The 72,089-nt window shown below is 40.9% G+C and overlaps 2 protein-coding genes and 1 long non-coding RNA gene across 3 annotated transcripts; 1 reads left to right on the forward strand and 2 right to left on the reverse strand.

Annotated features, from left to right (window-relative positions):
- Nucleotides 1-7,750: 7,750 nt before the first annotated feature.
- Nucleotides 7,751-8,575, reverse strand: LOC149157551 (uncharacterized). The gene has a single exon (XM_089437637.1). It carries the CDS (start codon nucleotides 8,570-8,572, stop codon nucleotides 8,060-8,062), a length of 513 nt encoding a protein of 170 aa, XP_089293763.1. The 5' UTR covers nucleotides 8,573-8,575; the 3' UTR covers nucleotides 7,751-8,059.
- A 25,406-nt stretch (nucleotides 8,576-33,981) lies between these two features.
- LOC149157552 (uncharacterized) lies at nucleotides 33,982-35,602 on the reverse strand. The gene is made up of 2 exons (XR_016261995.1): nucleotides 34,162-35,602; nucleotides 33,982-34,044 (listed from the first exon to the last, which is right to left on the reverse strand). It is a non-coding gene; the product is annotated as an uncharacterized LOC149157552 (long non-coding RNA).
- A 25,263-nt stretch (nucleotides 35,603-60,865) lies between these two features.
- Nucleotides 60,866-62,043, forward strand: LOC149157553 (heavy metal-associated isoprenylated plant protein 20-like). The gene is made up of 3 exons (XM_089437638.1): nucleotides 60,866-61,236; nucleotides 61,317-61,392; nucleotides 61,508-62,043. Exons 1-3 carry the CDS (start codon nucleotides 61,153-61,155, stop codon nucleotides 61,804-61,806), a joined length of 459 nt encoding a protein of 152 aa, XP_089293764.1. The 5' UTR covers nucleotides 60,866-61,152; the 3' UTR covers nucleotides 61,807-62,043.
- The last annotated feature ends 10,046 nt before the right edge of the window (nucleotides 62,044-72,089 follow it).

Consider the following 72,089-nt stretch of genomic DNA (forward strand, 5'->3'; position numbering starts at 1 on the left):
TTTTTTTCCTAATTCTTTCTTTATGGATGCAATATAGCTTTCATTGTTCCCTGTCATTAAAAGATCATCTACATATACCACAAGATATACAACTGTTTTGCCAACTTTCTTGACAAATAAAGTTGCATCATCAAGATCAAAATGATTGAAGTTGAGTTTCAGAAGATGCTCAGTTAGTTTTTCATACCAGGCTCGTGGTGCTTGTTTGAGGCCATACAAGGACTTCACAAGTTTGCATACTTTATGTTCATATCCTTTCACAGCAAATCCTTCAGGCTCGGACATAAAAACATTCTCTTTTAGATCTCCATTCAAGAATGCAGTTTTTACGTGCATTTGATGGACTTTCCAACCGTTCTGAGCAGCTAGTGCAAAGAGTGTCTGGATGGTGGCCCATTTTGCTGTGGGGGAAAAAGTTTCCTCATAATCGACCCCTTCCTTCTGTGAAAAACCTTTTGCCACAAGCCTAGCGTTGTGCTTGTCAAGTGAGCCATCAGCTTTGTACTTGTTCTTGTAGACCCACTTGCAGCCAATTGGTTTTGTTCCAAATGGAGGATCAACCAGCTTCCAAGTGCCATTCTTTATGAGGGCATCATACTCCTTCTGCATCGCTTCTTTCCATTCATCATGAGAAGCAGCTTCTTTGAAGGAAGTTGGTTCAAAATCTGTAGACAAGTTCAATTCACAATCATAAGTAACATCCATATCAACAGGTGAATTAGAGTTATCTACATCACCTCCATTTTGTCGGTTTGTATTTCTGGTTCCTGTTTTTCCAATTTCATCAGGATGAACACTTTCAAGTGTCTTTTTCAGCCATTTTGGGGGACCTTTCTGAGATGGTCCAGGCTGCTCTATTGATTGAGTTGGGTCTGAATCAAGATTGAGTCTCCCAATTCTATCAATTACATCACTTAAAGCATCATCCGTTGTTGGAGTGTCATGCAGGGGAGATTGTTCTTCAGAAGAAGATTCCACATGTTGATCTAGTATAGGAATCCCCCCTTCAAGATGTGGAATCTGATTATCAAACTCTTGAAATGATTTCGGTTTTGTGAATTTATCCAAGCGATCAAGTTGCCGCTCAACAACACTGTCAGATTTGGATGATTCAAGAAAAATGACATCTCTAGATAAAACAAACTTTTTATTTACTTCATCATAGAGGCGGTATGCTTTAGATGTGTTTGAATACCCCCGGAAGATACACTTACGACTTCTAGCACCAAGTTTTTTTCTATGTACCTTTGGTATTAAAGCATAACAGGTGGAACCAAAAATCCTGAGATGTTTTACCGAAGGAACATGTCCATACCACAATTCATAAGGAGTCTTGTTTCTTATAGCACTAGATGGACATCTATTCTTTATATATGCAGCACATAGAACAGCATCAGCCCAAAACATTGTCTTTACATTTTTGAAGAAAAGCATGGATCGTACCATATTCAAAATTGTTCTGTTCATTCTTTCAGCTACACCATTCTGTTGAGGATTATAAGGCACAGTTGTTTGATGTTTAATCCCATGTTGGCGAAGATAGTGTTCAAATTCATTTGATGTATATTCCTTTCCATTATTAGTGCGAATAGACCCAATATGAGATTGTGCATCATTTTCAATCCACTTATGAAAATTCTTGAATGTTTGAAAAGCATCAGATTTGTTCTTCAATAAGTAAACCCAACACATTCTGGTGTAATCATCAATAAATTTCATGATATCTTAATTTCCATTTGCAGAAGGAACAGGCATTGGACCACATAAATCTGAATGAATAAGTTCAAGCTTCCTATGTGCTCTTGAATGTGAATCATGAAAAGACTGTTTGCTATGCTTTCCTAGAATGCAAGCATCACATTGTTTATGATTTCTAGGAATTGTAGGCAAACCAGCAACACCATTTTTCTTCAACAAGCGGAGACTATCATAGTTTAAATGTCCAAATCTAGCATGCCATAATAAACTTGATGGAAGTGTACCTTCTTCATGATGAGAAATATATGAAAAATGTTGTGCATGAGCAGAGGTTCCTTGCAGTTTAAGAAGTCTTTCTTCTTCTATACCCCTCATGACAAGTGAATGGTCAGATGCCTTTCTTACCTCAAGCTTTCCATCAAACATATGAATGGAGTGACCTTGCTGGCGGATGTGGACAAGGGACAACAAGTTTCTCTTGAGCTGTGGGAGATATAGAACATGATCCAGAAGAAAGTCTGGAAGACCAGGCAGTTTAAGCCTGATTGTGCCAAGCCCTGATGGCTTGATTTTTGACTGATCTGCAAAGTATACTGCTCCATCAACATTGTCAGTGAAATCTTCAAAAAAATCTTTCCTATGAGTCATATGACAGGTTGCTCCTGAATCAAGCAACCAGTCATTTTTCGAAGAATCAAGTGAAGCATTAAACAAATCTTCATTTTCTCCAATGTTACATTGTGCCTCAATATAGTGAGCGGATTCAGGTGCTTTACCTTTGTCTGTGTCATCAGTTTTACCTTTCTGTTGATTTCTTCTCTGCTCAATCTTGTCCCATGGTAGCTTGCATGTAGAAGCATCATGTGATCCATTTCGTTTGCAGCGAATGCAATGCAGATCTGCCTTTTCTGCTTGAGAATGTCTGCCCCCCCTGCCTCTGAAGTATCTTCCTCTTCCTCTTCGTCCACCTCTTCCTCTTGTAGAATCTTGAGCAGGATGCTTTTCTTTATGAGAAAGGCAAACAGTCTCTTCAGAAGATTCAAGGACTGTTTTCTTTCCAAAGGCTTTCTCTCTTTCAACAAACTTTTTCACAAGAGACTCAAAGGTTATGTCTTTAAGATTTCCATTTGCTTGTAAAGACTCAAGATAATTGGAATAGGTAGGATAGAGTGCTTTGAGAAAGGCAATAAGAGAGATATCCAGCTCAACCTTAGTGGATTTAATATCATGAATTATAGACTTTATTTCAGATGCAAGAGCAAGGGGATCATTATTTTTCAATTCAAGAGTGAAGAGTTTAATCATGAGCTGAACAACTTCAAGTGCAGAATGTGAATCATAGAGTTCTTTCAGCTTTTGTAAAGCTTCAAAGGCAGTGGAATAGGATGAAATATGACGACTTACTTCTTCATTTACAGATGCTGCAATCAATGCATAGGCTTTGCTGTTCTTGTTTTCCCAGATGACAAGTTCTTTATCTGATGTAGGCTGCACAGGGTCTTTGTCTTCTTCTCCGACACACACTCCTTTCCACAGCTCATTGTAGATGAGGGTGTGTTTTACCATCCGAGACCATTCTGAATAGTTCTCCTTGCAAGTGAGAACTATTCCTACCATAGAAATGATTGAATGCATTCTGTAAAAAATATCTCTGCTAAAAAAACTTCTGTTGATAAAAAAACTTCTGCTAAAAAAAAAATCCTTATGCCACAGCCTTATGCACTTTATTTTCTTCTAACATTTGCATCAGCATTTCTTATATCAGCAATATTACTATGTTTTGAGAGAAAAAAAAATTCTCAAGGATCACTTCAATATATATCAATATATCATGTCAAACTGCCGGAATTCGAACACCCAACCTAAAGAAATCCACAGCCCACTAGCATTTCACAGAACCCAAAAAGGAGCAATGTGGCAAGCTAATGTATAAGAAAGAAGTCGAAGATGCCAAAATTTTCAAGCAAATAGCGGAGGCTCACATTTGAAATCTCAGCCAACATGTTGTTTTATCAAATGACAATAGTGCAAATGTTACCTCAAATGGAAATTGATCTTTGAGATTGCATGCACTCAAAATTACGATCAACCTTGTACTAAGTCACGAAAGAGGTCATATTGTTATGAAGAAGAAGATACAGAATTTTCGACTTCCAAGAAATTCTGCCCTTCTAATTCGACACTCCATGTTTCTCCCATTAAGAGTCCCGCTCATCCAACTCCAGATCCACATGCAACAGCGGCTAATCCAGTTAATGGTAGTCAATGGGTCGAGTTTCTTTTGCTAGAGATGCAGAGTTCACCAAATATGGATAATGCAAGATCACGTGTTTCAAAATTAATGGAGGGACTTGAAAAGGCCATAGTTGATGGCACAGGAAGAGATTTTATTCATGCCGAAAACTTGCAAAAAGAAAATGTGGTGCTGAAGCAGCAAGTCGAAAGTCTTTCACGTGATAATACTATTCTCAAACGAGCAGTAATCATACAACATCAACGTCACAATGAGCACGAGGAACGTGAATGGACTCGCTACCACTGAATTCTCAGATCTAGGCACAAACACTTCTGCGTGAGGAGTCCGCAGAGTGAAAAAGATACAAAGAATGATAAAAAAACTAGAATATCCCTGCTCGGGTCGTGCTTCTGATCTCCACGAGTTTATGAGGGCATCATAAATCCGAGTGTGAATTCACCTTAACTCCAGAAAATCTATCAAAAATTCTTGCAATTAAAGGTAAGCTCTGATACCAATACAACGCCAATACTTACGGATCTCTCTTGCAGCTCTATGGAGATAGAGAAACATTAACGCAAATCCATGCAATGTGCTGCCGTTTGGAGGTGGAGGCGGAGAGGACAACAAAGCCCTCAGTTGCCGGCGCTTCTTCGCCCTTCGTAGACAAAACTCTGGCTCCTGGAGACACAGTGCTAGACCGAACGTGACTCGATAATCAGACTCTCAGACGGTGGGAGGACGTTACATGCATCTCTGGGCAGCGACAGAGGCAGAGTAGTGTCAGGCAAACGTTTCAGGCAGGCAATCAATGCGCTAACGTTCAGGGCAGAGTAGCGCTCAGGATTGAGCAGTGCTCAGGACAGAGGCAGGAGTTACAATTATTTCTGGGACCTGTGCTCTGATACCATTTCAGGCCAGGGTAACTCCAGAATGAGCGGGAGAGAAAACTGATCTATTATTCATTAGTTAACACACATTTATATACATAAACTTGACGGATCAGTTCATCTTCTTGATGACTGTCCAGTTCACCCATCCGTTTTGGATTAGGTGTCAACAGTTATCAACTACAAATCTCTGAATGAAGCTCTTGTGCCCATTAAATATCCTATGCCTAACAAATAAATGTTGTTATCAAAGATCGCCAAAGCAAATATGTTCAGTAAGTTTGACCTTAAAAGTGGGTTTTGGCAAATTGGCATTAATCCTGAGGATAGATATAAAACAACATTCATGGTACCTGGAGGACAGTTTCAATAGACAATTATGCCATTTGGTTTGAAGAATGCTCCATCAGAATTCCAAAAGAGAATGCAAGATCTTTACAAATCTTATTCTTTTTTTATGTCTACATAGATGATCTGTTAATTTTCAGAAAAGATATTAGTGAACATAAGAAACACTTAGAGATATTTTATCAGGTTGTTTTCAAGCATGGTCTAGCTCTCTCTGCCTCCCCAGATAAGTTCATCATTGAACAAACCCGGATTGAGTACTTGGGTTTAATCATGTCCCAAGGGAAAATAAAATTACAACCACATGTATTGAATTCTTTATTAAATTTTCTAGACTATCTTCCAGATGTTAAGATTGTGCAAAGAATTTTACGACATTTGAATTACATCAGGCAATTTTATCTAGAGCAGGACATAGATACAAAGCTTCTACAACAAGAATTAAATTAGCATTTGCACCTTATGTTGCAAAGGAAATGCCGTAAGGCATAGAGTGGTGAAGAATAGCATAGAGTGGGGAAGAATAGGGACAAGTATAGAGGGGAAGAATAGCATAGAGTGGGGAAGGATAGGGACATGGGAATGGACATTGTTGAAAGCAAGGGTGGATGATAATGAGTTACAATTGCAATAGTTAGTTATGTGTATTATGAAAATGTATTTATTTTAAAGTTGTTGTTGTTGTTGTTGTTTTTTTTTTTTTTTTTTTAAATCCCCGAGATGTAGTTTTTCCATATGCCACCTATTTATGGTGTTATTAGAAAATACTATTATATTGTAATGGAAGAGGTGAAAGAAACGATACGACATTGTGAACAACATCATGGTCGTCGTTCCATATTTGAAAATGCATGAAAAATTGTTGGAGCCATCATGATAATAATAAAAATTCCATCATGATTATGAATTTTTTTTGAAAAAGTGGATTATAGTTGTCAAGTTTTAAAATTTTCAGTGCCTTAATTTTGCACAGAAAACGATAGAAATTACAACATGATTTTGAAAAAATCCAGCTATTTTTTTTGAAAATGTCAATTACAGGGGTCAAGCTTCAGTATTTTGAACACCCAAGCATTCATGATGGATGCTAAATCCATTTCCGCCATCCAAAAACAATTTAAACACTCCCATAGTCAAATTTCGGAATTTGTCGCCCAGACAAAATTGTGACCTCTTTCGATATAAGCCATGAGGATATTAAATGTCCTTAAAAACTACAGCACAGAACTTGGGAGCTTGAAGACCCAGGAATGGAATTTGGTAACATTTTTACATGGAATTTCCAATACAAACTGATGGGAATCACCCACAAGCTTTCAAGTTCATGGCCCCTAAATTTTTGCATTCTTGATAATGTTTTCTCACTATTTCAATGTCAATTTCATGATGCTTCCAAAAAAAATTACAAAACAATTTCATAAGTTTTAATTTCTATCTATAAAATAGCTACTCCATGAAGAACAGATATTATTGCTACTCCATCATGAATAATAGAGAACTTGCGAGCTTCGAGACCCAGGAATGGAATTTGGTAACATTTTAAATCGAGTTTCCAATACAAGCTTTCTCAATCTGACAGAATCACCTACATGCTTTCAAGTTCATGGGCCCTAAATTGTTGCATTCTTGATGATGTTTTCTCATTGTTTCAATGTCAACTTCATGATGCTTCCAAAAAACTATAAAAAAATTATAAAGTGTTAGTTTTTATCTATAAATTAGCTACTTCATCATGGAGAATACACATTTGTTAGGTATTATTTGGCATTTCACATCATGTTGTATTATGAGGCATTGTGTAAGTAAAGAAACAAATGTAACCCGCATGTCTAATTCAACTCCACTTCCAGTAGTTCATTCTATCAATTTGTGATGCTTATATAACATATATTGTCTAAAATGACGCAAGCATAAAAGTTCAATTAAATTACCAAAAGAACCTGGAAGCATCTGCAACTGTAGGGAGTGAGACAGACCTATGTATTTCAGGTTTATTAAATTACCGAAAAACTTTGGAAGCACCTGCAAATGAGAAGAGTGAGACAGATCGATGTAATCCAAGTTTATTAAGTACCCAAAGGAATCTGGTAGTGACTTTAGATTTGGGAAACTTGTTAACTCCAATCGTTTCAATGACACCAAATGACAAAATTCATCCAAAAAAGTTTTAAGATTAATCTTATGGAGGACAATCAGTTCGAGGTGCTTAAGGTGCCCTATTGATTTTGGTAAATTTAAGTTGGCTCATCAATTTTCCATATTCTCCCCTGCCAAAGCTCTCAGCTCTCTCTTTCAATCTCAGTTATCATAGATTCACAATCTCAGTTAGCACAGATTCACAGACACATGAGATAAACATCCACACATATACACAACGCACATTACAAAAAAAGCAAATATAGCAGTACATGGGTAGATAGTACATGGGAATATGAATGATAGAGAGTATATTTAAAAACCTTATTTAAAAAACATAAATGTAAATGGCTTTCTTTTTTAAGATACTAATATTTTGGAATCTATTTGTCTCAAACTGTGTGTTTACATTTCTTCCATAATAATCGCTAAATGTGAAGCTTATTATATATGCTTTGTCCCTATCCAAAAAGGATGAGTCAATCTGAGACCATCCATTCAAACACAGAACAGCAAGGCAAATATGCGTCCTATCGTGAGCTATATGGGTAACATTCATCAGAGAATCTACCAAGGCTATATGCTAGGCAGACCTTGCACTTTCTCCATAATGTTTTAATTTGGATTGTCGAAAGGCAACTACACAACCTCCCTCAACAATCTAACATCTTAGAATACAAACTCTGCCTGACATATAACCTTTGGCTAAGACTTCAATTATGCATTCATTTCAAATTTATTTCTTTGCTTTTCACATTTCAAGCACCTTCACTTGTTGCTGCAACTGCTCCAGTAATCCCGCCTCGGCCCACTGCTTAGGACAACCCTTAGCATCAGTGTACTCCAACGACATACAATGTTGGATACCTGGCAGCCCTTCTAACTTGGAGCACCCATGAACATTTAATACCCGAAGCTTTGTCAGTTCGGCCAATCCCCGTATGCTCTTCAGCTTCGCACAATCATATGCCTGCAACTCTTTCAAAGATACCAACGTTTCAATACCTGGCAGCTCCTCTACATTTTTGCACTGACTAATGTCCAGCACTTGAAGTTTTGGAAGACCAGAAAGCCCTGCTATTTTCCTCAAGTTAGAGCAATTAGTCAATTCCAGTTTTATCAGAGTCTTTGGCAATGTTCCGACCTCCACCAGATGATTACAAAACCTGAGGGAGACATATTTAAGGATGGGGCAGACACCTGTGGCAAATGATACCTCTGATAATTTCATGTTATAAACTTCTAAGACTTGCAGCTGAGGCATGCAGTTGTCATTGGGAGATTCTAAATTATTCAATGTTTGCAACCGGCAATTCAATACTCTCAACTCAGTCAACTGAGTCAACAGTCGAATAGTCACCGACAAATGTTTCAATTCACTGCAATTCTCGAGCCTCAATTCCTTTAAGATCTTCAAGTGACCAAGTGAAAGTGGTAGAATATCCAATGAAGGGCTCCCTATTTCCAGAACTTCTAAATCGACCAAGTCTCCAATTTCATTTGGAAATTCTTTTATGTTTGCACCCCTAAGATCTAATTTTTTTAGGTACTTTTGATATGCTATTTGCGGAGGTAATATTTCAATGTTCTTACAATGGGAAACATCTAAACATTCAAGTGTGCTGATGTTTCCCAGTGTTTCACTAGAGACCCATGAACATTTAATACCCGAAGCTTTGTCAGTTCAGCCAATCCCCGTATGCTCTTCAGCGTCGCACAATCATATGCCTGCAACTCTTTCAAAAATACCAATGTTTCAATACCTGGCAGCTCCTCTACATTTTTGCACCGAATAATGTCCAACACTTGAAGTTCTGGAAGACCAGAAAGCTCTGCTATTTTCCTCAAGTTAGAGCAATTAGTCAATTCCAGTTTTATTAGAGTCTTTGGCAATGTTCCGACCTCCACCAGATGATTACAAAACCTGAGGGAGACATATTTAAGGATGGGGCAGACACCTGTGGCAAATGATACCTCTGATAATTTCCTGTTATAAACCTCTAAGACTTGCAGCCGAGGCATGCCGTTGTCATTGGGAGATTCTAAATTATTCAATGTTTGCAACCGGCAATTCAATACTCTCAACTCAGTGAACTAAGTCAATAGTCGAATAGTCACTGGCAAGTGTTTCAATTCACTGCAATTCTCGAGCCTCAATTCCTTTAAGATCTTCAAGTGACCAAGTGAAAGTGGTAGATTGTCCAGTGAAGGGCTCCCTATTTCCAGAACTTCTAAATCGCCCAAGTCTCCAATTTCATTTGGAAATTCTTTTATGTTTGTAGCCCTAAGATCTAATTGTTTTAGGTACTTTTGATATGCTCTCTGCGGACGTAATATTTCAATGTTCTTACAATAGGAAACATCTAAACATTCAAGTGTGCTGATGTTTCCCAGTGTTTCGCTAGAGACGGTTAAATTATAGCACCAACTCAAATCAAGATATTTAAGACGAATTAAATTACCAAAAGAACCTGGAAGCATCTGCAACTGTAGGGAGTGAGACAGACCTATGTATTTCAGGTTTATTAAATTACCGAAAGGCTTTGGAAGCACCTGCAAATGAGAAGAGTGAGACAGATCGATGTAATCCAAGTTTATTAAGTACCCAAAGGAACATGGCAGTGACTTTAGATTTGGGCAACTTGTTAACTCCAGTCGTTTCAACGACACCAAATGACAAAATTCATCCAGCAAAGTTTTAAGATTAATCTTATGGAGGACAATCAGTTCAAGGTGCTTAAGGTGCCCTATTGATTTTGGTAAATTTAAGTTGGCTCATCAATTCTCCATATTCTCCTCTGCCAAAGCTCTCAGCTCTCTCTTTCAATCTCAGTTATCATAGATTCACAATCTCAGTTAGCACAGATTCACAGACACATGACATAAACATCCACACATATACACAACACACATTACAAAAAAGCAAATATAGCAGTACATGGGTAGGTAGTACATGGGAATATGAATGATAGAGAGTATATTTAAAAACCTTATTTAAAAAACATAAATGTAAATGGCTTTCTTTTTTAAGATACTAATATTTTGGAATCTATTTGTCTCAAACTGTGTGTTTACATTTCTTCCATAATAATCGCTAAATGTGAAGCTTATTATATATGCTTTGTCCCTATCCAAAAAGGATGAGTCAATCTGAGACCATCCATTCAAACACAGAACAAAAATGTTTTTTTTTACAACAATCCCAATCAAGGAAACCATCATGGTTAATTTTATTCAGTCTAACCAACAACACTTCCTGAGAATTGAATTATCCACTTTGTAGAACATTATACAATTTCAACTATGTCAAGTATTTCTTCATTATCATCTTGAAATTACTTATACCTTCAACAAGTCCCGTAAGTAATTTTTCCGTGAGCAGACGGGGGGCTAAGAAAGGCAGATTGCAAACTCGAAGTCAGTCACCGTGGGTTAAATCCATCTTTGATGGAGCATCTAGGAGCAAACCAGGGAATGCATAGGCAGGGGAATGCTTAGAAACGAGCTTGATCACATTACGCAGATTTTAGCCAAAATTTTGGAATCCTTATCTAACAATCAAGCAAAGATGGAGGGTATCCAAGGGCAAGCCATGCCTTCCATAGACCAGCCCTGGGGAAGGGACATTGGAGGTTCAAAGATGAACATGGTCACAATGGAGGAACGTTAGGCATGCTTTAAATTCAATATTAATGGAGCATCCAAAGGGTAACCCAAGCCTTGCAAGGGCAGGGGAGTGTTTAGAGATAAACATGGTCACATTCCACTTATGTTAGGCAAGTTTTTGGATAACAAATCTAAAACAATCAACCAGAGTGAACGATATACAAGGGCAGGTCATATTGCTCAGGGCAACACTGAGGAAGCTGGACATGGGGTTTAGAGATGTGCATGGTTACATTGGAAGACTGTAAGCCAAGTTTTTCAAAATCAGGCAAAGATGGAAGGCATCGTATTTGGGCATAGCAAGGAAAGGATGCAAAACTCAAAATGGTGATTTTCTATCGGGAATAGAGACTTATTATAACCAATAGCAATGGGAAAATATTTAACTGCTGGTGGGAGGTGGGCAACAAGGTCTCTTCAATACAAGAAGCGAAAAAAGTGTTTTGAATCTCGATGGATGGGAGTTCAGACATGTATAAAGGCCTCCAAATAAGATCACAGATTGATTAACCAACCAGAGAATCTTAACTAAGTCCCTCCGTTATCATTCTCAAGAATCCTTTTACCAATGTACAAGGGTAATAAAAAGTTGTGCTATCCAGCTTAAAAGTGAGGTCCTGAAGTCTGTTTTAATATAAGAAGAGATACTATCATCTGGGCTTTTTAGACAATCTATGTAACTGCTTAGTGTATATGGGCAACTATAGTCCTAAATATTGCTGATATTAAAAATTCGGAGGGTGTTTTCTCTAAGAAAATTCGAAATAAAATAAAATATTAAAAAAAAAGTGGTACAAAAATATCAGAAAGTACTTTACCTGTAGAGACACCACAGCTTAGAATACAGACTTTGCTAAGAGGAGCCTTCGGATTAATTTTGGCAACACAACCAACATGCACAACAGTGTACTCGCTGAAAGTCGATGTACCAAGGAAGTGGTAAATTGGCTTTCCATTGATGGAAAACCTTGACTTTCCATCACTTATCATGACCCCTCTCTCAGTATTAATTCTTAGTAGATCACACATGTTGCTCTCTTCTGACTTACAGTGTCTGCATTCCTTGTATTCTCCAGTAAATACAGGAAGCACACTGTGACCCGGCTTGAGGTCAATTACCCCTTCTCCAACACTTTCAACAACTCTGTGTCAACAATTGCCAGAATTAGCAGGCAATCAATCACAGGAAAATTTTCCCGTGAAATGCTATGATTGAATAATTATGACCTAATAATTATTGTCATAGGAAAAAACAGAGTGAATACCCAGCTGCTTCATGTCCAAAGATGCGGGGAAAGAGAGGCGTTTGACCCTGCAACCAGAGCAGTAATAGACATTTCATCACCAAGAAAAATTAATTGCACCCAAAGAAAGATGAGTTCTCCACGGTCCTGGTGGAGGAGATGTCCATGTGTGTATGTCTCTGAGTGTGTAACACTAATGAAACATCCATCTTAACCCCAAGATCGACTAAGCCTTTTGAGGAGTCAAAACAATCCAAGCAGAAACCTCTAGTTGTTAAAAAGATCAAGGTTTAAGATGGATCTAAATTACAATAGGAAACATCTAAACATTCAAGTGTGTTGATGTTTCCCAGTGTTTCGCTAGAGACGGTTAAATTATAGCACCAACTCAAATCAAGATATTTAAGACGAATTAAATTACCAAAAGAACCTGGAAGCATCTGCAACTGTAGGGAGTGAGACAGACCTATGTCTTTCAGGTTTATTAAATTACCGAAAGACTTTGGAAGCACCTGCAAATGAGAAGAGTGAGACAGATCGATGTAATCCAAGTTTATTAAGTACCCAAAGGAATCTGGCAGTGACTTTAGATTTGGGCAACTTGTTAACTCCAATCGTTTCAACGACACCAAATGACAAAATTCATCCAACAAAGTTTTAAGATTAATCTTATGGAGGACAATCAGTTCGAGGTGCTTAAGGTCCTTTGATCAGGTCCGTACAGAAGGGAAGCCTCTGTGTCAAAAGACTGTAATTGCAGGAATTTCAACTGATAGAAAAGCCTAGTAACTGAAACAATTGGTTCAACATTTAGTCATTCTATGTTTCTTCAATAACATAAACACTGGAGCATGGCAGATGACTCACAATGCTCACACCTTTTTAGAACATTGATTGAAGGGGATTTGGCTTACTTATTTGTTTTATATTTCATTGTATATTTAGCAAATTAAAACATAAATTATGGACTAAACAAGAACATGCCCAGGGATAGAAAATTCTTAGAAAATGGTTGTCGGCATTCTAATCCAAAGAATTGGAAAGAATCCCCAAACTTGTCAACTTTAAATGTTGCAAGCATGCCAAATTCATTATCTGTCTTCAGTGCTTCAGAAATGTCTCAAATATCAGCTCTAGATCTTCTTCTTGTGCCTACGTGCCTACTCTTGCAACTTTCAAAGGGGTCATGCCTTTCCAGCTGCTCACAAAAATGATTTGTGAATCTTATTTTTCTTAATGTTAGATATTAATTTACCAAATCCTCAACAAATGAATAGAAAGAATTTAATGATAAAATGGAAATTTCGAAAAACATCACAAATAAAGTTATAATGCATTGAACTTACAAGCCACCAAAAAACTGGAACAAAATATCGATGGACATTATCACAACCAAATGCACACCAAGTGTAAGAAATATTATTTTCAGTGTCAACAATCTAGCACATTCAAAACTAATATTACAGGAAACTGCCATTTATGCCAAGCCTCCTTTCCTTGCACAGCATAACATCTCAATCTAGTTGCAAGTTAAACCTGAAAAAAAATTGTGTAATTAAAAATTGAAAAACAGTTGGTTTTGAATACATAATGAATACAAAAACTGTAATATAGATTTCAGTTTTGACTTATGAGTTACCATTTCAAGTTTGTACAATACCCGAAATTTCCAGCATCTCCCCATTCAACTCTCTTCGTCTGCAATCTTCACTATCTGAGTTCCAAGTTCTAGAATAATTGCAATTTTTCTTTGAAATTGCTTCCTTCTAAAGCTCAGATAGAAACATTACAATGCCTGGGAATCAGACACAAGAAGCAGCCCACTTGAACAATTAAAGTGGCCCTTGAGGGGCAAACAACTGAACACGAGGACTTTCATTTGGTTAAGCTGTCGTGATAGCGCGTACTTTTCTGTCAAAATCACCGAGGGATTTGCACATGGCTCCAATTGCTTATTCATGGCTCAAGAAATTCAACCTTAGTGGTTGCCTTAACATACAACCATCTTCACTGCTGAACTTTAACCCCACTTGCAAAAGCTTAAAATTAGAATGTCACACAAAGATGGATATTACAATTTCAAGCAAAAACATGAAATGGCTATTCATACATCACTGCATAAATTAAAGCGTTGATTCCTTACCAGTGCTTCTTGAACAATAACTAAAGAATAGAGGCCAATATAAAAGGAATCGAACTCAATCCGCAAGCAAGGTTCCACAGTTCAATCAGCCATTTAATACCAACACTCTAATGCCTTCTTATCAGTTCAATGGATTGGTATAAGCACCGACTAGAAATCTGATCATACTCAGCCATGTAGCAAATGAGTAGATAAAATCAGTTTTGAGATTTCCCAAAATCCTCCATTCAAACTCGCATCTTTGGTGGCTTTCTAGTACCAATCATCTTGTTATAGAAACCCTCAGCTCCAAGAAATCAGCAACGAATCTATTGGGTTTCGTTTGTGAATATACAGATGCATCATCAATAGATAAGAATAAAAATCACAATCTAAATCTGAAGCCCCATATGACCATTTTATTCAGGGACAGTTCCATCACTGCCATCAAAAACCTAGCCACACAATTAGCTTGCTTTTCTATTGTTACACTCGTCAAGTTGTGTACCACAACCATAAAAGGAAAGTTCTTTATAATATTCCACTACAAGAAAACTAACTTGACCGATTCTAGGTCAATTTGAAATGGCCAATATCTCTGCAGATATTTGGACTGGCAACCAACCTAGCTTGAAAACAGGTTGCACAAAGCCGTAAAAAATAAGCTATCATAAATAGAGTTATTACATGCACAAGGTGCTTAAAACCCTTCGCCTCACATCCCTTTACAAGGAGGATGCACAAATTGCAATATTATTTTATTGTGAATTACACCAGGGAATTCCTAGTATGATGAACTTGATTGCTACATCTTACCAGCACATATTCTACAACAGAGACACTTAACTTGCTTGCTACAACCTTACCAGCACATAATCTGCAACTGACACACAGAGATCTTGAAGAATTCCCCCAGAGCTCTTGATAGTGCCTACTCACTAATAGAGACGGGTCTATTTGGAGCCTTTTCAATCTCTCTCTATACAATCTTCACCCAGATATGGAGGTTTGTCATTTATGTCTCAAGCAGGTCAAATTTATTAGAGTTAAGGAGGATTTTATGGAAACATGAACACATGGTAGATGGTAAAAGAGCTTCTGGAAATAATTATGTTTGTAAATAGAACAGAGCTTGGAAGAGGTAATAGAGCTTCTGGAAATAGAACCTCTTCCTGCTCTTGGTAACTCTTTGAAAAACTTTGGCATTCCTTGTCTCCTACCTTATCCCAATCTCCTCTTTGATCTCTTTATGTACATTTCCTTTACTTCTTATTGTATAACCAGGCACCAAAGCCACCATTCTCCAACTACTAATGCTTTCAAGCCTGACTGTAGCTAATCTTAGCATAGAAAAATTAATAAAACTTGAGATAAATATAATGCCTCAAATAGACTTGTGTCATTCTAGTATCTGATGATTTGGTGTATTTAACTTGGAAAGATACACCTTCAAAACAAATAGTTGCAAATGCCATCAAATGTATCTGTAACATTGCCTTCACGTGAGAACTTATTGATCTACACTGCCTGCACATGTTTCTAAATGTATTTTTTTCCACATCAATACCACATGAGACTATATGGACTACATCCTGGTTACTCATGGGTTCACCATTCTCTTGATATCGCTTTGCACACCTTTAGATTAGTCATCCATTGGTGATTCACCAACATTCATTTTAACTAATTCCAGGAGCTTACTTCTCATTGAATCAAAATGTACAGTTTGGGCATAGTCTTGTACTATAAGCCTTGATCATTGTAAAAGAGGCATCTCTGTTTAGCTGGGAATTTTTTTTGTTTATTTAGTTGTCTAATACCAATGATTCTATTTGCAATTCTGAGACAATAGAGGAGAGTTATGTTCGCCTTCCCATTCCAACCCCCTCAAAGTGCTTACTATCACTAAGTTAATTGTGTGCACACATCAAATACCAATGACTTAAACAATGTAAACTTTGAAACGGGAACTGATACTGTTACCCGTTTCGTAGAGATAGCAAAAAAGTGACCTGATTTTGAAAAGGGGTGATGCAGAACAAACATGTTTTTTTTAGAGCATAGTTTTTGGCACTTTAATTTTTTTATGTACATTACGTTTTAGAATCGTAGTGATTTTCATGCTGATTTAAAAAAGTGAGTATTCTGCATCACCCCCTTTTTTTAAAAGACCTGTTTTTTGGCTTTAAATTTTCTAATGTATAAAATGTAAATAATTATTTTGTAAATTTGATCATTGTTGAAGTGGTCGTTTTCTTCACATTTTCTTGTTTTTTATTTTAATTTTAACTTTTTTTTTAGTGAGGTTTTTATTGTTTTGCATTTTTAAATTAGGAGGTCGATATTTAGAATTTTCGACATTCTACATATTTATACATCCTTAATTAATTTTTCAATCCACATGAAATAATTGTTTCTAAAAAACAATATTTTTTAACAATGGACATAAAAATAACCATTTTTAACATAAATAGAACTAAAAAACTACACGTTTTGATAATTTTTTGCTAGAATTGACATGTCAAAATCGCAATTTTTATATGATAATTTTAACTAAAAATGGTTAAATAATAGCTTTTTTTATGAATTTCATGTCAAAAAAATAATAATAATCACTTTTTTTTTCAAAAAATAATGATTAACTTAAAAATCAATGCGAAAATCACATATTACAGATATTGAACGTATAACAACCCTAATTGAGTGTTTATTCTTCTCATAAAATGTCAAAGTCAAAACATTGCAAAGCTTGATTTACAAGCATAACTTAAATTTAATCAACAATGTCACGTAATCCAAACTCTTCGTCCTCTAGAGTTTCATCATTGCCTTCTTCCATAATATTTTCTGTTTCCTTTTGCTCATTTTCCTCTTCTAATGGGTCTTTGATGTCTGCGAATCTCGCACACAACTCCCGGCGCCCCAACCCTCTCAACCCCCCCCTCCACCGGCATGGGCGCCCTCACCCGCCCCCCCAACCGACACCCCACCCTGCCCCGGCGCCCTCACCCACCCTCACCCGCCCCCCACCCCGGCCCGGGCACCCTGCTAACCCCCCCGCCCGGGAGCCCACACAACGCCCCGCGCCCGAACCCTCTCAACCCCCCCTGCTCGGGCGCCCTCACCCGCCCCCCCAACCGCCCCCCCACTCGGCCCCGGCGCCCTCACCCGCCCCCCGGCCCGGGCGCCCTCACCGACCCACACCCGCTCCCCCACCCGGCCCGGGCGCCCTCACCCGCCCAGCCCGCGCGCCGTCACCCGCCCGCCTGCCCGGCACCCTCACCCGCCCGCCCTCACCTGGCGCCCTGCCGGGCGCCCTCATCCGCCCGCCCGCTCAGCGCCCTCACCTGCCCCCATCGCCCGCCCGCCAGGCCCGGGCGCCCTCACCCACCCGGCGCCCTCACTCGTGATTCCGGGAATCGCCCTGCCGCCTACCGGGCGGTGGCGCGGCCGAGGCAGGCGCCACCCGGGCGGCCCGCGCCCGCGCCCGGCAGGCGGCAGGGCGATTACCGGAATCGCCCTGCCGCTTACCGGGCCGAGGCGGGGGCCGCCCGGGTGGCGCAGACGAGGCAGGGTGGGTGAGGGCGCCCGGCGGGGGGGAGGGCGGGTCAAGGCGCCCGGGCAGGGGGGCGGGCGGGTCAGGGCGCCGAGCGGGTGAGGTGGGTGAGGCCGCCGGGCGAGCGGGCAGCCGGGTGAGGGCGCCCAGGCGGGCGGGCGGGGGCGCCCAGGCGGGTGAGGCAGGTGAGGGCGTCGGGCGGGCGGGCGAGGGCACCTGGGCGGGTGAGGCGGGTGAGGGCGCGGGGCGGGCAGGCGAGGGCGCCCAGTGGGCGGGCGGGCGAGGGCGGGCGGGCACGTGAGGCGGGTGAGGGTGCCGGGCAGGCGGGCCGGAGAGGGCGCCCGGGCGGGTGAGGCAGGTGAGGGTGTCGGGCGGGCGAGGGCGCCGGACGGGCGGGCAGACGAGGGCGCCTGGGGGGGCAAGGCGGGTGAGGGCGCCGGGCGGGCGGGCGGGTGAGGGGCGCCGGGGGGAGGGGGGGGGGGCGGGCCGTGGCCGAGGCAGGTGGGTGAGGGTGCCCAGGGGGGCCGGCGGGTCAGGGCGCCCGTGCGGGGGGGAGGGCGGGTCAGGGCACCGGGCGGGCGAGCGAGTGAGGGCGCCGGGCGGGTGAGGTGGGTGAGGGCACCGGGCGGGCGAGTGAGGGCGTCGGGCAGGCGGGCGGGTGCGCCGGGCGGGTGCGCCCGGGCGGGTGCGCCCGGGCGGGTGCGCCCGGGCGGGTGAGGCTAGTGAGGGCGTCGAGCGGGCGGGTGAGGCGGGTAAGGGCACCGGGCGGGCGAGGGCGGGTGAGGGCGGGCGAGGGCGGGCCGGCGAGGTGGGCGTGCGAGGGTGTCACGCCCCCAAGTCTACGGCAATTTTTTTGACCGTGCCCGGCGGGGTGCGGCACCACCGAACGTTCACTTTTTAACAAGTTCACGCTTATGGACTACGCCTTAACCAATATAATCAGCTTTAAACCGATATAACCATGTCTCCACTTATAATCATAAGCATTAATCTTCATCAATCTTCATAAACCATTCTTAACATTATCATATGCAATTTAACCGAATAACAATTGCAAAACAACCAAGAAGAATGGGAGGGGCAACTCCCGGTAAAGTCTGCCCGAATATATTATGATCTTTTTCAATAATACAAATGTACAAGTGTGTCGGGCCAATCCCACGACCAACACTTAGAAATATTACAACAAGGCATAAGAAGCCTTAACCATACACCATTATGTACCTTTGTCCAGGAGCGGGTCCCCACACAGGTCACCAAGACACTCCTCCAAATCCTACACAAGACCGTGTACAAATCTGCTCTCAACCGTGTATCCAAACTCCCTCAACCGAGATCATACATCACATAAACCAAGCTGAAATATGCGAAGTCTTTTACCCCTTTATGCGCATGAGGAATGCGCATCTCCAAAGGAACCTTCGCACTTTTCCTTATCTCTTATGCGAGGATCACTTGAGCGAAAGTCGATGGAGAAATGAACTCCATTCTCCACTAATATATACGCTCCTTCCTTATGTTTCAAAGGGGGCTGCTTACTTATGGCCGACCTCCACTTTTAACACATGAAGCCCACGTAAGAGTTTAAATTACATTATTTAATTCTTATAAATTCACACATATTTATATATGTGTTCTTTTCCATATAATATGCTTCGCTCTCATGTTTTTAAAGGGGTGCTCCACTCACGGCTGCCCCCACTATTTTACATAAACGCCCTCCACATATTATATTTTATTTAATTAACCACATATGTGGGCAGACCTCCATTAACATATGTTTTATGCGTTCTTTGAAGAGGGGTGTTCAGCCTTAAAGCTGAACCCCCATATCCTTCGTTCACGCCCGTAGCCACATATTAACTTGTCGGCCCTGCTCATATGTAAGTCCTCCACCGCCATACTATAAACCACTTGTCGTCCTCTTCTTGTTTTCGCACTAAGTATTACACTTAGCCTCAACGTCCAAATCATCGTCGCAAGTGACTCGTATGACTGTCGCACCATAACCGGTCGCTGCCCGAGCCGCGCCCGCCTATGTTGCATCGTCGCACCAGCTCGTTGGTCTGTCGCACCTGCTCGCCTACCAACTCGCTGGTGACCCATTCGCCGGGTCCGCCCATCGTCGGGTCCGCCCATGTTGTCGAACCATACCGCAACCTCACAACGGTGCTGCCCACTACGTTGCTTTGTCGCTCGGTTGTCCGCCTATCCGCAGCCTTGGTGACCGCACCTCAGCTTCGGTTCATCGTCCAAGTGTCGGAGGTTCGCCCATCGTTGTGTCAAAACGCGCCCGTCGTCGTGCACGAGGGCGCCCACCCATCGTGCACGCCTGCCCGAGACTCAAGGGCCTTACAGAGGGTGCTGGGCGGGCGAGGGCGGGTGGGCGAGGGCGGGTGAGGCGGGTGAGGGTGCCGGGCGGGCGGGCGGACGAGGGCGCCCTAGCGGGTGAGGCGGCTGAGGGTGGCGGGCGGGCGCGCGAGGGCTCCCGGGCGGCTGAGGGCGATTCTGGGAATCGCTCGGGCGGGTCAGGGCGGGCAAGGGCGGGCGGGCGAGGGCGGGTGGGCGAGGGCGCCGGGCGAGCGAGGGCGGGTGAGGCGGGTGAGGGTGCCGGGCGAGCGGGCGGACGAGGGCGCCCTGGCGGGTGAGGCGGGTGAGGGTGCCCGGCGGGCGGGCGAGGGAGCCCGGGCAGGTGAGGGCGATTCCGGGAATCGCCCGAGCGGGTGAGGGCGGGCAAGGGCGGGCGGGCGAGGGTGGGCGGGCGAGGGCAGGTGAGGCGGGTGAGGGTGCCGGGCGGGCGGGCGGGCGAGGGCGCCCGGGCGGGTGAGGGTGCCGGGCGGGCGGGCGAGGGCGCCCGGGCGGGTGAGGGCGATTCCGGGAATCGCCCGGGCGCCCTCACCCGCCCGCCCGCTCGGCGCCCTCGCCCGCCCGACGCCCTCTGTAGCGACCTGCGGCTCTGCCCGGGAGCGCGCCCTGCCTCTTCGCAAAAATAGACTAAGTACCAAGTCACCATCGCATATGGAGCGCACAGAATATATGTAAGTTATGAGCGTGCGAGGTGAGTTTATATGCGGTGGAGGCTGGGCGGTGAATAACCCAAGCCGACATGTGAAACATGGGCAAAGGGGGTGTTCATCAAAATAATGAAGCGTCGGCCCGAATGGAGAAACACATAGAGGGAGGCATATAAACATGGATAGGCTGCGAGCCATTTGGACATCGCTCAATCGGTGAGCATCTCTCCCTCAGCGCATAAGGAGCAGTGCACAATTAAGGAAGAGGTATAGTCGATCGGGTGACAGTGGATGAGCCCGCGGGCCGGGCGAAGGCAGCTGATGCGAGATCGGTCGCCGTGACGAGTTCGGGTGTAACAACAGTAGTAATCGGGTTGGAGTCGGGTTCGGGTGTGCACGGGGCGCCATCCACCCGACACCGGGTTGGTATAACCGCTGGAGGCTTCCGTTAAGTTACGGTGGGCTGTAATTTGTAACACGGTTCCGGATTGTCATACTTCGGTTCTAAGGGAGTTCTCGGCGGATCGTCGTGCAGGAGCGCACGGGCGATCGCCCTCCCTACCGAGTATTGATTCTTGGCACCCGCGGAGGTTTCAGAAGATAACACAGTCACGGTTGTTGTATATCGGAGCTAAGGGAGTTCTCGGCGGGCCGTCGTGCAGGAGCGCACGGGCGGTCGCCCTCCCCATCATATATTACATATGATAGTTGTAAAGGTTTCGGCGGACCGCCGTGCAGACGTGCACGGGCGGTCGCCCACACAGCCATATTTTGTATTGAATTTTCAAAGGGCCTCGGCGGACCGCCGTGCGGGGGCGCACGGGCAGTCACCCACCCGGTTACATATTGTATCTTGAGTTTTAAAAGGAGGGTCTTGGCGGACCGCCGTGCGGATGTGCACGGGCGGTCGCCCACCCGGTTGTAAAAGATTACGATATAATAAAAAGAAAATTATTATCATGTTGTGGTGTTGGTTCTTTTAATGTATTAATATTGCTGTTTTATTATCGCATTATTATGAACGGGTTGCACATGTTAATGTTATAAAGTTATGATGGTCATAATTTGAAGGCGTAGTTCGTAAGGCTTAACATCTTGGTTGCCTAGGCGGTGCCGCACCCGCCCAATTAGAAAAAAAAAGAATTGGGGGCGTGACAGGTGGTATCAGAGCAAAGGGTTGCTCATGACAGGTGAAGCTGATAAGACAATGGAGAAAGCATGGATGAACCGCTTGGGGTTCGTGGACTTGGTGGTACATGGCAAGACCATTCAAGCCCTGGTGGACACGGGGGCCACACACAACTTTATGACGACACGGTTAGCAAAAGAGGCTGGGCTGACAATCACCCCATCAAACATGGAGGTCAAGGCAGTGAACTCTAGAGCTAAGGTGGCGGGTTTGGTACACGATGTACCTGTGCAGATAAAGGAATGGAGAGGTCAGTTGGACTTCACGGTGATGGAGATGAACGACTTCGATATGATACTTGGGCAGGATTTCTTGAAAGGAAACAAGGCTATTGTTGTTCCTTTCTGTGATGAGGTAGTGCTGATTGGGCAATCACAAATTTGGACTTTGCCCACTCATGGGCAAAGGAAGGAAGTCAAGGTGCAGCATGTTTCGGCACTAAGTTTTGAGAAAGCCATGAAGGACTCAAATATGGAGACATATGCGGTAATGTTCAAAGATGTTGAAGAAGGTGGAGTAGGAACACCTGTTCCAGCCGAAATATCTGAGGTGCTTACCCAATATGCAGATTTGATGCCTGATGAGCTTCCAAAGAAACTTCCACCAAGGCGTGCAGTGGACCACAGCATTGAGCTTGAGCCAGGGAAGCAACCCCCGGCCAAGGCACCTTATCGATTGTCGGGACCCGAATTGGAGGAATTGAAACGCCAGTTAAAGGAGTTAACTGAGGCAGGATTCATCAGACCTTCAAGGTCCCCTTATGGAGCCCCGGTACTATTCCAACGAAAAAAGGATTCAAACGAGCTACGGATGTGCTGTGATTACCGTGCATTGAACAAGCAAACGGTAAGGAACAGATATCCTTTGCCATTAGCTGCTGATTGCTTTGACAAGCTTGCGAAAGCTCGGGTGTTTTCCAAGCTGGACTTGAGGCATGGGTACTATCAGGTGCGAATAGCGGAAGGAGACGAGAAGAAGACCGCGATAGTAACAAGGTATGGTAGTTTTGAGTTCCTTGTTATGCCATTCGGGTTGTGTAATGCTCCTGCTACATTTTGCACTTTGATGAATGATGTCCTACGACCATACTTGGATTCGTTCGTGGTGGTATACTTGGACGATATAGTGGTGTTCAGTGACAACATGGAAGATCACAAAAAACACTTGGCGATGGTGTTTGAGGCACTAAGGACAAATCAGTTGTTCTTGAAAAAGTCCAAGTGTGTGTTCACCCAGACTGAGATTCCGTTCCTTGGACATATTGTTGGTCAAGGATGCATACGGATGGAGCCAAGCAGAGTAAAGGCAATCGAAGACTGGGTTGAACCAAAGAATTTCCATGAGATGAGGGTGTTCTTGGGCATGACCAACTACCAACGGAAGTTCGTAGAGGGGTACTCCAAGGTGACATCGGCACTGACAGACCTATTGAAGAAAGACAAGAGGTGGAGTTGGACGAACAAATGTCAGGAGGCATTTGATGATTTGAAGAAGAGGATGGTCACAGCTCCGGTACTGAAGTTACCTGACTTCGAGAGACCATTTGAGGTACACACTGATGCTTCAGATTTTGCTATAGGAGGAGTTCTCATGCAGGATGGACATCCAGTGGCGTACGAGAGTCGGAAGTTACAGGATAGAGAACAAAGGTATCCGGTTCATGAGAAGGAGATGACTGCTATCATCCACTGTCTTCATGTGTGGAGGCATTACCTGATCGGGAAGCCGTTTGTTGTCAAGACAGACAACGTTGCAGCAAGTTACTTTGCATCACAACCGAAGCTTTCAGCAAAACAAGCTCGGTGGCAAGATTTCTTGGCAGAATTCGACATGACTATCGAGTATAGACCGGGGAGGCACAATGCAGTGGCAGATGCCCTTAGCAGGAAAGGACAGCTGGCAGCATTGGAGGAAGGAGAGGACCGGGCCGCTAGGGGTAGAAGCCGAATTCAGATGTCAGAAGAGATGCAGAATAAGATCAAGGAAAGCATTGGGACCGACACTTTGGCACAAAATATAGTGGAGCAGGTTAAGGAAGGGAAGACACGGAGGTTCTTCCTACGAGATGGGTTCTTGTTCTTTGGGAACCGACTCTATGTTCCAAAGTCATCAGGACTCAGGAGACACCTTTTGAAGGAATGCCACGATTCTCCGTGGGCTGGACACCCAGGACAACGTCGTTCCTTGTCATTATTGGAGAGGGGTTTCTTTTGGGAAAAGATGAGAGAGGATGTAGAGGAGTATGTACACACATGCATCATTTGTCAGCAGGACAAATCAGATAACCAGAGGTCAGGAGGACTGTTACAACCTTTGCCGATTCTGGAGAGACCATGGATGAGTGTCTCAATGGACTTCATCACTCAGCTACCACAGGTTCAGGGGTATAATGGGATCATGGTTGTGGTTGACCATTTTTCCAAGTATGCCGTCTTTGTTCCTACAAAGATACCTTGTGGGGCCGAGCGGACAGCAGAGTTGTTCTTTAAGAACATAGTGAAGTATTGGGGAATGCCGTTGAGTATTGTGTCGGATAGAGATCCGCGATTCACAGGGAGATTTTGGACAACATTGTTCAAATTGGTCGGGACAGAACTGTTGATGAGCTCGAGTTACCACCCCCAGACAGATGGGCAGACCGAGAGGATCAACGCGTTGCTGGAGGACTACTTGCGACACTATGTGACAGCTGACCAGAAGAATTGGCCGGAACTCTTGGATATTGCTCAGTTTAGCTACAATATTCAAAAGAGTTCTGCGACGGGGTATAGTCCATTCGAGTTGGTAAATGGACAGATGCCGGTTGCACCGCATACTGTAGTGACAGGGGGTTTCTTGAGGAGTCCTCATGCGAAGAGATTCATGAAGGCTTGGGAGGAGACCCTGGAGTTAGCACGGTTGCGCTTGCACGATGCTGCAAGGAGGATGAAGAAGTATGCTGACCGTGGGAGACGGGAAGCACACTTTGGTGAAGGGGACATGGTATTTCTCAGGATCACCGGGGAGCAGTTTCAGCCAGCTAAGGGAACGACGAGTAAACTGACACGGAAATATGAGGGACCATTCCGAGTGAAGAAGAAAGTGGGGGAAGTTGCTTACGAGCTAGAGCTTCCACACCATATGAACATGAAACACCCAGTTTTTCATGTGAGTCAGTTGAAAAGATGCCGACTTGATTCAGACCATCCAGAGAGAGTTGAGCCGACAAGAGGACCAGCTGGGATTGTGGACAGACCAGGACTAGAGTTGGAGAAGATTGTGAACCTCAGGACTACTGGTGTTGGTTGCCACCGACGACGGGAATTTCTTTGCAGATGGAAGGATGCACCGGAAGAGGAGAGCTGGGAGACGGAGGATTCACTTTGGAGATGGAAGGATAAGATCGCAAGATATGACAGAAAATTGAGGAGGAGAGCAGGAATTGTCGGGACGACAATGACCTCGGGTGGGGGAGAATGTAGCGACCTGCGGCTCTGCCCGGGAGCACGCCCTGCCTCCTCGCAAAAATAGACTAAGTACCAAGTCACCATCGCATATGGAGCGCGCAGAATATATGTAAGTTATGAGCATGCGAGGTGAGTTTATATGCGGTGGAGGCTGGGCGGTGAATAACCCAAGCCGACATGTGAAACATGGGCAAAGGGGGTGTTCATCAAAATAATGAAGCGTCGGCCCAAATGGAGAAACACATAGAGGGAGGCGTATAAACATGGATAGGCTGCGAGCCATTTGGACATCGCTCAATCGGTGAGCATCTCTCCCTCAGCGCATAAGGAGCAGTGCGCAATTAAGGAAGAGGTACAGTCGATCGGGTGACAGCGGATGAGCCCGCGGGCCGGGCGAAGGCAGCTGATGCGAGATCGGTCGCCGTGACGAGTTCGGGTGTAACAGCAGTAGTAATCGGGTTGGAGTCGGGTTCGGGTGTGCACGGGGCGCCATCCACCCGACACCGGGTCGGTATAACCGCTGGAGGCTTCCGTTAAGTTACGGTGGGCTGTAATTTGTAACACGGTTCCGGATTGTCATACTTCGGTTCTAAGGGAGTTCTCGGCGGATCGTCGTGCAGGAGCGCACGAGCGATCGCCCTCCCTACCGAGTATTGATTCTTGGCACCCGCGGAGGTTTCAGAAGATAAAACAGTCATGGTTGATGTATATCGGAGCTAAGGGAGTTCTCGGCGGGCCGTCGTGTAGGAGCGCACGGGCGGTCGCCCTCCCCATCATATATTACATTTGACAGTTGTAAAGGTTTTGGCGGACCGCCGTGCAGACGTGCACGGGCGGTCGCCCACACAGCCATATTTTGTATTGAATTTTCAAAGGGCCTCGGACCCGGTTACATATTGTATCTTGAGTTTTAAAAGGAGGGTCTTGGCGGCCGCCGTGCGGATGTGCACAGGCGGTCGCCCACCCGGTTGTAAAAGATTACGATATAATAAAAAGAAAATTATTATCATGTTGTGGTGTTGGTTCTTTTAATGTATTAATATTGTTGTTTTATTATCGCATTATTATGAACGGGTTGCACATGTTAATGTTATAAAGTTATGATGGTCATAATTTGAAGGCGTAGTTCGTAAGGCTTAACATCTTGGTTGCCTAGGCGGTGCCGCAACCGCCCAATTAGAAAAAAAAAAGAATTGGGGGCGTGACACCCTCACCCGCCTCACCCGCCCGGGCGCCCTCGCCAGCCCGCCCGCCGGACGCCCTCGCCCGCCCGCTCGACACCCTCACCCGCCTCACCCGCCTGGGCGCCCTTGCCCGCCCGGCGCCCTCACCCGCCCGGGCGAGTGGGCGGGTGAGGGCGATTCCGGGAATCGCCCGGGTGCCCTCACCCGCCCGCCCGCCCGGCGCCCTCACCCGCCTCACCCGCCCGGGCGCCCTCGCCGGCCCGCCCGGCACCCTCACCGCCAAACCCGCCTGGGCACCCTTGCCCGCCCGGCACCCTCACCCGCCTCACCTGCCCTGGCGCCCTCGCCCGCCCGCCCGCCCGACGCCCTCACCCACCCACGCCGCCCGCCCCCGCCCGGGTGCCCTCACCCACCCGCCCGGGCGATTCCCGGAATCGCCCTGCCGCCTGCCTCAGTCGCGCCACCCGGGCGGCCCGTGCCCTCGCCCGGCAGGGGGCAGGGCGATTCCGGGAATCGCCCTGCCGCCTGCCGGGCGGGGGCGCAGGCGGCCCGGGTGGCGCAGTGGAGGCAGGCGTCACCCGGGCGGCCCTCGCTACCACCCGGTAGGCGGCAGGGTGATTCTCGGAATCGCCTTGCCGCTTGCTGGGTGGGGGCGCAGCCGAGGCAGGGTGGGTGAGGGTGCCCGGGGGGGCCGGTGGGTCAGGGCGCCCGTGCGGGGGGGCTGGCGGGTCAGGGCACCGGGCGGGCGGGCGGGTGAGGGCGCCGGGGCGGGCGGGGCGGGCGGGCGGGTGAGGCTGGTGAGGGCGCCGGGCGAGCGGGTGTGGCGGGTAAGGGCACCGGGCGGGCGGGCGAGGGCGGGTGGGCGAGGGCGTCCGGCGGGCGGGCGGTCGAGGGCGGGTGAGGCGGGTGAGGGCGCCGGGGGGGCGAGGGCGCCGGGCGCCCGGGCGGGTGAGGGCGCTCGGGCGATTCCCGGAATCGCCCTCACCCGCCTCACCCGCCCGGGCGCCTTCGCCCGCCCGCCCTCCCGACGCCCTCGCCTGCCCGCCCGACACCCTCACCCGGCTCACCCGCCTGGGCGCCCTTGCCCGCCCGGCGCCCTCACCCGCCCGGGCGGGCGGGCGGGTGAGGGCGATTCCGGGAATCGCCCGGGCGGCAGGGCGATTCCGGGAATCGCCCGGGCGCGCTCACCCGCCCCCCCCGCCCGGTGCCCTCGCCCGCCTCACCCGCCCGGGCGCCTTCGCCCGCCCGCCCGACACCCTCACCGCCTCACCCGCCTGGGCGCGCTTGCCCACCCGCGCCGTCACCCGCCCGGGCGCCCTCTCCCACACGCCCACCCGGCGCCCTCACCCGCCTCACCCGCCCTGGCGCCCTCGCCCGCCCGCCCGCCCGGCGCCCTCACCCACCCACCCCGCCCGCCCCCGCCCAGGTGCCCTCACCCACCCGCCCGGGCGATTCCCGGAATCGCCCTGCCGCTTGCTGGGCAGGTGGCACCTGCCTCGGTCGCGCCACCCGGGCGGCCCGCGCCCCCTCCCGGCAGGGGGCAGGGCGATTCCGGGAATTGCCCTACTGCCTGCCGGGCGGGGGCGCAGGCGGCCCAGGTGGCGCGGTGGAGGCATGCGTCACTCGGGCGGCCCGCGCTACCGCCCGGTAGGCGGCAGGGCGATTCTCGGAATCGCCCTGCCGCTTGCTGGGTGGGGGCGCGGCCGAGGCAGGGTGGGTGAGGGTGCCAGGGGGGGCCGGCGGGTCAGGGCGCCCGTGCGGGGGGGCGGGCAGGTCAGGGCACCGGGCGGGCGGGCGGGTGAGGGCGCCGGGGCGGGCGGGCGGGTGAGGGCGCCGGGCGGGCGGGTGTGGCGGGTAAGGGCGCCGGGCTGGCGGGCGAGGGCGGGCGGGAGAGGGCGGGCGAGGGCGGGTGAGGCGGGTGAGGTCGCCGGGCGGGTGGGAGGGCGAGGGCGCACGGGCGGGTGAGGCGGGTGAGGGTGCCGGGCGGGCGGGCGAGGGTGCCCGGGTGGGTGAGGCGGGTGAGGGCGCCGGGCGGGCGAGGGCGGCGGGCGGGTGAGGGCGCCCGGGTGATTCCCGGAATCGCCCTGCCGCCCAGGCGATTCCCAGAATCGCCCTCACCCGCCTGGGCGCCCTCATCCGTCTGCCCGCCCGGTGCCCTCGCCCGCCCGGCGCCCTCACCCGCCTCACCCGCCCGGGCGCCTTCGCCCGCCCGCCCTCCCGACGCCCTTGCCCGCCCGCCCAACACCCTCACCCGGCTCACCCGCCTTGGCGCCCTTGCCCGCCCGGCGCCCTCACCCGCCCGGGCGGTCGGGCGGGTGAGGGCGATTCCGGGAATCGCCCGGGCGGCAGGGCGATTCCGGGAATCGCCCGAGCGCCCTCACCCGCCTGCCCGGCCGGCGCCCTCGCCCGCCCGGCGCCGTCACCCGCCTCACCAGCCCGGGCGCCCTCGCCCGCCCGCCCGACACCCTCACCCGCAGGGCGATTCCGGGAATCGCGCGGGCGCCCTCACCCTCCTGCCCGGCCAGCGCCCTCGCCCGCCCGACGCCGTCACCCGCCTCACCAGCCCGGGCGCCCTCGCCCGCCCGCCCGCCCGATGCCCTCGCCCGCCCAACACCCTCGCCCGCCCGCCCGGCACCCTCACCCGCCTCACCCGCCTAAGCGCCCTTGCCCGCCCGACGCCCTCACCCGCCCGGGCGCCCTCTCCCACTCGCCTGCCTGGCGCCCTCACCCACCACACCCGCCCTGGCGCCCTCCCCCGCCCACCCGCCTGGCGCCCTCACCCGCCACACCCGCCCTGGCGCCCTCCCCCACCCACCCGCCTGGCACCCTCGCCCGCCCACCCAGGCGCCCTAACCCGCTCGCCCGGGCGATTCCTGGAATCGCCCTGCCGCCTGCTGGGAGGGGACGTGGGCTGCCTTGGTGGCGCGGCCGAGGCAGGCACCACCCGGGCGGCAGGGCGATTCCCTGAATCGCCCTGCTGCCTGCCTGGCGGGGGCACAGGCCGCCCGGGTCGCGCCGCTGCGCGTCGGAGCCAGGCGTCACCCGGGCAGCCCGCGCCCCCGCCCGGCAGGCGGCAGGGCGATTCCCGGAATCGCCCTGCCGCCTGCCGGGCGGCCTGCTCTGCCCCCCAGCAGGCGGCAAGCGCGACCGAGGCAGGGTGGGTCAGGGCGCTCGGGCTGGTAGGCGGGCGCCGGGCGGGTGAGGGCACACGGGCGGGCGAGGGCGTCGGGCGGGTGAGGGTGCCTGGGCCCGGCGGGTGAGGGTGCTCGGGTCGGGCCGGCGGGCGGGCTGGTGAGGGCGCCCGGGTTGGGGGGCGGGTGAGGGCGCCGGGCGAGGGGGCGGGTGAGGGTGCCCGGGCCTGGCGGGCGGGCGGGTGAGGGCGCCCGGGCGGGCGGGCGGGCGGGTGAAGGTGGGTGAGGGCGCCTGGGCCGGGGGGCGGGTGAGGGTGCCGGGGCCGGGTGGGGGGGCGGTTGTGGGCGCCCGGGCCGGGGGGAGGGGGGGTTGAGAGGGTTGGGGTGTGGGGGGTTGTGTGGGCGCCCGGGCGGGGGGGGGTTGGCACGGCGCGCGGGCCAGGTGGGTGGGAGGGTGAGGGTGGGTGAGGGCACCAGGGCCGGGGGGCGGGTGAGGGCACCGGGGCCGGGTGGGGGGTCGGTTCTGGGGGCGGGTGAGGGGGCCCGGGCGGGGAGGGTTGTAGGGCGCCCCGGCCGGCGGGGGGGGGGGGTTGGGAGGGTTGGGGGGGACGGGGGTTGAGAGGGCGCCCGAGCCGGGCAGGGGGAAGGGTGAGGGCGCTCGGGCAGGCGTTGGGTTGGGTTGGTAGGGATTAAAGGGGGCAGGGGCGCGGGGTGTGGGTGAAGGTAGTGAGGGTGTCGAGAGGGGGGTTAGAGGTAGGGGACGAGTCGGGCTGTGGCGCCCACCCTAGCATGTTATGGTTGAAAACATGTTAAATTTATACTTAGGAAAGAAAAATGATATTCTACCAAAAACATTAATGTGTTTTTTTTCCTCATTAACAACTTTGTTTGACACATAAAAATTTGGTTTTATTAGCATTTTTTTAAAATGTTGAAAATTGACCCTAAAGAAAAAAATCATTATTCTAGTATCATCACTTTCATTTTGAAGCTATATTTTGCACAAAAATTTCACAGTAAAGTTCGTAGTTACTGCCATTTTTAAAACATGTTCAAAATTAACGCCTAAAAAAAGTAAAAACATCGTTCCAGTATACACACTTTTCGTTTTTAGCATTGTTTTTTATGTTTTTTTGGGGTTTTTTGGCCAGAGTTCCCGTTTTGAGTTTATAGTTCCCGTTTCAAAGTTTACATTGTTCTTATAATTCTTGCCACGACTGCAATTAATAGACTATTGTTCTTCAACGTCACAAGCTGGTTGGAATTCACATCAAGTACAGGCTTTGAATTGGACATTTCAACATATTCTTGACAACTCTTTTTTACTTTGACTTCTAATTCTATTTCTCAATCGACTTTTTCAACTTCACTTACAAGTGTTAGAGATGAGCTTGGTTTGTGCTCCTACTCCAGTGTTAGAACAAAGCCTTTAACACCTGATGTACTTGGACAACAGATTTGTGTTACACATCTTTGATCTTTTCCTTAAACATCAATTTCTGTATGAAATTCTTTCTTATCAATTTGCATGCATATAAATTGTTCAACACTGTCAGCTCACACCGTGTACTTGATCCAACCATGCAGCCAAAGATGAATCCATCAATAAGAACTTTTCTTGCAAGGTGTGCTTCTAGTTAATATAACTTGAATCCCCTGTTGTCAATTAATCTGTTGATTCATTATGGAATCTATCCAACAAATAATTTAAAGGTAAAGGCCTCCAGCAAAATTGCCAAACTTATTGGATTGGTTCAATATCGACCAGTCCTCTATGTTCCCAAATAAAGCTTAAGCAGAATGACTTTACCAGAATCCGTTCTTAGACATTCCAACACATCAATTGCATGAATTTTGCAATTCTTCATGATGCAACCCTTACCAATGACACTGTGGTTTACCAATGACACTGTGGTAGGTTGGAGTTGTAGCAATAAAGGTAATGTTGGATGCTATGCGTAATTTGGAAAAGGATTACAAGGTAACATTCTCCCAATTTTTTTTGAAATCATGGTATATATTCTGAGATTTGGAGGAGCCATTTACCTTAGGCATTGTGACTGTTTGTGTTCTTAGTGTAAGTGCTAATCTAGATAGTATCATAAGGAGAATCCTCACTAGTGCATTGAACAACGCTGTCTTGTTGTCCGTCACATAGAATTATGCTGGCTTCTTGGAGGCCGTCTTCAATAATTAAAGCTGAGAGCACCCTTTGAAATCTCCATATCCTTTGTGTCATTCAAACTTCCAAGCCTCAAGGCCTTGTTATTCACACTTCCATTTGACAATATTTTTTTGCTTGCTTGTAATAATGAGACCAGCCTTCCATTCTGATGGTCTCCAGATATATAATTTGTAGATGCATGTATGTCCTCTACCTATTTGATTTGTTCCTTGAGGAGGTCTAGGCCATCCTAAGTGAAGAATGCAAAAAGAGGCTCCAGTTATTCCAAAATGGTCATGAACATGCAGTTTCACTTGCAATGATAGCAGTATTTGCAGCTGCTAGGAGTTCTTCACGATCATCATTTGACTCCCAAAATTCCTGTGCTTTATAGAACTTATCAAACTTTCTCTAGTGCCCCCTTCATGTTCTGATATTTGTATTATATCAGCATTACCTTTGACAACTCCACAGAGAATAATTCTAATGCCAGTTTCTGGTACAAGCTTGAAAGAAAACTTTGCCTTTGGATTTACCTTACTAATAGAAAACATCTCTATGTTTTTTGCTACTTATTCCCACAATCTGTAGAAGTTTCTATAGATAAATAGTGATTGATGACAAATGAAGGGTAATCAAGTCGTTGCTTTAGTCTAGAGATTATTGCTGCTACAATCACTCTTTTTACAAATGTAACACAACAAATATCTTCACCATTCCTCTACAGTAAAATAAGCTGCACTAGAAGATGTACCTTGGGCGTTAAAATATTCATTTTATTTGCATCTAAAATGTCCTCCTTTGTTCTAAATAAATTTCCCACATTTTATAAGCATAAAATAAACCAAGTCCTCAAGAGAGTTGGGGAATGTTAAAAGTTCATCTTTACTGATGCAGATGTTACTGCCACCTGACAACTTTTCAAACAAGCCTGAGAATCTGAGTGATGTTGTTGATTTTAATGTTATAAGGCCAGTCATTATATTAAATTTAAATATCAACATCGGAATGGCGAAAAGAAGTCCACATAAGACATTTCAAATCAGGACAAAATCTCTATCAAATCTCTCAACAATTATTAATTGTTTGATCTTGTAGATCCTACCAACAATATATACCATATCTTGTATGCCTCAAACCATTTGAAAATTCCTTATGAAATCCTTCCAAAGAACCTTTCTCAATGTTACGTTCTCCTTTTGGGATTATCCTTTCTTCAAATAACGCTATAAAGACCTTTGCGATAAAAAAACAGTGCCTATCAGCAATTTTAGATCGCTTTAGGGTCCTTTCCTCTGGTGGTAAACATGCTCTTGATTGGTGGAACACCACACAAGATACAAGCAATATGAAAGCAAGTCCCATCACCAACTCCAGCCTCTGGAGTTTTGGTGTTTGGAATCAATTTGCAGTAGTCCCAACCGTGTTTAGTTCATTGACGTGAATATCTGTCTGCTTTGCTTGCCTAGAGGCTATAAAAGATGAATGTGCCACTGTTGTAAGACACATTGTGAGTTTCACATTGCCTTGACATTGATCATGAAAACTGAGACTAAATTAAAATTATTGTGTTGGAAGGGACCTTTTTTGACTGTGGACTCTGGTTTATTTCAATAATTGAGAGAGCAAGCTTATTGGTTTACTCACAAATTCATTGAAAATTGAAAGCAGGTATAATATTCTAATGGAAAGCGTCACCGGGGTGCAGCTCAATTGTTGTATTATGTAAATAAAGAAACTTGAAATTCAAATCCTTGGAGGAACCCCCTCTTCTGAAGAACCACAACATCTCTTCCATGACTCAGCAGCCATGAAATATGTAAAAATAAAAACCATAACCATTCCTGTTAAACTGATTCTGACAATGCTTCAGAGGAAACTACAGTTTGCTCATGATGATCAGAATGATATCTGGAGCTACCCTGTTCACATTTCCCCAAAACCTGCACAGTTGACGTGAAATCCTTCATAACCCACGGATGCCTTGCAACAGCCTCTAAGCTCATCCTTTTCTTCGGATCTAGGAAATCCAATAGTGGCAGCTTGATTATTATGGTGAATTTCAAAATTTGCAGCAATTCAACTCTTAAAATTAAAATCTGCTCTGTAAAACATTCAATTGAGAAAAGTCACTTACCCTTGCAAAGAAGACCTTCGAGTAAGTTTGCAAGTGCTGGATTCATATCCTCTAGAAGTACAAGTGGATCATGAACAATCTAAGGCCTGCGAAGAATCCAACTTTTATGGTTTAATTTATTAAATTGTCAATGTGACCGACCACTCACGGGCACTTTCCCAGATACCATCGGTGAGGACTCATTGGGTGTCATTGTATACCAGGGGATTTCGTATGGGCTGTCTGTTAGAATCAGGTGTTGAGCCCTAGAACTGTAAAACAAATCCGAAGACCACCAAAAAGAGAATTCCTTCAAATGCGAACCCAAATCCAGGACGCAACTCCTCATTCATCCTAATTATCGGAAGCTGAAATAGCGGGGAGATTACCTTGTTCGTTCAAGGAAAGGTGAGAACAACGAGAGCTTACCTTGTTCGTTCAAGGAATGCGCAGAAGAAAGAGCTTACCTTGTTGCAATTTTTCTTTGAAATTGTTTCCTTCTAAAGCTCAGATAGAAACATTACCATGCCTGGGAATCAGACACAAGAAGCAGCCCACTTGAACAATTAAAGTGGCCCTTGAGGGGCAAACAACTGAACACGAGGACTTTCATTTGGTTAAGCTGTCGTGATAGCGCGTACTTTTCTGTCAAAATCACCCAGGGATTTGCACATGGCTCCAATTGCTTATTCATGGCTCAAGAAATTTAACCTTAGTGGTTGCCTTAACATACAACCATCTTCACTGCTGAACTTTAACCCCACTTGCAAAAGCTTAAAATTAGAAGCTCAGACAAAGATGGATATTGCAATTTCAAGCAAAAACATGAAATGGCTATTCATACATCACTGCATAAATTAAAGCGCTGATTCCTTACCAGTGCTTCTTGAACAATAACTAAATAATAGAGGCCAATATAAAAGGAATCGAACTCAATCCGCAAGCAAGGTTCCACAGTTCAATCAGCCATTTAATACCAACACTCTAATGCCTTCTTATCAGTTCAATGGATTGGTATAAGCACCGACTGGAAATCTGATCAAACTCAGCCATGTAGCAAATGAGTAGACAAAATCAGTTTTGAGATTTCCCAAAATCCTCCATTCAAACTCGCATCTTTGGTGGCTTTCTGGTACCAATCATCTTGTTATAGAAACCCTCAGCTCCAAGAAATCAGCAACGAATCTATTGGGTTTCGTTTGTGAATATACAGATGCATCATCAATAGATAAGAATAAAAATCACAATCTAAATATGAAGCCCCATATGACCATTTTATTCAGGGACAGTTCCATCACTGCCATCAAAAACCTGGCCACACAATTAGCTTGCTTTTCTATTGTTACACTCGTCAAGTTGTGTACCACAACCATAAAAGGAAAGGTCTTTATAATATTCCACCACAAGAAAACTAACTTGACCGATTCTAGATCAATTTGAAATGGCCAAGATCTCTGCAGATATTTGGACTGGCAACCAACCTAGCTTGAAAACACGTTGCACAAAGCCGTAAAAAATAAGCTATCATAAATAGAGTTATTACATGCACAAGGTGCTTAAAACCCTCCGCCTCACATTCCTTTACAAGGTGGATGCACAAATTGCAATATTATTTTATTGTGAATTACACCAGGGAATTCCTAGTATGATGAACTTGATTGCTACATCTTACCAGCTCATATTCTACAACAGAGACACTGAACTTGCTTGCTACAACCTTACCAGCACATAATCTGCGACTGACACACAGAGATCTTGAAGAATTCCCCCATAGCTCTTGACAGTGAAGTGCTTTGAAATTTTGAAGTTTGAACATTAGCCACCATATCATGTGATTCTTGATTATTATTTGCATGGTTAGAACTGTCAAATAATATTCCTTTGAGGTTCCAATTGCATTAGAAGGAAGTCCAACTAAAGCATGCCGCTGAATATCTAAAGTCATATAGGCAGATACAATGTACAAGCATCATAGAGCAACTCAATATAAATACAATGAGCAAAGGAACCCCCTCTTCTGAAGAACCACAGCATCTCTTCCATGACTAAGCAGCCATGAAATATGTAAAAATAAAAACCATAACCATCCCTGTTAAACTGATTCTGACAATGCTTCAGAGGAAGCTACAGTTTGCTCATGATGATCAGAATGATATCTGGAGCTACCCTGTTCACATGTCCCCAAAACCTGCACAGTTGACGCGAAATCCTTCATAACCCACGGATGCCTTGCAATAGCCTCTAAGCTCATTCTTTTCTTCGGATCTGTGAAATCCAATAGTGGCAGCTTGATTATTATGGTGAATTTTAAAATTTGCAGCAATGCAACTCTTAAAATTAAAATTTGCTCTGAAAAACATTCAATTGAGAAAAGTCACTTACCCTTGCAAAGAAGACCTTCGAGTAAGTTTGCAAGTGCTAGATTCATATCCTCTGGAAGTACAAGTGGATCATGAACAATCTAAGGCCTGCGAAGAACCCAACTTTTTATGGTTTAATTTATTAAATTGTCAATGTGACCGACCACTCACGGGCACTTTCCCAGATACCAAGCATCGCTGAGGACTCATTGGGTGTCACTGTATAATAGCGGATTTCGTATGGGCTGTCTGTTAGAATCATGTGTTGAGCCCTAGAACTGTAAAACAAAGCCGAAGACCACCAAAAAGAGAATTCCTTCAAATGCAAACCCAAATCCAGGACGCAACTCCTCATTCATCCTAATTATCGGAAGCTGAAATAGGGGGGGAGATTACCTTGTCCGTTCAAGGAAATCTGAGAACGACGAGAGCTTACCTTGTTCGTTCAAGGAAAGCGCAGAAGAAAGAGGGTTTGGCGGGGGAGATTCGAACTGCGCTAGGTAGACGGACGGGCTGGGCTGGGTTTTCTTTGGACGGCAGAGAATTGTTGAATCGTCTAAAAATAGATCTAACGGTTAAGATTAGGACAGAAAGACATTTAGAGGAGTTCATTTCAGAGGGAAACGCCTTACGGCATAAAAATGGCAACAGTTGGAATGACCAAATGACCAAAGCAGTGAGAAACATAAAGCAGAAAATCAAACAGATACCACCTTTGGCTCTTCCCCACAGTGACCTACCATTCATTCTTGAAACAGATGCCTCAAATTATTGTTGGGCAACAATCTTATTGTAGAAAGATGGCCAAAAAGGAAGAAGTATGTGAATATGCCTCTGGCACGTTCTCAGAAGCTAAAAAAAATTATCCTTCTTCCCATAAAAAAATTCGATCAGTAAAGAAAGGAATAAAAAGATTTAGTTTATTCCTTAAAAGTGTCCACTTCATTGTTAAGACGGATCTCAGGCACATGAAAGGAATGCTGCAAAACAAAAGGTTGCTAGAATAAGGTAATTCAAGAGTTTTAAGATGGGCTTTGTGGTTAGATGGATATGATTTTGATATCATATATAAAGTCGGTAAAGAGAATTATCTTGTAGATTTAATGACCAGAGAAGGAGCAATTATCCAGACATAATATGCAGTTAAAAAATTTGAATTTGGTGAATGTTCATCATCCTCCCAAAATAAATCCCAAGTTACATTATGCTCTTCTTGCCATTATTATTTTTGTGTGGATTGTCTTTTAGAAAAATATTTGTCTTTACTCATGGAAATCCAGAAGTTCATTCTTGAGAAATGGTTTTGGCTCTCAGATACAAGACACATCTATGATATTCCATTAGCACCTATCAACAATAACCGTGCTTATTTTGGTGTAGTAAGATATCCATATCACAAACAACTTGTTTATATATATAAAATCTTAACTACCTATTTCTCACTTATAATGTGATACTACTAATTAATTTGAACTTTATTAACAAAGAGGGCCATTTTTACAATGAGTGACTATTAACAGACTATTTGATTGACCTCATTCAATGAAGTTGGCCTCATACATTAATAAAGTACCTAAATAATGGGATTAAGTTAGGACCATAACAAATCCCACTAGCATCACATGCTTGTAAACTTCTTTTGACTAGCTCCATCAAAATAACCCTAGGCATATAATTAGTCTATCTTTGGGGGATCACTCTTTTGTGGAGCCTTCAAAAATTCAACTTGTATGATAAATTATACATAAATGTAATTTACGCTATTAATGAGCTAAAATGGATCATTATATAATTATTCATTCATTTTGGTATTTTTTTGGTGGAATAATTGGAGCTACTGGCTTGTAGGGTCCATTTTCGGTGTAGGTCCCACTTTGGTGATTTGGGGTCCAAAAAAATCTATATCCATTTTGAGGGATTAAATGGTTTTCTTTATGGGTTAACACTTCTTGAACAAGGTTCTAAATCTATTTATGTTGTTCTACACATTGATATCTTTTTAGATATGTGAAGGTCACCTTAATTAGAGTTTGTATATGGAAGTTATGCTTCTTACAAGTTTACATATCTATTGGCCATTGTGATATCAAGTGGATTCCATGAAAACACGCAATACTCACGCATGTAGCTCTATTCATGTGTGTACTTCCAAGAATATTCTAAAGGGTCCAAATCCATAACTCTATTCAAGAGTTGAAGCATTAAAAACCATGTCCCTAAACCTAGGTGGCTACCAATCTATACCAAATACTAGATCACTAATAAAAGAAGGTGTCGCATTCTTATTCTATTATTGATTCCATAGCTAACCAAAGAATTTAGAAATGGGATATTGGAGTAAAAATATAGGAAACATAAGATCTTGTAGAAGTCATATTTTCTGTATCATTTATGGTAACTCCATCACGATTGACCCTTTCTTTGTATTTTCACTTCATAATGAGAAGAAAAGAGTAGAGCATATGCCTCACCTTCTAATTATGTTTTTATTATATTAAGTTTTCACATGGTACATCTTATGTTCAATGTGTGGATTTTGTATTATTGATCTATAAGTGAGCATGGATATTCCATTGTACATTTTTTCATAACAAATATGATAAAAATAGACTTAAATATATACTAAGAAGGTTAATTTCCTTATATTCAAAAGTTTTTAATTAATGTTTTATGCTTATGCATGTAATATATAAAATGTAGAAAATAGAGAACAATAAAATAAAATCACAAATTGACCATAATAGACACAATATGTTATCTGGGAAACCCTTACAGGAGAAAAACTTGTCTAGAAGGTGAGGCTACTCTGCTGTCTCTTTCTTGGGAATATAAATAATGTAAGTACAAAGGAGAAGGCACTCTCTATGATGTTGCCTATGAATTGCGCCAAAATAGGCTACTAAAAAACACTAAATCCATTATTTTATGCTCTCCCACAGTCATTTCATGTTGTTTGGATGTACTATGGAACAATATTCAATCAAAATGAATGGGACCCCTTTTCCTCCTAGTGGCCCAATTATAACATAACATGATAACCAAGTAGGGGTCATGTTTGACTCCTCTAACTCTCAACTAGGGTTACAAATTTGACTCTTCTAGAACCTTATTCATAGTCCTAATGTGTCTATCCCCTTGGCATGAGTAACGATGGATGACATGGCATCCTCTCAAGCCATGGTGGTTAATCACAATAGGTCAAATTCAGTGAGGCATAAATTTTGCAGATGAACTTCGATTGATGTGATTCTTGCACCATTGGAAAGGTTTCAAGTGTATAATAGTGCCATGGAGTCAAAAACTTAAGTAGATAAGCCTTAGCCCCAAAAAACATCATTTAATGTTTCAAAACAACCCCATGAGTTTTCAGACCCAAATACTCCAAATTGGGTCCACCGATAAATTGCTCTTGAAAGTTGATTCCTTCACTTTTTCCACCCTGAAAGCATCAACATGGATGACAAATAATGTAATGATCCAATCCAGATCAATTATATGCTTATCTTCTTCATTTTAGTTTTAGTTTATTCAATATTTCATGCATTAAGACAATAACATCAAATATGAATTTGAAGTAAAACACTACATTACAGTTTAACTAAGAATATTGTAATATTTATGGTGACACATTATTCTAGTAGAATATCCAAAAAAGATAGCAAAACATATTGATAACATAGCTAAATTATTTGGGTTATTTCTCGAAAGTTGTGGGTGTTGAGAAGAAGTCTCTAAACCATAGTCATAGTATATGAGTACTAATAATCCACATGACGAGTTAGTGGAGATATTTTCCAAGTTCGAAGCAAAAATGATTGGAATATCTTGCAAATATGGAGAACAAATTTAGACCTTTCATGTATTTTAGTAGCTCTAACTCAAGAGATGGTTTGGACAGGAAATTTAGAACTGAACACCCAAAAAAGTGTTCGAAAAGGGAACCAAAGAAAGGGAGACCAAGTTCTAATGCCACCGTTATTCCTAATTTTTATTTCAAGTGGAAATGAAAATGAACATGAAATCCTACCAAGGTAAGTTTGATTTTGTGAAGTTGAAACAATGGTTATAGTAGATAGAAATTTATTTCAATGTTGATAAATAGGGGAAGAGAAAAATATTTCATTTTCTACACTAAAATTAGAGGGCTATGTATAAACTTGGTGGCAAAGTCACCTATAGACACTTAGTTTGGAGGGTGATCCCTCAACAACTAAGTGGGAGGTGATTAAAACCCTCATTAAGTCCTAGTTCTATCCTATTAGGTATGAAAAGGCATAGTGTATCTATTGCCAATAATTTCAATAGAAGCAACGATGTGTGTGTAGGACCCATCATTACTGCTATTGAAAAGGACTCATCGTTACTTCTATTGAAAAGGACTCATCTTTACTTCTTTATTTCTACCCTATTATGTATGAAAAGGACTAGTGGATCTATTGCCAATACTTCCAATAGAAGTAACGATGAGTATTCAGGTGGTATACATACTTACGAACCTAGTTTCACTTCCTATGTATTTAGGTGGTTCTTAAGTATTTAAGAACCTAGTTGCACTTCTTAAGTATTTAGGTGGTCTACAGAGTCGTTATGAAGGTAAGTGATTCTCTTTAACCTTACAACAATTGATGAGGCCTACGTAAAAGCACAATATATGGAAAATATGTTTAAGAATAAAGGAAAACCAAGTTTTTACAAGTATAAAAACTACCTAGATGATTTAATAAGAGAAATAAGAAGTGGAAAGGAAAGACCCACAAGAAAATCATAGACATTTCACATACGTGTAAGGATCCAAACAACCACCATAACTATTATATTATCGATTCTTAACACTAAAGCCAAGTGTTCGAAGCTATATTTAGATCTGAATCTAAATAACCATAAAAGGGATTTCAATGAGAAGAACATGCTAGCCATGGATTTTGGCTACTAGTAGACAATAAGTTAGATGTAGATGAAAAGATTATTTTCACTATAATGCAGAAGGAATTGAACTTTAATAGCCTACATTCCAAGGAAGCGAAGGACATGATTAAAATATTCAATATTAATATCTAGGTTAAGAATACTAAGGTGGGTGCTCTATTTGGTTCTAATTCACAAGCCAATCTCATAGTATAGCAAAAGCTCTTATCAACAAGATTGGATTAGAAGTTCATGACCATCCTCACACAAATATATTGGGATGGGTAAATAAGGATGTAGAGTGTAATATCTGATTTTCTATAAGTGTAAACTATATTTATGAAGTGTAGGTGGACATGACCCCCCTTGGTGTGTGTGTAATGTTTGGAAGCGGGTTTATCATATTGAGTAGTGTTCTAGGAGCCTAAAAGTTTACTACCTTAGAGGGAAGTGGAGCATGAGCTATAGTGGGTTCCTGGCTCCTTATTTCCAAACAATGGGTTATACAAAGAGTCCATCCTAAAAGTAGTGAAGTCAAGAACAATTGCAACAAATATTAGAGTAGGGAGAAATTTGACCAAGAACATCACCTTGTGGTTCACCTATCATCATAGTACCCAAGAAGGATGGGACTTAGAGTAATTGTATCGACTATATAGTTTTGAATAAGATCACACTCAATAATTGATAGCATTTTCCTAGGAATAATGACTTGCTAGAATAATTGTAGCATTCTAGGTGATTTAACAAGTTGGATCTCAAATTGGGATACCACGAGGTCTGAGTTAAAGAAAAATATTCTTGGAAAACCACCTTTAAGAAAAGGTAAGCTCTATATGAATGGTTGGTATTTCCTTTTGGTTTATGTAATGAAACACCTACATTTATTTGTTTGATGAATGATGTATTACATCCCTTTATAGATTCATTTGCAATAATGCACTTAGATGATATATTGGTTTACAGTTCTACCTACAAAGATTGTATCTAACATCTCATGCAGCTATTGGAGACCCTAGAAAGCATCAAATACTAGTGCATCTTAATAAATTTGAATTTTCTTACTAGTGAATGGTGCATGTAAGGTATGTGATTGGTGGAGGGGGCTCAAGATAGATCCCATGAAGATGGAGGTAATCCTCAAGTTGCCAAATCCTAATAATGTATACAAAATTAGAAGATTTGTTGGGTAAGCACAATACCTATTGAAGTTTGTAGTATCATTTTAGCCATGGATACACCACTCCATACTATAATACACAACAACAAGAGTTTATAAAGGGGGAAGAATCAATATAATTCTTTTGGTGAGCTAAAATGAAATACTAATCAAGCACTAGTGCTTGCATTTCCTAATTTGTAGAATCCTTTTAAGGTGTAGATGGATACAAGTTGATATATGATGATCTAGTGGTCTTGATGTATGGAGGTAAGTTGATTTTCTATCATTCTAAAAGGTTGCATGGTGGAGTATTGAACTACCTTATCAATGATAAGGAATTTAATGCTCTAGTTCATGTTGTTAAGAGGTAGAAGTATCACCTAATGGGAAAGGAGACAATCATCCACATTGATCACTCGCCACAATATTTTCGAATCTAGAGCAAACTTTAGCAAACCAAACAATAGAAGTGGATAGGGTTCTTATAGCAATTTATTTATCACATATAAGGATTTGTTGGAATATTCAACAATATTGAGAGGGGGGTGAATCAGTATTGGGCACTTTTTACCATTTCAATAATACTATGTAAACATTAACAATTAACAATACCATTCAACAAGGCACAACATCATATATAGTACACAAGATATTTTTACGTGGAAACCAAAACGAGATAAAAAAATGAAACACTTTTAATATATGTTTTAGAAATTACATCAACAAGAAGCACCAACTTCCAAGATTCTCCAACACCAACTGGAAGGAGGCACCAACACCCTGGTTTTATCAACTCCAATTGAAGGGATGCACCAACACCCTGTAAGAACCAACACGTTGCACTGGCAACAACCAGCCATAACACCACCCTACTACCCTAAAATGTTCTTAGGAACCAACCTGAAAGATACTTTAATCTCCACTTTGCACCACCCTGCCACCCTGAGGATTGAAGATGTTATCAAGAACCAACCTGAAGGAGTCTTTGGTCTCCTCAATCCACCACTCAACCACCCATAAGATAAGATAACTAAATAAGATATATTATGTTGTTGTAGATCAAATTTCCTTCTAGATCCTCAATTTTCCACTACCCTGTCACTATTGCCACTATACTACTACATTGTCACTACACTACTTCTCCTTCTTTTGCTACATTGTTCATTTGTCACAATATCATTGTCAATCCCACTGTTGACGCAACACATATAGAAGTACACCAATCAATCTCTCTTCTCATAAAATACATCAAACCCTATCGCACTCTCCACTCATCCATACAACACACCAATACCATCAACATACTTTGTCCGTCTATAACCAATATCTCTACACAAACTTTGTTCTCCAACCATATACATTATAAGCAACACATTGATACCCAAAATAACTCATACAACCATACCTTAACTTAGAACTTACACTTAACCAACACTAGCAACAATATACTCATGATATATACAACAATAGTAGTAAAGGATTTGCAATACAAACCCTTTATCAAACAATCCTCAACTCTGCTTGGTCACATCCAAATAGACTTAACAAATGCAATCATTATATCAACAAAACAACATTATTCTCAGGTAGGAAAAACACTACTCATTACCATGCTCAACACCAAAAGTAATCATATTGTTGCTACAACAAGGATCTATGATCTAAACAACAATTGTTACAAGAACAAGAAAACATGAACCCTGATCAAAAATCTGTATAGAAAACCCTATCAATTTATTCATAAAAGGGAGGACACAGTTGGTTTCAAAATATAGGATACGGGTCTTAATCCCATGACTGATCCACTAGCGATTATTTGTGTATCAATACTTTGAATTAACATAAGAATACGACTTGACATGTCAGGGCCACTAATTGTGACCAATTAAATAAAAAGTGCCAATATATATAATGGTAATCTGGTGCGTTATCACCCATGTTGGTTAGCCACATCACAAAAAATAAAAGTCAACTACCCAAGCTTGATTTGTAACTAGATCATAGGCTAAATCTAATTTTGCACCAAACTAAAACTTTTTATACTATGTATAATGCAAAACCATACTACTGAAAGACGACGGTGGAAAACATATGATCCAAGCCTGTGGTTTCTCTACAGAGTGAGATTAGAACATAGCCATTGCAATTCATTGATCAATCCAATGAGCTCATAAATGTATTTACCAAAACTTGCAACATAATATGGATCCCTGTTGGGATTTGAAACGTCGACGGAAAATGGTTTTTACTGTGGGTTCTCTGATTACTAAGTTAGAAGATATAAACCACAGATGTCTTAAATCCAGAAACATAATATGAATTAAACTATGCACCAATGAACAAATTCGTTTAGACTTAAGGGATTTAGTGTAATACTTGTGTTGTTGTCAATAATGCCAATTAGTTGCACTTCAGATCCAGACCACTATGTTTATTTCACAAATTCATTCTTTATCCTCAAGCTCACACATTGTAGGCTTGAATACAATGTTTGTCAAGGATTATTTGACATATTTAATCAAACGTTCCTCAAAGATTATCAATTGTGTGTGGCACCACATAGATAGTTTAAATGAAGCATAAAGGCCACACAATTTGATGGACTATCTATCATTGGAACACTTGTGTGGTGCTTCAATCCTTCACTTAGCAAACTCAACTAACATTCATATTTATGCCTCACTACTGATCTCTACTTCCTTCTGAAAAATGCTTGAAGGCTATGCTATTCAGACTTTTGACGTGCAGATATTAAATTCAACTTCCATAAACTTCTACTGCACCAAAACCTTAATGATGCTCTGACCTTTTTCATGATGTTATAGACCTCAGATTACTATCATAGCGAAGTAATGAATTAATAAAAAATAGATGCCTCATAATGATGTTTCATATGGTCATAGTGAAGTTGTATATTGATCAATAGATAAACCTCGATTACATACCATCGAGCGACCAAAAATTTCACCTCGGCCAAATCTCTATTACCTTCGAATCAAAACAGAGAAAATAATAAACAAAACTCCTTACCGACTTTGATCTAGATCTTAGAAATTGTATTTCATTTTTTCTTGTATATTCTTCCACAGGTTCGATCTTCTCCTCAACCATGGTATGGATATTTATAGTTGAATATGTGGCTAGGTTTATGGGAGGGCCAACCGTAGATCCATATCCATATCACTAATGTCGAAACCCTAAGTCATTAAAATTCATGTAGGTTTGACCTTACAAATATAAAAAATGTCTTTAACAAAACTTTGTGCTCATAAATTTAATTTGAGAATAATATTCAAACTTACATTAGTAAATTGGTCCATGCATTGGGGTGCACTATCTTTAAATGAGAATATCTCCTCAATTGAGAGGACCCACATCGTGTGCAACTTACCATTGGAAACAACATGATGAGTACTATCCAATGATGATGGTCTTGTTTTAAAATTCACTTTAACAAGTTCATATAAAGAGGAGCTTCAATGGTTTTCTATGGGATTCATTTTCTTTCTAACAAGGCTTCTTGTCCATTTGCGCTTCCAAATATTATGATCCATTGACATATATTAAAGGTGTTCATGTCAAGGATTCTTCAAAGGAATCATCAAGACTTTCCTTCTCTTCTTTTCATGCTTCTCACCAACAAATAAATTTGACATCAATGACAACACCATTCAACAATATCCCCCTTTTTTTATTGATGGAAACACTCATACTCCCCCTGCGATTACTGCTACCCCTGTCTCCATGCTTTTGATATTTCTTTAGTGATTTATTTCCCCTTTTAAGATGAACTAAAAAGGGTAAATTTCCTTGAAAATGTAACTCCCCTTGTTTTTTTGTGCCTCTCACAACTTGCCTTTCTATGAATAGTTTATTCCACTTGTCAATAAGCTTTACTAAACATTCATATTTATGATAATGACAACAAGCCTTTTTTCAATTTTCCTTGATCTCAAATTTCATATGTCTCATAACTTAATCTTTATTCATGTGCCATAAAATTGTTCATGACTTTTCTTTTTAAATCTACTACAAATTTGACTAGTATGATGACTTATTTAAACATGTCGTCAAACTACTGTGAGTTTTCCTTTCCAAATCAAATTGCCTGAAGGATTTAGTATTTGTTGTTACTTATACTCCCCCTATTCAACATTCATAACGTGTGGAGTCTCCCAGCTAGATTGTTTAGAATAATATATGAACATACTTTGTTGCAGGATCATCATTTTGAATCTTCACATTTTCCTTTTCATCTAAGGAGTAATTATGGTCTTGTGACTTTACAAATCCTATGAGTATGACCTATGGGATTTATTCATTCACCTTTTCTTCTTGCTTTTTTCTTATATAAACCTTCTTGTACTTGATATCAGTGTCTTCCTTCATGGAAGACTTCATCATGCTTCTGCAATCATGAGCTATGTGTCCATAGTTATGGCATTTGTAACATTCAATGTGTACCTGAATGAAAAAAAAAGACATATTATCTCTACTGATGAGGCCATTTGGACAATTATCAAGCTTTATTCTAGGGTTTTGATAATGACCTTGATAATAATCCCTGTCATATCCTTTGCAATCCCTAGCCTTATGTCAAAAAAATTTACATGAAAAACAATATCCAGGAAATACACTAGGGTACCTAGATGAGATGGATTTCCTTGATGATGTTGATCTTCTGAAGACATTCTTTCTTGGAGGAGGTTTAGTCCTTTTTTGATCCTTGTCCTTGATTACCTCATCATAACTTCTTGTAGATGTAGCACTTTAAATCTTGTTGTGTCTTTCACTTGGATTTTTCCTTTAAAGGATGATGATCTTTCTTTCAGGATTCTCTTCATCCTTTATCTATGGGGGCTTGGAGCATATTCCTTCATTGCATGGATTTTTACTTGTTGTTAACAGTGTTGGATACCACCAAAATTCAAGGGGGTTTCCTCGATGAAAAGTCCTAATTAGATTGCGCACTGTTTGGTGTGGGAGCCCTTCCGAAAATAAGGCCTAGTTTTCATATTCTTAAATATATGCCTTGGCTTCCATTTTCAACATGAGAGTGTAATACACAACTAATTTTAGATTAGAAAGTGAATATGCCTTGTGGTTGTTCAAATGCAGAATATATCAAGTTTCTTCCACCAAAGGGGAAAGAGAAAAGTGATCCTTTTAAAGACAAGTAATAATACTGATATAGAAAAGGCACACGAGCATGGCATATAAATGAATCATTGGACAACTAGAAAAATAGTTCACTTAGAAGCAAAGATTGTTAAAACACATACAACACACCTTCAACAAGATAAGTACCAAATCCATCTAAATAGTTTAATTTCGTTAGTATATATGAAAACAACATACATCACAAACATTCAGAGAATAGTCATACAATATTTACGACATATGCATGAAAGTGTGTTGGCTTAGTGAGCTTCTGAATTAAGTAAAATTTCCAAGATACATCAAGACAATGAACACCACTAGCCCCAATAGTGGAGATTAGAGAAACCACTTGCTCCTCCAAAAAAATATCTTCCTCTCTAATGCCTGATAGGAGGAGCCAAGGTGAAAGTCCTTTACATGAGCAATGAGGGTGTATGTATAACAACTGGGGTGATCCATCACCTCCCATGTGACTCTTGGACTACCCTTATGATTGTTTGACTTCTCAATGAACTTTTGAATTCCTACATGACTTTTCACAGTACAAAGATGATTCTTGGACTTTCACTTCACATTACATTACTCCAATAAGAATTTACATAATCCACAAAATGATGTAGCACATGATGATTTATGACATGACATGACATAACATTCATGACATGGACTTCATGTTGACATGGCAGTGTCAAGCCACTATTTTCTACTACTTTCTTTGTGTCTTATTGAAATATAGCCATGTTCTTATTCTTCCTCCTTATGGCTTGAAGATAGGAGTATTCAATGCAAACTTGAGCTCCAACTATTGTCCCTTTGTCCTCTCTCAATTTATCAACTTGTTCTTGCAGCTTCAAAGTTATCTTCTAGCAAGGTCTCCTTATTCATCTCTTCATCATCATCCTGTCATAACATGATAGAATACCTAAAATTGAAATCCACCCATGACAAGATGACATCAGTCTGATAAAACCCATAGTCTAATATGATGCATAACAATACATTAACTGAGCTAGAATCCGGTGACAAGCTGGGAATCAGGCTTAGGGATTGCATAGTTGTGAAACTCAGGATGTGAGGGTCAAGGAATAAGCCTTAATATTGCCAAGTATGCAGTTCAAGGATGCTAGGGATTGTCATCTACGCAATTGAGGGACTCAAGAGGTCAGATTGAGGGCTTGAGACTTGAGGTTTCCCACTGTGCAATTCTAAAGGGGTAGAGGCTAAGGGATTTCATATTTTTGCATTTCAAGGGCTCAAGGTTGAGGCTTGATGCTTGAGATTGTGCAATGTGTAGAAGAGACTGGTTGAGGGAAAGGATTGCACAGTTCTAGAGCTCAAGGGTCAGTACTACGCACTTTGATTGCGCATTGTGCAGTTCTAGGAAACATGGATTGTGCATTGCACAGTGCCAAGAGGCAAGACTAAGGCTTGATGAATGAGACTATGCAATGCCTAGTTTAGGAGGGTTGGGTGATGCTTGGTTTCTCGGTTGAGAATTTTTCTAGATGTGACTAAGTGTGGGATCGGTGAAATTGAATTGAACAGTGATAAGACTTCAACATGATCACACACTTAGAATAATTGATGACACAAAATAGATCACCTAGAATACATGAACAACATACTTTCCTCAATGCGACGACATTGTGATGATTTACTCTAAGTGCGACACCAAAGGTACGCTTTGCAATGATAGTGACGACACATGCGTGATAATGCTTAAAACTTTGGAAATGAATGTGATACATGTCTACATACTGAGAACAACCCATTAACAAAAATACCATCCCTTGAAACAAACCAAAACCACATTTATGTGATGTGTGATGCTTTCCCATGCTAGAAGATGACACTTTTATATTCTTGAAAAAGGAACAAGAGTACTTAGAGAAAACATGCATGAAGACACTCAATGTTTGTGAAAACAACATGCAAAGACAAAGTAGTCTCCAAAATTGGTTGTAGGTCAAAATTTTGGAGGGATTTGTAGCAGCGACAACACTTGATGACACACTGGTAGAATTCCAGCTTCCTTGTTTGGGTTAATTATTTCATGCAAGGTCTAGTTCTTTAAGGAGTATTGATTCATCATTCATATTACCCTATCTTTCCCACTTACTCCGTGCATAAACATAGTCCCCTTCATCTCTTTTATCAGTTAAATGCAAACATAATACCAACACTATCACAATGTTTTGAATCAGGAAAGGGTAATATAGTTCGCAAGGTTTAAATTTTCATAGTATATATTTTCATCTCTCTGTTTGCTCCACTGCCACCAAGCCTAGACAGTACCCCAATGGAGTCACTTTAGGAACACAAAAATTGCTCCGCTTCCAGCAAGCATGGACAATACCCTAACATATTTTCTTGCTTCACCTCCTTGCATAGAAATCCTTTCTCTTGTTTCACCCATTATTTATAAATTTATATAGGATTGTGCATTGACACACATTCATTTCATGGGTGGAAGAGGGATCCTAAATTATTGAGATCAAAAGAGGTTGTTCCTTCAGGGAAGCATATATAAGACCTCTGATATTGGTTTCCTTGTTTAGATTTCCCCTTGCCCTTCTCTACTTTGTTGCATAATCATGGACAACACTGAAACATAAAGAACTGAGTATAGGGATGAGGTTTCAAGAATAGACACAGATATCATGGTTTGACACAAGGCTTTCCTTACGCAAGGATCATATTTTCCATCAGAACAACATCGACCAAAAGACATAATCAAGATGAAGAAGAAGGACTAAAGATAAGTCAAATGCTGCAGTGTCACAAGACTCTTATCAATCCATCCACATACATGGGAACCAAAACACACTCACTTGACACCTATTCACATAAATGGACAAAAAAAAACTTAACACAAACAAAACAAGACAACAAACTACGTACATAGGGTAGGGCACAACCCTAGACTCTTATTTGGAAATATTATTTCAAATATTTTCCATTTACAGGAAGAGAGTCAATATTCCCATCCAAAGATTGGAGACGATAAGTGTGATGGCCAGGCTTCTCAAGAACAACATATGGTTTGATCCACAAGGATTGGAACTTAGTCTATTTCCCCTTATCATCATGGGCTTTGTCGCACTTCAAGACAAGGTCACCCACACTGAATTCACTTTTCCCCACAGACTTCTTGTCAAACCATATCCTAATACGACTCTAATGAACAAACATTTTTCTTCTGATTTATTTATTTGTTCCTATAACTTAAGGAGAGTTTCTATCCTACAATGAACCAAGGGGTAAGGCTTACCCTGGGATTCTTGCAAAATTTGAAGGGAAGGTAGGTAGATGTTTGAAGGTATGATGGCTTCTTTTCCATACACTAGGAAGTAAGGAGAGGTATTCAAAGAAGTTTTAGGCATGACGCGGTCAACCCATAGGGCATTCACCAAAGCATAATTACAGTTCTTTTGTTCGAAGGAGACCATCTTTTTTATTATGCGAATAAGATTTTTATTGGTTGATTTAGTAAGGTTGTTTCCCTGCGGGTAATAATTTGATGAGTGTTTCAATACAATACCATTTTCCAATCCAAAATCATAAAGTTTCAATGATGAAAAATACATTGCATTCTCAGAAACAATTGAATTCGGAAATCAAAATCTGGTAATAATATTCTATTTGAGGAAGTTGAAAACTTCGTGATCATTCACTTACTTGAGGGGAACCACTTCCATGCACTGCATGAAGCAATCTGTACCAATGAGAATATAGCAGTGTTGCTTCGATGAGTGCAAAAAGATATCGCCAATAACATCTAGGCCCCATTGTTGAACTAGTTCTTCTACAATGATGGGTTGGAATGGGGTGGCTGACTTCTTTTCTCGACCGACACATCTCTGACAGACCGGACACTTGTGAGTATAAGAATGATAATCTTTGAACAATGTGGGCCAATAAAAATCAGCCTGCATAACTTTGTGTGCCATTGTGTAACCCGTGAAATTTCCTATCGTTGATCTTTCATGGAAGTCACACAGAACCTTTTCTAAATCGGGTGCTTCCAAGTATCTGATCAAGAATCTATCATAGTGCTTTCTAAAAAGCACCCCATGTAACAAATGATAAGATAGAGATTTCAATCGAATTTACCTCTTTTGTCTTGCAAATAAGTGAGATGACACAATATCATGCTCAAGATATTGTCACATGTTTGTGTACCAAGAGGTTGATGTGTTAGTGGGGTCAACACATTTGATATTATACATTTCAATCTCCTTCTCCCATCCAGAAGAATCATCTTCTAGTATGTTTACCGCTTCAACCACTGGCCAATAAAGACCATGGCCTTTGATAGTGTGAACTAGTTTGAACTTAAGGTCGTATTCTTGTAATCTAGTGATCCACTTCTCCCTTCTTTCACCCAGCTCTTTTTGAACAAACAATGATTTGACTACTGGGTGTGGCACAAATTTAACACAACGATTCTTTAGAAGGTAAGGCCGAAATTGTTTCACTGCCTTATATACTACGTAAGAATTTTTGTCGATGGTGGGATAGTTAAGTTCAGGCCCTTGTAAGCTGGTACTCATGAATGACATAGGTTTTTCATTATGTTGATCATATTTTTGTGTAAGAACGACAACAAGAGAAGAATCAAAAGCGAAAGTGTAGAGTAGGAAATATTTTTTGATGTCTAGACTAAACAATTTTGGTGCTTCTGTGATAGCTTCATTTATACAGGGGAATGCATCATTTTCCCTTTTATCCCATTTGTATATCGCATCCTTCTTTACAATCTCTTGCATTGGTTTCACAATCTGTGCGTAATTGGAGATGAATTTGGAGAGGGAGTTAATTTTCCCAAGAAGGACTACATGGCTTTCTTGTTCACGGGGAAAGGAATATGTGTGATATCTCTTCCCCTTTTAGGGTCAAACTTAATCCCACTTTTTGTGATAATGTGGCCCAATAAATTCCCCTCAGACACTACGAAAATGATCTCGGGATTACGTGATATCCATTATTTATCAGATCGATCAAAAATTTGTTTCAAATTGTGTAAGTGATCTAATCTTCCCTTGGAAAACATTATTACATCATCAAGGTAGACCACTATGCTCTAGCCAATCAGACCACGGATTGCGATGTCCATCGAACGTTGGAAAGTTTCACCTGTGTTGATAAATCCAAATGGAATTCTTTTGAAAGCAAATGTGCCCCACTTTGTTCGAAAATTTATTTTATGTTTGTCAGGTTCTAACACTAGAACTTGGTTGTAACCTGAAAAACCATCCATCAAGGAAAACATTTCTGACCCTGATACTATTTGCAGAATCTGCTCCATCAACGACACTGGGTAGTTATCTTTGTCTGAGGTGCAGTTAAGATTGCGAAAATATACACACAAACGTATTTCTCTGGACTTCTTTCTTACAAGGACTAAATTTAAAACCCACATTGAATGTCACAATTTAAAGATGATATGAACCTAGCAGCTTTCATAATTCTTTCTGAATTAGAGGCTCAAGCGTCAAATTCACTTTCCTTAGATTCAGTTGAAAAGGTTTGGCCCCTTCCTTGATTGGAATCACATGTTGGATTATCTATGTGTCATAAGTTTTGAGATCATCATATTTCCACGTGAAAATATCTCGGTACTACTTAAAAAGGTAGATAAAATCTTATCGCCCCTGGGGTGTGCAACAAGTATCGAGATTGACATACTTCAGATATTTTTTTGTACGAAGATTAATCTGCTCATGCGACAGAGTTGAACTGTGATTCTTCGCGTTCACTGGTGCCTTGAAGCAATTTTGCAAGTCATACAACTTTTCGAGTGACACCACGCCCATAGGCATGGGGTTTTCTTTGCTCGTCCGTGCTACTGCAATGCTTTATTGTGCTTGTCCTCATCAATGGTTGTATCCTTAAAGACATTAGCATTCACCATAAATTCTAGTATCTATTGGTTGTCATTGAAAATAAAAAAGCTAGTGATATTATCAGGGGAAAATGGCTTATAAATAATTTCAATAGAAAAGCCATCCCTAGTAGTGACAACCTAGCAAAAAAAATTGCCAATGTATCACCAACGACATTACGAATCCTAGGAACATAAATAACATTGAAAGCTTGGAATTGTGATATTAAATGCCATACCTCTTGTTGATAACCTTTAAGATTAGGTGACACACAGTGTATTGTATTATGTACCTATCGTACATATTAGAGTCACCTATTGCTTTGAGTACCTCAACTTTAAGTTCGATGTCTTTCTTTAGACCCAATATGAGCGCTTCGTATTTTGTGATGTTGTTGGTGCACTCAAATTCTAAGCGAAAATAGATAAGGTATTTTCTCTGTTGCGGGTCTACTAAAACACAGCTAGCTCCAGATCCCTCCTATGTTTTCAAATTGTTAAAATATAAAGTCCAAAAACTAGAAATACTAGAGCTATGTCCTACACTAGTACTACCTATATCTACCATACAAAGGTCATTATCACCAGTTAGATTTCTAGGAAGGAGTTCCAACTATTCATCTGGTGGGACTGACGAAGGTTGATCTAGATAACATATGTGATCAACCTCCAAAAAATAATTCTCGAAAATGACTTCTACGAAGCCCATCGTTTTTTTTTTTTTAGGTTGTGTCACAATGTGCTTCATCTAGTGCTCAATATTAGCTCAAATGTGATTATTTTTTCCCTTGAACGAAAGCCAAAAGTGAGACTAGTCCATCGCAAAGTATCCTTGAAGTTTTCTAGACCAATATTTGCATAACAGTAAAGCATATGCTTCCGAAATGTCTACAACCATAATATCGATACATTGATTAATGTGGTGATCAGATAAAAGATGGATAAAAACATTCATGAGTTTACATATAGCTTGAACAAATGATCTATCCAGCTGTATAATCCATGCATCAGCCTTATCCCATTGTGCATTGATTTTCTTAGCAATTTACAATGGCATCACATTTGCGGATGCACTAAAATCGACTAAACAATTGTGAACATTATAATTGAAAATTTTGAAAGTTAATACGAAATGTGGGTAGAGTGTGTCAGAATTTAAATTTACAACATTTACAACAGATTCAAGGATATCAGGAGAATCATTGAGCATTACCTGCAATACAGAACCCTCTTTACCTGTCGGAGTGTGTGATGAAAGTGCTTGGAGAATCGGGTCATGTGGGCCTGTTATCCTTGTGAGCTCAAAGAGTGAAATGTTCACACGAGTCCTTTTCATATCCTTCGTAATATTGCAATACGTGTTAACCATCACATCAAGTTGTGCTGAAGAGTCAGGTGGTGTAGCATTATCTACAGTAGTAGGAGTGTTGGACTTGTTTTTTGTTGTCGCTGGAAGTGATCTTTGAAGCAAGAGAACCTCCAGACTTGTTATGTGAATTTTGAGTGGGATTTGAAGGTGGAAGAATTTTGCATAACAATTGTTTCTTGATCTCTTTCTCAGAAATATGTCCTTTGATCCTGTGATTGTAACAATCAATTGAATGTTTAGGGGGAGCTTCACTCATTCTTTGTTGATCAACACTTTGTTTGTCAGCATTGTATATAATTAGATATCATTTTTGGGATTCAACTGCATTAAGTAAGTCATTCACGTATGACCATTTCCATGAGAGGTAGTCGTAGTTGACTAATTTCTCATGAATTTGAATAGTTCACTTAGCACTCATTGCATCGGGTGATGCTCACAAGAGTGAAGAAGTGGGATTGAAACTAGTGAAATGAATGACATAGCGTCAATCATCACTTCCAGGGCTTGCACCCGTTAACCAGGACTTCCCGGGAGGTCACCCATCCCAGATCGTCTTTGGCTCAGGCACGCTTAACTGTGGAGTTTTCCCCACAATCAAGCCCACTTAGCTTGCTAACCCATTTGCAAAACCTTAGCAAGTATTTTGCCTCATGAACCATTCAAGTAGAGATCCCTTCACTCTTTTTGAATTTAAGTATTAGGGGGTTTACGTAGTGCATTATATTAGATATCATTTTTGGGATTCAATTGCGTTAAGTAAGTCATTCACATATAACCATTTCCATGAGAGGTAGTCGTAAATGACTAAGTGAACTATTCAAAATCATGAGAAATTAGTCAATTACAACTACCTCTCATGGAAATGGTCATACGTGAATGACATACTTAATGCAGTTGAATCCAATAAATGATATCTAATATAATGCACTACATAAACCCCCTAATTGTATATAATATTGAACATGTTTACTGAATGTCCAATACTCAAATTATCTTCGGTCATGGCAGTGTCGTTTGTCTCCTAATTCTACTTAGACTATTCCTCTATCAAAAGAGTACCAACAAGGTTTTCCATCATAGTGTTCATATTATGATTCCACTGTGGGAATGTTTTCTCATAATGTTTCTCTTGATGGAAAGTGCAAAAATTGCCCATGCCCAAACTTTCAATGTTGAACACTGTGTTGGAACTCTGAGTAGATTTGGCATGTTGTGGGTTGTTGTTTCTTTTAAAGAACGGTGACCTGGAATATTTGCTGTTAGTAGTATATGCCTCGCTTGACCATCTCTTCAATTCTAAATTTTCATTTGTGAGAAACTTTAGAGACTTGGTCAAGCTCTCCATGTTGAAAGAATATTTGTACTTTGTTCTTCTGGAAGAGGCTTGGTTCTTCTTAGCAGTTTCTTTGGAATCTTTAGAATTGTCATCATCTTCCATGACTCCAATGGATCAAAAAAAAATTTCTACAGCGAGAGCTTATGCAAAGTTCAAGGCCAATGTCTCCTTCACAACTCTCTTCGCGAAAACAGAAATGTTAATTGGCAAGGAAAATGTATAATAATATTTAGTAATATCATTGTGAGGTTGCACATCCGTGGGGAAATTATTTAGTAATCGAATGAATCTTTTATTAAAATTTTTGATTCGTTCTTTTCCCCCACTTTCAAATTCCCAAGTTCTTTCAGCAACATGGAGGGAGTCTTATCTTCATCAAATTTCTCAAGAAACAACTTCTTAGACTCCCTCCAGTTTCAGATTGAAATGGTTGGAATATTGCTATACCATATAGATGCTCTACCTTTCAAGGTATACTGAAAGTGTTTGCAAGCGACATCATCAAAACCTTTAACTTGGTTACCAGAGAACCCACAGTAAAAACCATTTTTTGGCAATGGGATCACCCCTTTTCCCAATTGTGGCTAACTTATACATGGAATACTTTGAAAAGAAAGCCCTTGAATCATACCCTTTGAAGCCAGCCTGGTGGAAACGATTCGTCGATGATACCAATATAAAATGGACTCATGGTAAAACTGAGCTTGACAAGTTTTTTATTCACCTCAACTCCATCCCTCCGGAAATAAAATTTACTATGGAGCTAGAAGAAAACATGAGCACCCTATTTCTAGACGTACTCATCATTAGAAAGGAAGATGACTCTTTAGGGCATAAGGTTTTCAGGAAGTCAACCCACACAAAAAGCTACCTCCATGTTGATTCCCACCATCACCCAGCCCAAACATGGCTTTATTCTTCTTGTCTGGATCGAACTTTGCCAGAAGTTTTTACACATGTTTGGGTATCTTGTGAAGATTGGTTGGAAGAGCGAGTGGTCCTTGGGCCATCCAATCCAAATTTGCATCATCCATGTATTCGTCTTTGTCCTCCTCTTCTTCTTCTGAATCCAAAGAGTCTTCTCCCTCACCGTTAGGATCTGTGATGTGATCTGAGTGCTCCTTGTAAAAAAAATATATTTTTTACTTCATTATCTAGATTCTCCTCGAAAGGTGAAAGTTCCCCTCGTTTCTCTATAGGCTCAACCAACTCTTTGAGGGTTGCGATAACCAAATCTTCCACCAACGAAACAAGAACGCCAATGGGAGTTACTTCTTTTCTTAAAGTTTTACGAGGCAGAATCGCAGCAATAGGGAGGAGACCAAGAGCTTTCACAAACGAGTGATGGGTCGTATAGTATGGCTAAACTAGAAAATTTCTTCATTTTCAAGAGTACAGATAGGAGTGGAAATGGGAATGTTACTTCCTTGCAAATAATTTTGTTTGTTAGGATGCGAAGAATTTTCAACCATAAAAAGGTGGTTGCCCTCCTTATAGCGACAGAATGTTGATGGTGTTGGATACGACCAACATGAAAGGGGGTCTCCCGATAAAAAGTATCAATTATTCTTCGCATCATTTGGTGTGGGAGCCCTTCCAGAAATAAGGCTAGGTTGCCATATTATTAAAGATATGCCTTGGCTTCAATGTTCAACACAAGAGAGTAATACAAAGGTAATTTCAGATTAGCAAGTGAATATGTCTTGTGGTTGTTCAACTGTGGAATATATCAAGGTTCTTCTACCGACGAGGAAAGAGAAAAGTGAGCCTTTTAAAGACAAGTAATAGTAATAATATAGAAAAGACACAAACACATGACATATAAATGAATCGTTGGAAAACTAGCGAAATAGTTCACTTAGAAACAAGGATTGTTAAAACAGCTACAACACACCTTCAACAAGATAAGTACCAAAGTCACTAAAATAGTTCAATTTCCTTAGTAAAGATGAAAAGACATGCATTGCAAACATTCAAAGAATAGTCTTAAAATATTTATGACATACACATGAAAGTGTGTTGGCTTAGTGAGCTTTTGAATTAAATAAAAGTTCCAAGATACATTAAGATAGTGGACACCACTAGCCCCAGTAGTGGATCATTAGATAAACCACTTGCTCCTCCAAAATAATTATCTTCCTCTCTAATGCTTGGTAGGAGGAGCCAAGGTGAAAATTTCTTTACATGAGAAATGAGGGTGTATATATAACAAGTGGGGTGATCCATCATCTCCCTTGTGACTCTTGGACTACCCTCATGACTGTTTGTCATCTCAATGACCTTTCGACTTCCTACATGGCTTTTCACATTACATAGATGACTCTTGGACTTCCACTTCACATTACATTACTCCAATATGAATTTACATAATCCAAAAAATGATGTGACACATGATGATTTATGACATGACATGACATAACACTGATGACATGATATGTTGACATGGCAGTGTCAAGCCACTCTTTTCTACTACCTTCTTTGTGTCTTCTTGAAAGATGAACATGTTCTTCTTCTTCCTCCTTATGGCTTGAAGATAGGAGTCTTCAATGTAAACCTGATCTCCAACTATTGTCGCAATTAATGTCTTTTTGTCTTCTCCTAATTGATCAACTTGTTCTTGTAGCTTCGAAGGTGTCTTCTAGCCATAAAGCCATATCCATATCACTAAGGTTGAAACCCTAAGCCATTAAAATTCGTGCAGGGTCCAACCTTACAAATATAATAAAACCCTTAATTTGAGAATAATATTCAAACTTGCATTAGTGAATTAGTCAATGTATTTGGGCACACTATCTTCAAATGAGGATAACTCCTCAACTAAGAGGACCCACGTGGTGTGCAATCTACTGTTGGAAACAACATGGCGAGTTTTATCTGATGACGATGATCTTGCATGCAAATTCAATTTAACAAGTGCAGGGAAAGAGTGGATACAAGAGTTTGATATGGGCTTACTTTTCTTTCTTCTAGGGCTTCTTGTCCATTGGTGCTTCCAATTATTATGACCCATTGACATATATGAAAAGTGTTCATGTCAAGGCTTCTTCAAGGCATTATCAAGACTTGCCTTCTCTTCTTTTCATGCTGCTCACCAACAACTAACTTTGACATGAATAACAACACCATTCAACAAGATCAACACGAGTAAGTTGATAGACATGCTTTCATGGTCACCAACATCCAAAACCAAAACTCTAGGATTCCTTATGACACATGAAGCCTTTTACCCATGATACTTACACTGAGACATATACATAACTTTGATAACTCTTTAAAGAGGTGTTTTAGTGCCTGCATGGCCAAGTTTGTGTAAAAGAAGGTGTTAGCAGGTTGGACTATCATCTCCAAGATGGGATGTTTAACATGTTAAACAAGTTTTGTGTTCCTAAAGGTCAAAGATTGGCACTTATTAAAAAGACTTGGACCTCCAAACTTGTAGGGAATTTTAGTGTTGAGAAGATAATATCCAACCTATAGACATATATATATTGGCATATAATACAATTCAAAATGAAAAAAATTGTACATAGAAATATGCACAATCTAACAATCTAACGATACAATTTTGGGTGAAATTATGATTTTTTGTTCTTTAAAATGTGTTTTTGAATACATAAATGAATTCAATACCCTAAAAGACTTCTAAAGCAGTTGGATTGTATAAATTATATAGCTCAAAATTATAATTCCAACAAATCCCTACTCAATTTTAAACAAAATATACCAAAAAAATATATAATTAAATTACACTTAAATATATATCTATTTTAATAATAAAATGATTAATTAATAATTATTTTTAATAAAAATTATATGTATAAATTATTAAAAGATAAATAATAAATTATAATATAATCAATCATATATAATTGATTAATAATTATATTAAATAATAATAACATATTTAAATATAGAAAATAATACTAAATTAAATAATAATAAATCATATTTTAGGTTAAAAAGTTTAATGTATATATATAAAATCAAGTCATGATAAAGTAGTTGTATAATTTATAAGGTGTAAGTAGTTGTATGGTTTAGCAGTTATAGTAAGAAGGGTTCAAGAAAGAAAATACAGGGGGAAGTGTTAACATAGACATTAAGAAAGAGATATTTGAGGTCCTACACTCATTATTTATGTGAGAAGAGGGTGGTAGGTGTAGGAGAATGTTTAGGGAGATTAATTTCACTATCCAAATTTAAAGATAATACAATGTGATTAAGATTGAGCACCTACAAAATTCTAGAAGTAAAACGATAATGTATTATTGAAGATTGAATAAAGATAGTCTTAGTTTTATTTTAATTATAAATTTTGTATTGAGAAAAGAGTTTAAAAAAATATATGCAAGATTGAAAAATATATTGAAATAAATTTATCATTTAACTTGAATGATTAAATATTATAAATTAAAATATAAACATAGGGAGATTGCAGAGTGAAGTAACTCATTTTTAACTGTCGTTTTTTTAATACTAAAATATTTAAAAGGAAAAAATTACATGCGTTAAGTGCATAGTGTTCGCCCCAAATTATGGAACTACCATCGGGGCGGGGGCGGTGAGATGAAGCTTCTGGTACATACAGGCTTTAGGTTACAGAAAGATGACCAATCCTTTCATTTCCTTCAACATCTCCTTTTTGCAAAGTTTGTCGTGATCTTCATACTATGCAAGTCCTGGAATATTCAAGACCCTTCTTGGCCTCGCAGAGCTTTACATTGAATAAAAGGGCGATTATTATATTATAATCTGAAGTTATGTTACAGACAAACACGTAGTAGAATCGTTCCTTTCTGACTTTGATACTTGAAGTTTTGAAGTGTTGGAATCCATATGGGTGCCTTGGATCATTTCTCCGATTATTTCTCAGATTTCTTTGGCAAGAGGAAAAAATCCAAAAAGAGAAAGGAAATTAAGGTATGGAGTTCATTAATTCGTTTTTGTCTGTAAAAACTCAGCTTTACAGTGATAGTAACTATGTCTGGTGGCGCTTGCAGACCGTGGAATTGAAAGTAAGAATGGACTGTGATGGCTGTGAACGCAAAGTAAGGAAGGCTCTGTCTTCTATGTCCGGTATGAACACACTCTGTTTTTTAATTTGTTCAAGGGATTCTGCAGTCAAGCCCATACAGGCTTACCCTGAAACTCTAACCTCAACTTTTTTTGATATATTGGGAATCTTGTGCAGGAGTTCAGTCGGTGGAGGTAGACAGAAAACTGCAAAAAGTGACAGTCACTGGATTAGTGGAGGCAAACAAGGTGCTGAAAAAAGTGAAGGCAACAGGGAAAAGAGCAGAAATGTGGCCATACGTGCCATACAATTTGGTTAATGAGCCATACTCCCCACATGCATATGACAAGAAAGCTCCCCCTGGATATGTCAGAAAAGAGAGCTTCAGCACCAAAACATCCAGCTCCAACCCCCTGGATGAAGAGCTTGCTACAGCTTTCAGTGAAGAAAATCCAAACGCTTGTCTCATTATGTAAATAAATTAGAGCATATTGTTTTCTTCCTGTCATAATTCAAAGGTTCCCAGAGAGCTCAGAGTTCTGAATATTTACAGTGGTTGTTAGTTTTATGTAGAGATAGGGGATAGCATTGAGAGTTTATGGGAAGTGGGCAGCTTCCATGTCATGGCCTGTGAATCCTATGTGACGTTATTAAGGGTTTATTTTGTACCATCATTTCACAATTGGAAGATTGTAAAGTATTGTCAAGTAGAAGAGTTTTGGAGAAGTTAAATTCTTATCCAGGATGGGGATGGGGATAGTAAAGTAGTGTCTCGCTAGAAGAGAGTTTTTGTGGAGTTAAATTTGTATTAATAATGTAAGTATAAAAGAGAAGGTATTTTTTATGAAGCTGTTTAAGACCTATGTTTTGACAGGCTACTACATAACAATAAACCTCATATTTTTATACTCTCACTCCCACTCTATGTTGCTCTGCTCTACTATGGAACAAGATTCACTCAAAATGAATGGAACCAAGTTTTACTAGTGGCTGGATTATAACATAGTTTGATAATCAAGTAGGGGTCATGTTTGACTGCTTCAACTCTCAACTAGTTACGAATTTGACTCTTTTATAGCCTTATTCATAGTCCTCACTTGCCTAGCCCCTTTGGTATGAGTAACTATGGATGACATGGCATCCTCTCAAACAATAGTGGTCAATCACAATAGGTCAATTTCTGTGAGGCATAACTTTTGCATGAGCTCTGATTGATGTGATTCTTGCATGATTGAAAATGTTTTCAAGTGTAGCGTCATGGGGTTAAAGACTTACTAGACAATTTTAAGCCCAAAAAGAAATCATCTAAGGCCTCAAAATGGCCCCGATACTCAAAACTGGGTCCCATGATAAATTGCTCATGCAAGTTGTTTCCTCCACTATTATTACTCTAAAAGCACCAAGACTGATTACAAATAATATAATGATTCAACATGAATCAATTATATACTTATTTCTTCATTTCCATTTTAGTTTATTCAATAAATTTTCATGCATTAACGTAGCAACATATGAACCAAAAGTAAAACACCGTATTATAATTGAATTTTAAAAATTGTAAGATTTATGGTGATACATAATTATAGTGGAATATTCATAGAAGTTTAAAACCCATGTTGATAATACAACTTCTTTAGGTTATTTGTCAAAAGTTGTGCATGGTAGGAAAAGTCTCTAAACCATAGTCATGGTAGATGAGAATAGTAATAATAATTTACATGATGTCTCTAAACCATAGTCATGGTAGATGAGAATAGTACTAATAATCCACATGATGAGTTACAGGATGGAGAACAAGTTCAAACCTTTCATGGAGTTTGGTAGCTCCAACACAAGAGATGGATTGGATAGGAAATTTGGAGAAATGAACACCCATAAATGGTGTCAAAAAAGAAACCAAAGAAACGAGACCAAGTTCCAATGCCATCATTTATTCCAAATTTCTATTTCAAGTGCAAGTAAAAATGGACATGAAACCCTACCAAGGTAAAATTGATGTTTCTAAGTTGAAATAATGGTTACAATGGATATAAATTTATTCCAATGTTGATAACATAAGAGAAGAGAAAAATATTTCATTTTCCAGACTAAATTTAGATGGCTCTGCGTAAACTCAATGGGAAAGTCACAAATAGGCACTTATTTTTAGAGGGTGATCCCTCGACAACTAAGTGGAGGTGGTTAAAACCCTCATTAGGACTAGTGGATCTGTTGCCAATACTTTCAATAGAAGGGTGAGTGTGTAAGACTACGCCACCAAGTTTAGAAAAACCATTGTTATATTGGGTATATCTTCCAAGAACCTAGTTGTCCTCCTTAAGTATTTAGGTGGTCTAAAAGGTCATTATGAAGGTAAGTGATTCTCTCCAAATGAAGGTAAGTGATTCTCTCCCAACTTACAATAGTTAATAGGGCCTATGTACAAGCACAATATATGGAAAATATATTTATGCATAAAGGAAAACCAAGTTTTTCCAAGTAGAAAAACCACCAAGATGCTCAAAGAAGAGAAACAAGTGGAAAGGAAAGACCCACAAGAAAACTATTGACATTGCACGTGAGTGTAAGGATCCAAAAACCATTGTAACCATTATAATAGCAATGGTCACACTAATGATGAGTGTTTGAAGTTAAGTCTAGATCTAAATCTAAAGAAACACAAGAAGGATTCCAAGGAGAAGAACATGTTTGCCTTGGATTTAGGCAATTAGGTATACAATAAGTTAGATGTAGATGAAAATCTTATTTGCCTTGTAATGTAGGAGGAGTTTAACCTTAGTAGTGTTCATTCCAAGGAAGCGAAGGGCATGACTAAAATATTCAATATTAATATTTAGGTCAAGAACACTAAGGTGGATACTCTTATTGATTCTAGCTCACAAGCCAACCCCATAGTATAGTAGAAGATATTATCAACAAGCTTGGATTAGAAGTTCATCACCATCCTCACCCTGAACAATTGGGATGGGTAAATAAGGATGTAGAGTGTAAGCTCAGATTTTCTGTAAGTGTAAACTATATTGATGAAGTGGAGGTGGACATAATTCCACTTGATGTGTGTAATGTTTGGAAACCTCATCATGTATATGGGAGATGAAATCTTCATGAGAAGAGTAAACTAGTGCCACTTGATTTGAGGATGGGAAGTAATTCATCATCAAATTGCACAAAGGTAAATCCAATATCTCTACAATAAGTGCTAACCAAGATAAGAAATTGATCAATTCAAGTAGGTATTTGATGTTACTCTTTTTAGGAGAAAATTAACTAGGCGATGAATTAGTAAATTTAAAGGTATCTATTGAGATATGTATTAAAGGGAAGAAACATCAATTGGAGGAACTTTTATAGGTGTATAGCAAAGTTACCTTGAGTCTAGAAGTGTATTTCCTCATTGGGAAGTGGAGCATGAGATATAGTGATTTCCTAGCTCCCTATTTCCAAACATTGGGCTATATAGAGGAGTCCATATTGGAAGTAGTGAAGTCAAGAAAAATTGCAACAACTATTAGAGTAGGGAGAAATTTGACCAAGCGCCTCACCTTGTGGTTCACCTATCATTATAGTACCCAAGAAGTATGGGACATGGAGAATGTGCATCAACTATATAGATTTGAATAAGATCATCCTCTAGAATTGCTATGTTTTTCCTAGGATTAATGACTTTCTAGAATAGGTGTAGCATGCTAGGTACTTCAACAAGTTGGATCTCAAATTGGGATACCAAAATGTGTGAGTTAAAGAAAAATACTCTTGGAAAATCACCTTTAAGAAAAGGTAGAATCTATATGAATGGTTGATAATTCCTTTTGGTTTATGTAATGCACCACCTGCATTTATGTGTTGGATGAATGATGTATTACATCATTTTCTAGATTCATTTGTAATAATGCACCTGGATGATATATTGGTATAGGGTTATACCTAGGAATATTGTATCTAACATCTCATGTAGCTATTAGAGACCCTATAAAGCATCAAACTAAGTAGTGAACCTTAAGAAATTTGAATTTTATTTGTATTTGATGTTGCATTAAAGATATGTGACTGTTGGAGGCAGACTCAAGATATATCCCATGAAGATGGAGGCCATCCTCAAGTGGCCAAATCCTACTAATGTATCTAAAATTAGGAGTTTTATTAGGTAGGAACAATGCCTATGGAAGTTTCTAGGATAGTTTCTTTGTGGATACACCACTCCATGCTATAATACACAATAACAAGAGTTTCCAAGGGGGAAAGAATCAACATAAAACTTTTGATGAGCTAAAATGAAAGACTAATTAAGCACTAGTTCTTTTATTTCCTAATTTGTATAATCCTCTTAAGGTGTACAAGTTGATATATGATGGGAGTGGTATTGAAGAAGTGAAGTAAGTTGATATGAAAACATTCTAAAAGGATGCATGGTGGAGTATTGAACTATCTTATTAACGAGACAAAACTCTATGCTCTAGTTCATGCTACTAAAAAATAGAAGCATTAGTTGATGGGCAAGGAGACCATCATCCACACTGATGACTAACCACTACAATATTTTCAAAACTAAAATAAGCTTTAGCAAACCAAATAATAGAAGTGAATGGGGTTCTTATATAAATTTACTATCGCATATAAGAAAATAAACACTAGTAAGTTGGTAGACATGATTTCAAGACCACCAACCTCCAAGACCACAACTCTATGAGTCTGTATACACATGAAGCCATTTACCCATGATACTTATAATTAAGCATACACAAAATATGATAACTTTTTAAAGAGGTTTTTTAGTGCCTTTAAAGCCAATTTTGTGTAGAATAAAGTGACAGTAGTTTGGAATATCATCTCCAAGATGGGTTGTTCTACATGTTATATATGAAATATGCTCCTAAAGGTCAAAGATTGTAGCTTATTAAAGAGACTGAGACTCCCAAACTTGTAGGGAATTTTAGTGTTGGGAAGATAATATCCAACTTATCGACGTGTGTATTGGCATATAATACAATTCAAAATGCAAAAATTAGACATAGAAATAGGCACACTCTAGCTATTTAATGTTTTGATTTTTTTGTCAGAATCCAATAATACAATTTGAGTAATATTGTGATTTTTTTTGTTTAAAATATGTTTTTGAACACCTAAATGGATTCAATGCCCTGAAAATCTCTAGTGCACTTGGATTGTGTAGATTGCATAACTTAATCTTATGATTCCAAAAAATCCCTACCTGACTTTAAACAAAATTATACTTATAGAAATATATATCCATTTAATAATAAAATAGTTGATTAATGATTATTTTTAATAACAATAATATGTTTCTTCTTCTTTTATGTGGGGTGAATTGCATTAACTATAAAATTGGGGTTTACATAGAGGATTACAAAGTTTAGACAGTCTCTCGTATGGGAGACAAGACCATAACCAAAAATAGACTCTCCTTAAGTTAAGGACAAACAACTCAACTAAAGGACACAATAAGGCTCAAACTAAAGCTAAAACATTGGATTAACTAGCCTTGTACAAAAGTAGCTAAACATAAGTAATAAAAACCAATAACTATATCATAATCATGTTGAGGGGTTCAAATCCAAGCTTGCAATCTAAATAGGATCTTTTGATTTCCATGTCGCTAGAGGAATGTCTAGATATTGATATATATTCTCCAGCCTCTAGTCTAGATCCCTCAGATGCTTTTGAAGTGTTCCAGTGAGTGGAGAATGTCTATATGGGCTTCATGTCAGTCCAATAAGGTTCACCGTAATAGAAACTTCATTTTCCAGTACAAATCCATTGTCTACATGTACTAGTTAAACTGACGCCTCATGTGACTTGTGTCTAGGATCCAATCGACCCATTCAATTAGAAGAACTTTAATGTAAAATAAGGAGGCCCTATGAGAAGAGGCTTCCCCCTCTGCCCAAGTGAGTTATTCATGTATATATGCTAGAGTGATCTCTCTATATCGAGAGGAAAAATCCTTTAGCGATGGTGCATGTGTGTGTGACCCCAATGGGACTTCTCTTGATAGTAAACGACCCCCTTTCTAACTAAATCTTTTTGTTGCAGCATGGGTGACCAAGATACCAGAATCCTTGAACCAAAACAGGTCGAAGACTATTTGAAAAGATCACTTAAGTTTTGAGAATTCAAAAAGTTGCAGGGGATAAGGACCAAGAACTAAATGGCATTGATGTTGACCAGGATAAAATACACATTCTTCGACTACCTGATTAGGATGGAGAAAAACATTCCCCAACCCTTGAATCCTTCTTGAATCTGATTCTCGAACTTACATGAGTGTCATCTACTACACCCAGCTGGTAGTAAAACAAGGCCCAAACATAAAAAAGAGGCTCGAATCAACAATTGGACAAAAGAATCTTCAACATTTATCAAAAAATAAACTCCCAACCATTAGAGAATCGTCCACCACAGAGTTGCAGACAGACTGACAATCCTCCAAGAGAACCAAACGAACATTAAAATATTGCCAAAGGGAATGGATGGAATCCAGATCACTGACTACCAGGGAAAGTCACCATCATTACAATTATTGTATGGCTTCAACCCATAATATTCCTCCTAGCGCCGATTTCCCCAACTACTGTCCTATAGGTTAACTGAATTAACTAAAGAAAAATTGGACTTAAGCACCAAACAATTTTACCTATTACTAGAAAATCACACAAAGCATGGAACTGCACCACAATTGATCCGCAACACATACACAACTAGACTAATTGCTCCATTGTGTGACACTTTCCTTCATCACTTCTCACATACTGGAGTTGCTCAAATATGTGATACACCTCTACATGTGTCTCTCCCGTTGGCGTGTGAGTCCCTTCACCCCCTTCATCAATGTCTATAAATGCTCTTGAATGAATTACATGATTAAACTCATAATGTTCATGTGCTCCGCACACTCAGACTCCTTGAACAACCCACATTCCTTCTCCCATTGTCATTTCATCTATGTATGTAGATGCTTCTTAATTACCACATCTATTATCGTTTAAGTTCACTAAAAATGAGTTTCCATGTCCCCGACTCATTAATGAGGTGGAACACTGGCAACCCACTCTCCTTTCAACCTCGATCATCACCCCATCTGAGGAATAACAATAACATGTTTAATTTAAAGAAAATAAATAATAAATCTCTCACACACACATATATATAACATGATAGTAATAATAATTATTATAACATATATAAAAAGGAAATGGGGTCATTATGAATCTGATTTAAAGTAGTATGATTTATAATTGGTTGCAAAAAGGGGTTTAAGAAATAAGATACAAGAGGAAGTGTTAACATAGCTATTAAGAAAGAGATATTTGAGGTCCTACCATCATTTACGTGACAAGAGGGTGGTTGGTGGAGGTGAATGTTTAGTGAGACCGATTTAATTATCTAAATTTAAAGATATGACAATGTGATTAAGATTGTGGACATGTTTAGTGAGATTAATTTAATTATCTAATTTTAAAGATAAGACAATGTGATTAAGTTGGATGACCATTAAGATAGAGCACTTAAAAAATTGTGAGATTAATTTAATTATCTAATTTTAGAGATAAGACAATGTGATTAAGTTGGATGACCATTAAGATAGAGCACTTAAAGAATTGTTGAAGTAATGTAACAATGCATTATTGAAAATTGGATAGTTTTTAGCTTTTTAATTAATTCGAGAGATTTTTTAGTGGATATAAAGTGAAAGAGTTTTTTTTAGTTAACATAAAGAGAAAGGAGCTCTAAGAAAATATATTTAAAGTTGGAGAATACATTGAACTAAAAAATTTAATTAATTTAAAATGATTAAATATTGTAAATTATAAATATAAACATGATTGTAATGTGAAGTAATTTATTTTTAAATTAACTTAGATTCATCTTAGTTCCTGATTTATCAAGGGCTAAGAGGGATCAAATTTTTGGAGGCGCAAACTTTTCCTCAAATTTTGCACTCAAAATATAAGTTTAAAGATTGAACTTGAGGAAATGTTTGCACCTTGAGAGATTTGCGCGCTTTAGTTAAGAATAGATCTATGCTATTTTACATAATAGATAATTATACAAAAATAAAGTATAAATTTCCTTCTTCTTTTTTAAGATTGCCTATAAGACATCCTGATACAAAAATAGAGGTATTTTTAGTCTGAGATTTTTTATTTATTTATTTACACAAATCATTCACAGAAGATTTAAAATATAATTAATAAAAATAAAAACAAAGAGAAAATAACTCTTTACTTTTATTTTTATTTTTAAATTAAAAATTATAATAAAAAAGTTTTAACTTACCTTTACCAATAATAGCCACCTATGAGATTGAAAGGTCCTAATCCCTTAATTGGGTGAATTTCATTAGAATTTTATGTCTTTAAATAGGCTACATTACACAACAACAGTGCGGAAAAAAACCATTGGTTGTGAAAACCGTGAGTCAAAATATTTACATAATGGTAAATTGGCTATTTTATTTTAATTAAATAACCTTATTTTTTTATTTACTTTGTAGCTAGATTAGAGAAGAGTGCCATGGAAAAAGACACACGGGTTGTGAAAATCACGAGTCAAAATGTTTCATAAGAGTAAATTTTCTATTTTATTTTAATTAAATATTTATATTTAATTTAATTTATTTTTTATTTTTTGTTTTATTAGTTTATTTTTATGTAATTATAAAAGGTAAAATTGTTTTATTAATAGTTATAATCATTGATTTATTTTATTTGATTTATGTTGTTCATTAAGTTTTAATTTTATTTTGTTTTTATACAATTTAATTGAGTCAAAATGTTAAAAGTTACAACATCTAGAGTTTTAAATTTTATTTTATTTTTATGTAATTTCACTAGTTAATTTAAATTTACAACATCTCTTCCATAATGGAATAGAGAGCATATTAATATTTCCACATATTAAATGTTGTTTGTCTGGTTAACTCCCATTAGCATAGTGTTCATCCCAAATCAACTAAAAAAATTGTGATAACAACAATTTTATGATGATAATCAAGCATATGAGGCCCTCGTTGGATTTTGCATAGTTTGGTTTGTCTCCCCGTTGGCTCTTTGTGGTATTTGGGATTCTTTTGGATATATATTTCAATTAAGGATTTTTCGGTGCTCTTTGAAGTTGTGTATTTCTCTAGAATTGGTAAGGCCCTGTGGAAGTATGGGTTGGTGTCTGCTCGAAAGCTCAGCGAGTAGAATTGGTGGGTTTTTTTTGTTTGGTTTGGTTCTAGGTAGTTTTAGTTGGTGGTAGAGTATGGTTGTGTAAGAGGGGTTTGAAGGAAGGCCTTTGTGTGCGATGTCGTCATTGTGCCAGAGTCTCAGGGTGGTGTTTATTGTGTCAAATGGTGGAGGGAACTAAGACAGTGCTTGAATTTGTGTCATCTTGTGCTTGCTCAGGAAAATTATCGTCAAAATTTAGTCCCTTTGTCTGGGGTTATTGTGACGAATTTGTGCGCTGGTGTATAGACCTGGTTGGGTGGAATTTGGGTAGGTTTGTGTGTCGTTTTGTAGGAAGGGAAAACCCATTCGGAGAATCATATTTTCTTAGTCGTGACTTGGAGATGTCGTCGAGGGAGAGACAAAGAAGTTTAAGAGGTAGATGAAGCATAAAACATCTAGGTCATAGGGGAGCAAGGCTTTTCGCTCATGACTCTATGGCAACTTACTTCAATGTGATTCCACTAGAAACCCACCAAGAGATAAGGGAATTGGAGATAAAGGTTGGGGAGGAAAGGTAGTCCATGTCAGACTCAAAGCTTCTTGAGGACTGGGCACAATGGGTGTGATGCCCAAGACACACTGGAGACAGAAAAATCAGTACTTAAACTCAATTACAATTCATTAGAAAATGAAGACACTAGTGTGTTTAGTTATGAGAGAAAAATAGGTTGAGAAATACATCATCTTCACCTCATTGGAAGATGTTAAAAGGCTGTTGAGAAATTTGAGTTCTGTGTAGATAGAATGAATGTACACCTAATGCACATGGAGAGCCATGTTCCCTATGAGTTAGATTGGGGTGAAGGTTGAGACCCTTTTGGTTCTAGTGCTCGTGCACCAACAAATGTGTCCTCCTCTGACAATGAGTACTGAGTTTACGTGGTGGGTGATGGGGCTTGGCTTCTTCTTCAAGCACCCATTTTTTGTTTCTAGTTGGCCATGTGTCGGTTTTTCTTCATTAGGATTACGACATCATAGCAAGGTTGTGACGCTACAATTTTTTGATGGGATTAGGTCCAGAGTCTTGTCATTTTTGGCTGGTATGGGTTTCATTTTCCCTGGACCCTCATTGTGGAAGGTTTCAAAGATGGTGGTCATATGTTTAATGGGTTGACATCAGGGAGTTTGTTTAAGTGGTGTGGTGGCAAAAATGATGCATGCAGGACTTGTGCTTTGCGACAGATGGGTTGGCATTCATGGATGAGCATGATGCAGCTAAGGCAGAGGCAGCCTTGGCATTGTGGGCATGGTTGCATTCTATTTTATAATGGTTCTTTTGTTGAATGGTTTCAGGACTGGTTGAGGCCAAGGGCAAGTTTTTTGTATGTATACAACGAGTTTCAATGGATATAAGCGACAATGTTTTGAGATCAGTTATCTGGAACTCTCTTTATGCACTCATGGATAGCTTTGTAATTATGTTTTCTTAATTAATACAAAGGTTTTAAATTCACAAAGAAAAAGGTCATCATTAATTTTGATGAATGACAACAATCATTATCAATATGAAAAGAAAGTTCCAATAATTT

Source organism: Pinus tabuliformis, chromosome 5_2 (assembly GCF_031772625.1).
Source record: "Pinus tabuliformis cultivar Carrire ecotype Pingquan chromosome 5_2, CPIR1, whole genome shotgun sequence".
NCBI lineage: Eukaryota > Viridiplantae > Streptophyta > Pinopsida > Pinales > Pinaceae > Pinus > Pinus tabuliformis.

Excerpts from the sequence above, each read along its gene's own strand:
- LOC149157553 (XM_089437638.1), top strand. The coding sequence starts at position 61,153 with ATGGGTGCCTTGGATCATTTCTCCGATTATTTCTCAGATTTCTTTGGC. Across the intron at positions 61,237-61,316 it reads AAAAGAGAAAGGAAATTAAG|ACCGTGGAATTGAAAGTAAG; the intron begins GTATGGAGTTCA and ends TGGCGCTTGCAG. Across the intron at positions 61,393-61,507 it reads GGCTCTGTCTTCTATGTCCG|GAGTTCAGTCGGTGGAGGTA; the intron begins GTATGAACACAC and ends AATCTTGTGCAG.
- LOC149157551 (XM_089437637.1), bottom strand. The coding sequence starts at position 8,572 with ATGCCTCAGCTGCAAGTCTTAGAAGTTTATAACATGAAATTATCAGAG.